The sequence below is a fragment of the Protomyctophum parallelum genome (assembly GCF_964188405.1).
Source record: "Protomyctophum parallelum genome assembly, chromosome: 23".
Taxonomy (NCBI): Eukaryota; Metazoa; Chordata; class Actinopteri; order Myctophiformes; family Myctophidae; genus Protomyctophum; species Protomyctophum parallelum.
In genome coordinates, this window is record NC_139715.1 from 21,754,115 (window position 1) to 21,826,203 (window position 72,089).

The 72,089-nt window shown below is 44.3% G+C and overlaps 2 protein-coding genes across 2 annotated transcripts in view; one reads left to right on the forward strand and one right to left on the reverse strand.

Annotated features, from left to right (window-relative positions):
- Positions 1-485: 485 nt before the first annotated feature.
- tmem198ab (transmembrane protein 198ab) lies at positions 486-60,360 on the reverse strand. The gene is made up of 6 exons (XM_083758676.1): positions 59,933-60,360; positions 15,081-15,431; positions 13,293-13,573; positions 9,966-10,269; positions 4,071-4,258; positions 486-2,619 (listed from the first exon to the last, which is right to left on the reverse strand). Exons 2-6 carry the CDS (start codon positions 15,253-15,255, stop codon positions 2,455-2,457), a joined length of 1,113 nt encoding a protein of 370 aa, XP_083614802.1. The 5' UTR covers positions 15,256-15,431; positions 59,933-60,360; the 3' UTR covers positions 486-2,454.
- An 8,369-nt stretch (positions 60,361-68,729) lies between these two features.
- The window catches only part of LOC310854155 (GDP-Man:Man(3)GlcNAc(2)-PP-Dol alpha-1,2-mannosyltransferase-like), a 5,248-nt gene continuing 1,888 nt past the window's right edge, over positions 68,730-72,089 (forward strand). The window contains exons 1-3 of the mRNA XM_083758679.1: positions 68,730-68,797; positions 71,026-71,250; positions 71,731-72,089. The exon at positions 71,731-72,089 is cut by the window's right edge and continues 13 nt beyond it. Coding sequence (XP_083614805.1) covers positions 68,751-68,797; positions 71,026-71,250; positions 71,731-72,089 — 631 coding nt within the window. The 5' untranslated portion in view covers positions 68,730-68,750. The remainder of the gene's footprint in view (positions 68,798-71,025; positions 71,251-71,730) is intronic.

The following is a 72,089-nucleotide window of genomic DNA, read 5'->3' on the forward strand; positions in this document are numbered from 1 at the left end:
TAATATAATTAGACATGAAGGGCAAACTAAGGGTTAAGTGCCTTGCTCAAGACAAGAGCACCTTGACATTGATGAATTGGGGAGTTGGACACCCAGAAATGTTCTCAATCATTGTTTTAGTGTTTCAAATGGTCATGATTGGTAAAAGCTTGGGAAACAGCCAACGTAGTTTCCATAATTAAGATATGTGGTGACCCTGAACGACGAGGATAACAGCAGCTAAATCTCACAGGAGGTGACGGTGTAAATATGGCTTTCGTTCTTGGCCTCGCAGCACATGACTCTAATGCTTCATTTTATACTGTGTTGCATGTCGGTGTCACACCAAAAATAGTCCATACCGCAAGCTTTGTAGAAAAAGCATCCGTCAGAAGAGATAATGTTAAATCCTCTTGAAATGAGGCGTCATACACTGCCACCAATTTTCCTTTTTCTCCTCTGTTAATATATCCATTTGTATTTGATGATGACATATGATGATACATAGGACCACAATGGAAACGAGTACCCACGCCAGGATGTTTTGTTGGACTATTTGTGTTATCCTTTTGTGTTTTACTGTATCTCTGTGCTATTTCCATTTTCTTTTTACTAACAAAGTATTAGTATAGATCTGCAATTTTACAGGACACCAACATGCAACATGTTCCACAAGCATTTGGACACACAATGAGCCAGCTAGACCGCAAAACATTTCACCCTGCATGTCACAGCCCCCCTCTCCAAAACATTATAATCATCTATATATCTTAAACACAGTCAAATTCATAGGAGGTCTGCCAGTAACCCCCCGCCCCCTCCTGCTGCTGCTATGGTACAGTCCAAGAAGGGGCAGGCAAGGCACCCATATAAGCGGAAAACCCACTCCCCTCCCCTTCAAAGTGCAGTTTGTCTTGTGAAGAAGTGAATGGTGCAGCACCAAGTATGATGAACGCGTTTAACGAACGCCCTCCCTGAATGTCTCTCTCCGGCAGGGGGGGGAACGCTGGTTGTCTAGATGGCACAGAGAGCTAAGTAAGGGCCTCAAAGACCGTTTTAAGAACCCTTATTTCACCATATAAGTAACATTAATCTCCACTTAAGGGACTTCAGTTCCCATTTTAGGGAACCTAATTTCCACTTTAAGACCCCTAAATGTTTTCATTCAAGGATCCGTATGACCCCTTTCAGGGATTTAGGTCCCAGATCTCCTTTAAGGAGACCCCATTTCCCCCCTTTTTTTCAAAAGCACCTCGGTTCCTCCTATATATTATTATTATTAAAGTTATTTTTCAGCCTCATCTTCTAAAGTGTCACAGAAAACAAAAGAACGACCACACAGCAGACGCACGCAGCATGGTGGAACAGCACAAGATTGTCTTCCCACTTTTAACACCTGAGCCTGTCGACACCTGAGCCAGGCGCGTGCCGCAATGCGATCCCTGATCGAGTTTTGGCAGAACAGGTGATATAATGGGTGGGCGGGGGAGGGAGAGAGAGAGAGAGAAAGTAAGAATCTTGCAGTGCAAGAAGTATAGAGCCACATAAGTGCAGGCATGCATGTGTTTTGTGCGTTTGCGTGTAGCATGTCTAGGAATTCGGCCCCCTGTTGTTTTCACACACAGTGGCTGCTCCATCTAGTAGACAGGAAAAGGGGAGTGGATGTTTGTCAAGGGGCATGGCTACTGCCATTTTGGGAGTACGACCGGACGCCCCAGGCACGGGGATGCGGTTAGCTCCAGTCGCGGTGTGGTTAAGTCCACTTAAAACCCATTTAATTAAGGTTTGTCTAAATCCAGTTTAGGGAAATCCAGCCAATCCTGCGGTTAATCGTGTGGGCATGACTGAAATGTCATGTAAACCCACAAACCTGGTTGTTTGGGTTGTGTTTCGATCCATTTCAGATGCGTAATTAAAACCCACAGAAGCTTGTGGTCTAGCCTAGCTGTGGGACGTGTGGTTAGTCGTGGGTCTGGTTATACCATTTTAACCCAGTAGGTCAGGCACGTGCCCACAGACATCAAAAGGGGGTTTGATCCACTGCCCTTTTGACCGGTCTGTAAAAAAAAAAAAAAGCCACAAATGAAGCTTTTACTGTGGTGAAAGAAATGCAAAACTTCCTTTCCATGTGATACCAGAAGGCAGCACTCAGGAGAAGTGCCTTTTCCCGAAACTCTCCCGAACTTGAACGCAGCATTTTGCGTCGAAATAATTTGTCCTCTAGTGTAGAAATCTGAGCAAAGTGAGGGCTCGACCCCCAAAAATAGCTGATCTACAAGCTCACAACGTGTCACAGCGCGTTGTAGATCAGGTATTTTTTTTGCTTTTTTTGTGCCAAAAGTGCCCTTTTAGGGAGTTTCAGCCCCTGTCTGTCTAACATTCTCTGCACGTCCCTGGTTAAACCCCGTCTAGGGGAGGAACGTAAAACCCATGGTCAGAGCGTCAGGCCTCTAGTGAGAGAGACAATAAAGTGGTTCAGATCCGCAGTGAAGGCCCAGGGTTGGCCCCGCCGGTGAGGGGCGCCGTCGAGCCGCAGTCATAGTCCACCTCCACCATGGCGTGGGGACCCCCCATCAGGCGGCTGCTGGGGTACGGGCGAGCCTCCTCCATCTGCCGCTCGCGGAAGTTCTGGATGTAGCTCTGCGGGCGAGGAAGGAGGAGAGAGTGATATTTTAGAGGAAAACTCAAACACAGTGTCACACACACACACACACACACACACCAAATGAACACCGTTTCTTATTTTTTATAATGTTTTATTGTTTTTTTTTTTAAATACAATACATACAAGGAAGATAGTACACAAAACCCAACAGAAAACAACAATAACATCCATGACTAAACAAAACCAACAATAACGCATACCCACCCACCCGCTAGCCCTGAGGGGAGAATAGACTAATAAACAATACTTACAAAAAATAATTAGGAAAGAAACTTGTCTGCAATAAATTACCATATAAAATAAGCTAAAGAAGAGAGAGAGGGAAATTAATCAATTGCCGTTAAGGAATTAATATATAAAAGAAAATGGTCCCAGGTTCTAGAGAAGTTATTCAGTGAGCCCATAGTTGAAAATTAAACATTTTCTAGGTGAATAAAGAATGACGGGTCATTTAGCCAGGATGTCGTGGCAGGAGGTTCCAGTGAAGCAAAATGCGGCGCCTCGCTTTGAGGGAGGCGAAGGCAACTGAATCTGCCCACCACAGGAGACACACCCAAAATAGCAACTATAGGGGACACAGATGCACAGTATAGCCAAAGACCGCGGAGAGAGTATGAGAAAAGGGTTTCCAAAAATGAGCAAGTTGGAGTAAAGAGTGTGTGTATGGTCTGCAGGTGAGTAAAGACACCTGGTACAGGAGTCACCAGTGTCCTATGGACCACTTTGAATTGGATAAGACACCACACATGGGCACATAAACAAGACAAGTTTATTCTAGATAGCGCTTCCTTCCACAAATCCTCGGGTAGCGCCGTCCCAAGTTCCCTCTCCCATGTATACCTCACCCCAGAGAGTGTCGTTAATTTAGAAGAGATAAGAGCATTATAAATGAAGATGTTATTCACGGAGTCTCAGGGTGACATTATACATTCCAATATAGTTTTTTCAGGTAACCTAGGGAAGGTTGAAAAATGTGTGTTTGCAAAGTTGCGTAATTGAAAGACTCTGAAAAAGCAAATCCAACAAATGGACACTTATGGTGGTTGCACACTGGACGCGTTTTTCGGAAAACCGATGGAGAAACGCAGCAAAAACAAAAATCAGAAAAACGCGCTCGGTGCGCAGGGACCTTTACTCGGTGTTTGAAATTAAGAAGTTTGAGAACTATTTTTCCCCCCCTAGGGTGATGTTTGGCAGCCAAGTCTATGTACTTTTAATGTTTGCTTTAAGCAGTGATGTCATGTGGCAGCCACAGTGGGCGCCCCTCACTTCACACACGTGTGATTTTTATCCACTGTGACGCTATGACTGTAAATGAATCCCTGTATGTTGGAAAGTGCTACTGTGCTCTTTCAATATCGCGAAAATAAAATCAATCGGAGAGAGCAAACGAAAGAAGCAAAATGGCCGCTGGCCTGCCACTCACCGGCGAGAGCACGTCTCCGTCGTAGCGGCGGATGGGGTTGGGCTTGCGGCGGTAGGCCGGCTCCGGCGCCTTGGCCTGGTGGTGCGACGTGGAGGCTCCGCCCCCCTTCTTCTTCTTGCGTCCGCTACGGTCCTCCTTCTGTCTGATGCGCATCACCTGCATCCTCCTCTGCTGACGACTGATGATCACTGACGGAGCAGAGAAGAGACGACGGCCACTGTTACAGTGGTACTGTAAATACTGTAAATACTAGTACTGTAAATACACTTTTCACCCACGGCACCCCTGAGTTAGAACTACAATTTAGCAGACGCTCTTAATCCAGAGCAATTTACAGTAAGCAAGGCAATACAAATACATAGAGATATTCATCAACAATCACAAGCAAGCTAAGAAACTAATATCTGTCCAACAGTAGATTATCTATACAGTGAAGCTATGAGTATACGTTATAGAGTAGAGTGCTAGTGCAACGTCTACATAAAATGCTAAATTATAATTCTAAATAAAATACATTTGGCCTTTGCATACACCTGTAAGGTCGTCGAGGCTAGTGCAAGTGCTGGAGTCTGAAGACGTGAGTTTTCAGGCTGATCTGAGCGTGCGAGGCGGACTGTAGGGTCCGATCAGACTGAAGATATGGGGGTGCCATACCTTTGGTTCCGTTGAAGGCCAGCATCAGAGTTTTGTACTCGGGCAGAATCCTATATCATATTACAGTACGTAAATATGCAAATATTTCCCCCTAAGAGTATGTCACGGAGGAAAACAGTTTCCATTATAGGACAAACTGAAAATAACTTCATACTTGACCCCAGCATCCCTATTCTGACAGGGAAAATTCACCAAAGATCTACATGCCGCTCGTTTAGTAAGACACTAGCAACACATTTCCCTCCAATTAGAACCATAATTAGTCAATGCTACACGCACACGCACGCGCACAAAGTGTGTGAACCAGCTCGCAGCTTGTCTGGCTGACATGTCCTTGACTTGCCCGGTGCGTGCCACTGTTTAGGAGTGTGATATTTGTTGACAGAACCGCAGGCTGGGGAAGGTCAGATATGAAAACACAATACGAGTTACACAACACAACACACCCCAGGGGGACCATATCTCAACCTGCTCTCCCTGTCCATGTATCGGCGTGTGTTCAGTTCGGCGTACATTGTTACTTATGGGCATGACACTGACAATTGAGGGCAACGTTGCCTTCATTTGCACATTTGCGCTCGCGTGTGTGCGCGTGTGTGCGTTTCATCTCTGTGATATAACCCAGACATCTTTACATCTTTGACAGCTAGGATATGACCCAACCAGTCTGCCCTGTAGCCCAAATTACTGGTTATCAAAGTAAAATGAGCAGTTGCTTGCTTTGCTGTTATTAATAAGGATCGCATAATTGCATTCCTGTCAGTCAGAAAGTTTGTGAGGTTGAAAATTGTGAAATGACACTGGACTACTTTATGAAAAATCCAGCGCAGGTCGCTCGTTATGAGAGAGAGAGTCGTAACAAATTATTTGAATGAACAGTATAACACTTACACATACAGTACGTGACATAGCCTACTATCAGTCTCACTTCACCCGTTTGGGTTGTGTGCGCACTGCAGCAGTGTAGCTCCCCGCTCTAAATGAATGAATCTCATGTGCTCATTTTAGTTTTGATTGTGTATACTTCAACTTCGTGGCGCGCCGGCGGCACCGCACACCCAAAACAGCCGCTCTACAAGCTCACAACACATTGCCTGCAACACGTTGTGAGCTTTGTAGATCTGCTATAATTATTTGTGCGCGCACTGTGCACGCATGCACAGCACCTCGCTCAATCAAGAAAGATTTGGTGCAGATTTGGTGCTCATTGAGCTGATGACGATCAGGTTCACTATTCTCCAATGGTCAAAAAGGCAGGGGCTAAAGCGCAAGTAAAGCAACACATTGATGAACAACAGAGCAAGCTGATGGTTTCAGCAGGAGGAGGAGACGGTAGACCCAGTAGAGCAGGTACCGGAATGCTTTTTTTCTCCTCCTTTTTCGTGCGCCACCCGCCGCACGATAATTGCGCTGAAAACCTTGACCTTGAACCGGCGGGCAACGGGCCCGGCATGCGCATCACTGCTACTTACCAACAGACTTGTTGTTATACTGGTCAATGGTCAAACAAGAGAGACACAGTACATTTTCCTGAAATAGCCGACCTATAATCTCACAATGTGTCACATCACGACACTCACAGTTATGGTCTGTGAAATTAAAACGTTTGAGAGAACCACTGAGTTAGAGGCCGAGTATAGGATTATTCTTTGCACCACCTATACAAGTAGTTCGGTATATTGGAGCCTGGAATTAATGATCAAATTCACCTCCTGACAGCTGCCCTCCCTCCCTCCCTCCCTCCCTCCCTCCCTCCCTCCCTCCATCCCACTCTCTATCAACTCCCAGCACTTTCCAAATAGAATGTCTTTTGTCTCTCTTTGTTTGTGTTTCCACAAACACACACACACACACACACACACACACAGCATGTGCACGTGCAAACATTTGGGAGCCTGCCTGTGCCTGTGCCAACATGTATCCACTCAGACGCCCAGACAGGACTTCTCCTTTGTTGATGGACGTCATGTCATGTTAACTGCATTCCTCCTTTTACTGCCGATGACAGTCTCGTCTTATCCCTCCGTCAATTCATCCCCTCCCCTCCGTTGCTTCCTCTTAGCGATCTATCCATCTTTATGTCCTCTCTCTACTCCTCCATTGTCATGTCTCAGTCCAATCCGTCACTCCTTCGGGTTTTTCACCCCAGTGAAAAGTACGTTTGTGCTTTATCCAAAAGACAAAAGATCTGTATGTTCGCAACTCCGTTCTGGGATCTTGCCCCTGCACCTGGAGTCTGGTAGGTATAGACCGATTCTGTAGCTGGTCTCATGGTCGCAGCCTACGTATTTCCTGTAGGCGGACTCGACGTAGCTGCGGGGATAAAACCCTCACCAGGTGCACCTCTTCCACTACAGTGAACGGCAGAGTGACTGATGTTAGTTTGCCTAAAACTTTGCTCCTTTACCTGCTTTTTTTACTAACACTAACATTACAAAGATGCCCAGAACATCGAGATGAACCTGTGTAGTTTATGGCTGCTCCAACAGTAGTGGCAACATAAAAAATGTAATAAAACGGAATGTCTAATATCCACCGCGGTGGCTGAGACCAGAGCCATTGAGTAATGGTTGAGACGAAGCAGTGAAAGATACATAACGCCAGTGTACTTTATACCTCATACTTTAAATGCTTAGTATGAGGTATAAAATACAGCAGCCTTGTGTTCATAAAACAGAAAGATTTGGTATTGGGTAGGGATGCACCGAAAATTCGGCCACCGAAAATATTCGGCCGAAAATGGCTAAAAAATTATTTTCGGCCTATTCGGTTTCGGCTCAAATAAGCCGAAAAATATCACAGAATAGTAGTAGTGGTCCTAAATTTGTGAATCGAACTAAGCTGCGGGAAAAACAAAGATGTACAAGCCCAACGCGCTGTGCATTGCGACGAGTAGATAGCTTGTAGATCTGCTACTTTCAGCGCAGGAAGGGCGCATGCTTATGACGCTCATTAACTATGCATCAGCTCAGCAGGAAGCAGCCAGCAGTCACAACACTTACACAACACACAAGCAGCAGTCACGGAATGCTTCAATGCACAGGCAGATCCGACACAACTTTATTGCATACATCTGTGCTTTAATCCACGCTTCCATAGCCTTTTAAATCTTATTTCCCATCCACGGGCACAAGCAACGTGATATCAGCAGCTCTTCCACCCGATCTGTGGACGGGTGGTGTTCTGTTGACGAAGGAAGCTATAGCTAGCATGGGAGCTAACGTTAGTTTTAACACTATGTACTTTCCATCCGTTCCCCAACACCTCACACTCGCTGCTGCGTTTACAGTACACGGGCAGACACAAAGACGAATGGGAATATCATTTGGAGCTTTAACAATGAATGATACAGTATCGTTGCATCTGCCCATGTTTAATGGTCAGGGTTTCACTCACTGTCCACAGTCAGCAGGCAGACCTGTCAAAACGATGCACTTCCCAAAACTCAGAGACATGCCACCACCTATAAATTCAAACCCACCTCTGGAATATTGCTATCTCATTCCACTTTAATTTATTTTATTCCATAGTCTTTAGTTTTTCTCTAATAAAGTTGTTTTTATTTGTTTTCTCATGTTCTCCTTGAAAAGTGTCTTAAGTACTCAGAGAAGCTTTATATAAATAATATTATTATCACTATTATTATTACTACTTGTTTTATTGCCTATGCTTATGTAGAAAAAAAAGCTCACTGCTCAGGTCAAATAGGCCTATTGATATGTGATTAATTGAGATTAATTAATCACAAAGCCTCCAATTAATTAGATGTTCTTTTAATGGACCCATAAGTGTTTATTATTTAAGTTAGGTTTTGCCATAATCATGTCTTTTGCCATAATCAGGTAGCTTTACAACAAATATGTATTCGGCTATTCGGTATTCGGTTTTCGGCCAACTGTTTCCTATATTCGGTATTCGGTTTCGGCCAAGAATTTCCCTTTCGGTGCATCCCTAGTATTGGGTAAGACTGGCGATATGTATCTTTCCCTGCTTCGTCTCAACCATTACTCAATGGCTCTGGTCTCAGCCACCGCGGTGGATATTAGACATTCCGTTTTATTTTATTTTTTATGTTGCCACTACTGTTGGAGCAGCCATAAACTACACAGGTTCATCTCAATGTTCTGGGCATCTTTGTAATGTTAGTGTTAGTAAAAAAGCAGGTAAAGGAGTAAAGTATGAGGCAAACTAACATCAGTCACTCTGCCGTTCACTGTAGTAGAAGAGGTGCGCCTGGTGAGGGTTTTATCCCCGCAGCTACGTCGAGTCCGCCTACAGGAAATACGTAGGCTGCAACCATGAAACCGCTACGGAATCGGTCTATAGGAGGAGTAATAGTAGAAGAGCAGATTTGCACTTACTGTGATCTAAACGATATTGAGAATGTCTGTGCAGTTTCTGTGTTCAGGAAGTGAATGTGTTATTGTTTATTCATGCTTGTGGTGTCTTATCAATCCCGTAAGACGCAAAAATGTAATTAATCCACACATCACACACAGTAGAACATAAGTACTAATAATAATAATGATAATAACAACAACAACTATTCGAATAATCGCCATCAACAGAAATACAGTAACCAGATTTTCATTTTAGTCACTCTTCCACTAGCCTGGAACTCACCTATGCTTTCTATGGCATAAGCAGCTCCCGGCAGGATCCGCCGGGAGAAACTATGCGCAGCTGCGCGACATGAGACTAATTACTTAGAGCGACAGAGAGAGAGTGTGTGTGTGTACATGTGTGCGTGTGTGTGTCAATTTAACAAAGGTGCAGACGATCAGAAATCAGCAGAGACTGAGCGATGTTTGCGCTACTCTATGCCGAATGAGAGTGGACTCGGACCCAGACTTTTTTTTTCTCCCTGGAAATCAAAACGTCTGGGTTTCCGAGGCTACTCTTCCACATCCCGCTGCAGCCCCCACCCTCTCACTCACCCTTGGTGTGGGAGTATAGCCCCCACCCTCTCACTCACCCTTGGTGTGGGAGTATAGCCCCCACCCTCTCACTCACCCTTGGTGTGGGAGTACAGCCCCCACCCTCTCACTCACCCTTGGTGTGGGAGTATAGCCCCCACCCTCTCACTCACCCTTGGTGTGGGAGTATAGCCCCCACCCTCTCACTCACCCTTGGTGTGGGAGTATAGCCCCCACCCTCTCACTCACCCTTGGTGTGGGAGTATAGCCTCCACCCTCTCACTCACCCTTGGTGTGGGAGTATAGCCTCCACCCTCTCACTCACCCTTGGTGTGGGAGTATCCCTCGGCCGTCACCTTCCACTGCACGGCCACGCCCAGCAGCGTGAGCGCGGGCCAGACGGCCAGCAGCGTCCACGTCACCCAGCAGACGGGCGCCAGGCGGGCGGCCGCCTTCACTCGCTCGTACATGTACAGCACCAGCGCAAACAGCTCCAGGAAGTAGTCCAGGGCCACCGTGATGACCGCCGCGCCGAACGCCGCCGTCGACAGCGTGACGAAGAGCCGCGGCCACTGCAGCGTGAGCACGGCGAACAGCATGCCCAGGCCCAGCAGCACGCCCAGGGGCACCTGGAGATACACATGGGACATGATGTGGGGCCAATGCGGGGCCACGGCGAGGCGTGGTTTCATTTTAACAGTGGCGGACAATGAACAATGTGGACCCTGTTGTAAACAAGTGTAATGCTTAATTGGGTCGTCCACTCACAGTTGACAGTCTTTGTATTGAGTTTGTGCTTAAAATGTACTGTAAATTCTACAAAATGTTAATAAATATTTCAATCAATCAAAAAAAAGCAGTGTTGATTTCGTCTCGACTAAAACTAAGACGAAAGATGTTCGTCGACTACATTTTTCCACTGACGAAAACTAAATGGAAACTATATAAAAACTAAGCTATGATGACTAAATATACTGACAATTTTGTCAACAAATAAAAACTAGACTAAAATGTTATAGGAAGGGACAAGATATCCAGTATAAGTCATTTTACAATTAGTTGCATGATGAAAATAGCCGATCTACAAGCCCACAACGTGTCGCGCTGCAACAATAATAATAATAATAATAAACTTTATTTGTATAGCACTTTTCATACATAAAATGCAGCTCAAAGTGCTTCACAGGGCAGGACACAAAAATAAAATACAATAAAACACAAGTAGTTAAAATGATAAAACAATAGCAGAGAACAAAACCGAATATAAGAACATAAAATAAATAGAAACACATAAAATAAATAAAACTCAACTAAAAGCAAGGGTGAAGAGGTGAGTCTTGAGTTGAGATTTAAAAATGTCTACAGAGGGTGCGTGTCTGAGCTCGAATGGAAGTTTATTCCAGGCTGTTGGGCCATAGAAGCAAAAAGCTGCCTCACCGTACTTCTTTGTGCACATACCTTTAGGCACTTCAAGTAGGCCAGCGTTGGAGGACCTGAGGGGGCGGCTAGGGACATATCTAGGTAGGCAGTCACGGAGGTACGGAGGTGCGAGACCATTGAGAGCTTTATAGACAAGTAACAGAATTTTAAAGTCAATCCTGAAAACAACCGGAAGCCAGTGCAGTGATGCCAAAACTGGAGTAATATGTTCTCTCATCCTAGTTCTAGTTAAAACTCTAGCTGCTGCATTTTGGACAAGTTGTAATCTGTCAGTCGCTTTCTTAGGGAGTCCTGAAAAGAGTGCATTGCAGTAGTCAAGCCGAGAAAAAACAAAGGCGTGGATTAGCGTTTTTGCATCGTCCAAGGACAGATAGGATCTGATCCGTGCAATATTTCTAAGGTGAAAAAAAGCAATCTTGGTAACATGATTAATGTGTGAATTAAAATTCAATTCAGAATCAATAATAACCCCCAGGTTCTTTACTGTACTGTTACCTTCTACAGTCAGGTTGCCAAGTCTGCCAATTATTGATTCTCTTTGCTCGCTAGAACCGATTATGAGAACTTCCGTCTTATCCTCATTCAGTTTGAGAAAGTTCTCACTCATCCAACACTTGATGCCAGACAGACAGGTCAACAGCGGGTCCAAAGCACAGGGATCGTCTGGGGCCACAGAAAGATATAGTTGGGTATCATCAGCATAGAAATGAAAATTGACTCCATGTTTGGTAATGAGTTCACCCAATGGCAGAATGTACAAGGAGAACAGCAGAGGACCAAGAATCGAGCCTTGTGGGACACCAGAACTGATGTCGTGTTTGTCTGAGTCAAACTCGGCTAGATTGACAAAGTAACTTCTGTTTGAAAGGTAGGAGGAGAACCAGGACAGGGCCGTACCAGACAGGCCTATCCAGTGCTCCAGACGCTGTATTAAAATTGAATGATCAATCGTGTCAAATGCAGCCGTTAAATCTAGCAGTAGGAGAACGGATACATGTTTCTTGTCAGCAGACACCCTAAGATCATTCATTACTTTTACAAGGGCAGTTTCTGTGCTATGATTTTTCCTAAAGCCAGATTGGAACAAGGCAGTAGAACATCAAGCAAAGGAAACACAACTATACAATGACATTAGGATGCATAAAACAAAATAAGCAAAAACATAACGGATACAATTACAGTGCAGAGAAAGATAAAGTAAGTAAGTATAAGTTGGAGAATAAGAGCAGAACTGCAGTTTTCTGGGAGTTTGTTCTGGGAGTTTATTTTCACTCAATTCAGTATTTTAGCTGTGACGTGAGCACCCCCTCCTGAGATACTTCCGGGTCCTACTTTTGTGTCGCTTTTGTGTCCCCATAGTGTTATACTGTGTCCCTCCGTCGGACTAAATCTGAGACGAAAACAACCACGAAAGTCTCATTTTACCGCTTTCCTCGCAACAACAAAGCTGCGCTGCTCTCCCAAATCTGGCTGTGACAGGCCGTCTGCCCCACACTGGATACTATCGCCATTTTATTTAATTGTGTCAACTAAATCCTCATTAATGCAAACTAGATTCAACATATGCACACCTTCTAAATATGCCCCTGAAATATTTTACTGAGCAAATGGACTGTTACCACCTTCAATAATAATGATAATAATAGTCTTTAATGTCTCCACATCATATTAGTTTTTTGTCATGGACACTTGTACAAAACATTAATAATTCTACTCGAGTTGGAAGCATTAAGACCCATTTTAACCCTCAATGGCTTCCTTTCTGAAAAATAACGACATTGTAAAAAGATTCACGCGTTTAGATATTCTATTTACAATGAGATGCGGACGGGAGCTGGTGCCACTTGGACCCGGACGTAACGTAGGACTACAAAATGACGTCGGACTTAAATACTGAATAGGGACTGCTCCCGTCGCCAGTTGATGATGTCATCATATGCCCTATGGAACGTATGGAATGCATATGCTAATTAAAAACAACGAAATAACTCTTAAGGTTAATATGAGCATCAAAGCAATTCTTTTAAATACTTTTTTATTCTAGTCTAGTATCTGTCTACTCTAGTCTAAATAACATGCCGTCTTTTTTTTGTTGCCTTGGCATACCCCTGCAAGGTCGTCGAAGCTATAGGGCAAGTGCTGTAATAAAGTGCTACGTTAACCAGCCATGATAAATACGGTTGTGACATTCTAAATGTGTTGCGTAACGCACCCAGACGGAGCGTGGCGGGCTGCCCGACAGCTCCTCCATGCCCACCAGGCAGGCGAGCGCGCACAGCAGGCCCAGCAGCACGCCCACCATGAAGAGGCCCACGCTGCGCACCAGCATGGTCACCAGGCCGCACAGCGTGCCCACGCCCAGGCCCACGCCGGCCGCCGCCTCCGCGCTCAGCTGGGCGTCCAGCACGCGCTCCTTGTAGCACAGCGTGAAGATGACCACCGAGCCGAACATCAGGCCCGTCAGGAAGAGCACCGCCTTGAAGCAGCGGTAGCCTATGGGGGGGGGGCGAGAAGAGGAGAGATGAGTTGGATAGGCCTATTCATACTCCAGTTTTAGGTGATAAGGTGACCACCGAAAACTACAACATGACGTCACGCTGCGGTGGTGAGCGACTCGCCCAAACACGTCTCTCTGTTTTTACAAACCACCGTTTCAGTGGTCACCTCATCAGGCCTTAAGTTTAGACTTTGTTCTTGGCCCCAAAGGGGATGTTTCATTTTCACAGTCTGTTCAACCTCTAGGAAGGAACAGTGTTGATTTCGTCAACTAAAACTATGACGAAAAATGTTTTTCACTGACGAAAACTAAATGAAAGCTAAGCTACGATGACTAGAACTTTTGACTAGAAAATGTTGTCAATAAATAAAAACTAGACAAAAATGTTATGGAGGGATTAGTGGAGCAAAGATCCAGTAGAACTAAGTCGTGTGTATGTGTATGTTTTCAGCACGCAACCAAGTGTGAAATCATGCATTACGACGCCATCAAGGCCCACCAAAATACATTTTAGTAGATTCGTCATCTGAATTTCTTTTTACCTTTAATTTAAAAGAAGGCTATGACAAACTAAATAAAAATTGCTGTCAAAATGCCTAGAAACACACAAGGAATACATACATACATCACAACCTACAGTAAAATAATGTCTAAGATATAGCAGGAGAGGAGAGGTGGTTACTTTTTTAGAGACAATTAAAAGGTGTAGTTTCCCACACCCACACACACACACACCCCCACCCACAAACACACTACTCTTTTAATCCCCTTGGTTACAACAGAGAATACATTTGGCATTAGAAAGCCATAGCAGGACAAGAGGGATAAGGGAGGGAAAAAAAGGCGAGAGACGCAAGAAAACAACAAGGCAGCAAGATGGAGTGTTTGTCGAGTGAAAAAGAGCGAGAGAACAACAGAAGCGGAGAGAGAGTCATTGATAGATGGACGTATGAAGGTGTTTAACAGGTTGACAACAGGGCAGACAGAACGTGTAGAGGTGAGACAGAGCCCACGCAATGTGGGAAGAATAGATATCCGCTGTGCATGGAAGAACAGGGGAGGTACAGAGCAGATGTTGTGACATGATTGATGGGAAAGAGACAGAGAGAAAGAGAGAGAACGGGAGAGAAAGTTTTAAACATGACATGTGAGAAATGAAGATAATGATACAAGAGCAAGAAAATTAGGCTAGGATGAAAGAAAGAGAGATTGAGAGAGAGAGAGAGAGAGAGAGAGAGAGAGAGAGAGAGAGAGAGAGAGAGAGAAAAGTATGGGTATATGCAAAATGTACTCCCCTAAATGTGTTCCCTAAAACATTGGTATAAAACAATGGGCACGCATAAAATAAAATAAAATCCATAAAGTATAAAATGATTTGCCCTCCATAAAAAAAAAGGTTACATTATTGTCATTGCTCGCAAGATTGGTGATCCGACGTGCTACTAGGAAAATATGCATGTTTTCGCAAAAACCTTTTTTTTTTTAAATAAATCACACACTCACCGAAGAAGCAGTAGATGACTCCAAACAGGCAGCACATGGAGCACACCACAGACGGCACCACTTCGTAGCGCCGGCCCGAGTCCTCGCAGCCGTCCAGCCGCTCGCGCAGCAACTCCTGGCTGGTGGGAGAAGAGGACATGGCCAGGGCCAACATCTCCACGGTGGAGGTGGTCATAGTGGGCGATGATGGAGGAGAGGACAGGACAGATGGAGAGGAGAGGAGAGGCAGAGGAAGATGGATGGAAGGCGAGGAGAGAGGAGGACGATAGGAGAATGAGAGGTGAGGCAGGGGACGGGGAGGGGCGGGGGTTAGGGGATGCTATGGGGCGACGTCCGACCACGAGGACACACCTGCGTGGAGGGATTGAGCGGTGAGAGGAGAGGGGATGAAAGGAGGAGAAGGAGAGGGAGATAAGGGGGAGACAAAAAGAGAACGTTAGGTTCATTTACAGACATCCGATTCCATCCAGTGTGATTCATGATGACTAGAGAAAGAAACACTAAGGTGGTCTTTACGAGAACGGTGTTCATAGGAAACAGCTAAATAAAGTATCGTTTGCTGGGGTCCCTTTAGACGAGAACAGCGTTTTGGGGAGGTGAAAACTGAAAATGCAACAAAGTGAAACCACCTTCCAGAGTGGAAATCTTTGAGAACGTCGTTTTTACAAGTCTCCGTGTAAACAGGCAAAACGACGAATCCGCAAAACTTATGACATCATGGCTCATGTTGGCTCACAACGCATATGTTTATTACATTGATGCAGAGCCATATATATGATATAATGGAGTTCCTACAATGAACAAGCCAGCTTCCTCCTCGCCTACAAAGCGCCGCTCATCAGCGATGGTGAATGTAAACTGTGTGAGAAATTGTGAAAGACGGCAGCAGCATTTATGTAGCCTAATGTATTATAAAATATATAACCATCCCGTGGCGCGCTCTGCCTGCATGCTCTGTGCTGCCTGTCAGCCTGTTTGTCACCTCGATGTGTTAGTAGAAAGCAGGCATCGAGCGACGGCCACAACCACACAAAGAAATGAGAACGGGCCTAAGAGGGAGACGCAGAGAGACACAAGCATGCACGCACACACACTCAGAAAGAGAGCGAGGCAGAGAGACAATAGAGTTGAAAATGAAGGGCCAGCCCCTAACTGTCTGGACCGGCCTGAGGTTTGGCCCGACCAGATTAATTAACACAATGTTAGGCCCGAAGACCCGATCCGCCCCATCATTTTGGGGTAGTCCTTGCTGCGGAAAAGTTTGAGAACTACTGATTTAGAAGGCATTTGTAGAATGGGCCTCAGGTCTCAATGGGTTAAGAAAACTGGTTGTCTTGAAAGGATTTTTGTGTCAACGTGCACAACCACGCACATGAAACCAGTCACATGAAAAGTCGGCCTGGTGTCCAGTTTACGGCCAGGCCTACTGGTATTGGTGATAGAAATGTTGACCACATTAGCAATCAGCACTCTACAGAGGGAGGATTACAGTGTGGCGGAGAAAAAGTAACAAAAGAAGTACCCCTCTGGGCACAGGTCTCAACCAGGCCAGGTCAGGTTATTGTGGCCTGCTGGTGGCACTACTATACTAGGCCAATGTGAAAAGGGTGCCGTTTCTTCTTTGATGGCAATTTGATGATTTGAGGCATTTTGTTCCAAGTGTTTAGCAAAAATCCACCTGTTGGTGGCGCTATAACAGAAAAGGGTGGGATTTATTCCTTAGCCTAGTAGGACTAGGAAAGTGCATGAAAAATGAAGTGAAAAGGCCGGCAGCTAAAGTAAATTGCATGCTGCGTTCATGAGTTGAGGCTTTTTGTCCAATCCTGCAAAACTTTGGAAGCCAATGTTAGCCAATTAGGATGGGATATGAAATGTTAGACAATTAGGATGGGATATGAAATATCGGACAGATCCGTCTTGAGCACATGACTATAGAGATACTGTGTATCCATGTGTGTGATTTTTGGGCAGAATCTGGAGTAGTAATATAAAAAATGTGGCCTCTTGGTGACGCTATAAAAAGGCAGATGTGAAAAATGCAGGTCAAATGTTTTTCCTTGGCCTTTAGGGAGTGTGCATGCAACGTTTCAGATCGGTGCAGTTATAGGTCAATTTGGGGCAGAGGTTCGTCGTTGGCATCCAGGGAGTGTGTGTGCAAAGTTTGGTATCGACCAGGTTAACGGTGCCGGAGGCGGAGATTAGCTGGTAACGGACGGACGGACGGACGGACGGACGGACGGACACACACACACACACGGACGGAGGGCAAAACATACTCTCTCCCAGAGGAGAAACAAAAAGGGTATTTTGTAGTGCTCCCCGTAGGCAAATTAACACCTCTGCCTTTGACTCATGCTATTAAAAGCATTTGACCCATCCTATTAAAAGTGCTGTGCCCGCCCCGGAAGGTCACACGGGGAGAAATTTCGACGAGGCTCATTGTTTTGCAGATAGGGATGTCTCGACACAAAGCTTGAGTAGCTCGGCTGGGATCAAACCAGGTGCCTTCCCATTCCCAGATGGCCACTTTGACTTCTGCTGCCAAGTAAAGAAGTGACATGACCGATTCACCTCATTTAAACCCATACATTACAATACAAGAGTTTCGGTTTCCTTACTAAAAAAGTACCAGGTGGTGATACCCACTACTACCTCGGTTCAGTCCAGAGTTGTCCCACAAGTGGTTAACAAATGGGCTCTGTGCACACCTATCCCTGAACATATCAGACTAGTTTCGTTAGCCCAAACCACACCAATAATTCGCCTTGCAGGGGTGCATACTTAGTTTAGACTAGTCATTGGTTAGACATGGGTTAAGGTTAGGTTTAGATGTGCTGCCCCGTGGGAGGTTAGGTTTAGGGTGAGGGTTTGAGATAGGTTGTAGTTGTAGGACTAATGACTGGTCTAACCAATGACTAGTCTAAACCAAAAACTGTCTAAACTAAGTAATGCACCCGCCTTGCAACTACTTGCAACCATTTTCTCCAATGGCAGTTGCAAGCAGTTGCATTGGTGTGGTTGACCTTAAAACTGATATAGTTCATTCTGCCTTTCAATCATCATGCAGTATGCATTATGTTGAAAAGTCTATATTTGTCAAAATCAGGATACGGTTCACACAATTGTTTTATTTTTGATCAATTTATGTAGAGCATGTCGTGCTCTACATCGACTGAATGAGAAGAAAAGATTTGATCAAAAACAAAATAATATTTTACAGCTTGCTTATATTAATGTCATCAATCTGTTTGGTCATTGTCAAGTCGTTTGTGTTGATTTCAATCACATTATTAGACTGCTATACCGGTCAGTCTAAGGGCAGTGAACCCACAACTGTAGGCAAACAGTGACATGGTTGTTGTAATTTTAAAGCAATGTATTCATGCCACAGATGTCTCTCTACATGGTACATGTATCATCACGTCCCGACAAAGAAACCCGGGTTGAAACGCTGGCTCATTAAACACTTATGTGCTTTCGTCTTTTAATTAACTGCACACGTAATAAGGGCACTTGTTGCTGGAGGTATTTATTTTATTTATGTCAGGAGTTCTAAATAAAATCCAAACGGGAAGACGACATGCAACTAGAAAAATGATCTTTACTAGAACCACCGAACAAAGCCTCACCAACAGTCTGCTGTCTCTCACACAGACACGCGCATACATTGCATATCACACACACACACACACACACACACACACACACACACACCTGAAAGGGTTAAACAGCAGATGTTTTAAAAATGGGAGCTAAAACTTCCTATCCCGGCCTGACCCCCCCCATCTCTCCTACACAGAACTCGTCTCTTTATTAATAAGCATTCAGAGCACGTTCCATTCCAAGGACATTTATCAAAGCACAAACTGTGTTAAGAGTGAAGAATCAGCTGCTAAATGGACTTGTATGGAGAGCAAGAGAGAGAGGGAGAGAGAGAGAGAGGGAGAGAGAATGAGAGAGATAGAGGAGAATTATGCTAAATTGTTATAGTTTCGTAAGATAGTTTTCTCTCTAAGTTGCAATGCAACACAGCTGTTGTTTAGACATTTATATTAAAAATGTTATTGCGCATACATTGTTTGGATTGTTTTGTTCCACTTTTGCTTTGGTAATGAAAACGTTTTCTCATGCCAATACGGCGTTTTTAGAATATTAATTGAGAAAGACACCAAGGGTACATTTTTTGAATCTCAAGGGCAACATTTACACTAAGTATTTTACAACCTACAGTGAGAACAGAATAATAAGTTGTTGCTTTCTGCACGTGACAATTGCCCTCGACCCCTCGTGCACAGTGAGGGCAGATGTGTGCATGCATGCATACCTAAACACAACAGTGTTTGCACTTTTAAACACTCCAGCCACAGTCCAGCCCAGAATCAAACCTGACGGAACAAAAGCTTCCATTTCTACACCACCGGCATTACACAACCCAAAGCGTGGAGGACTTTGCCTGCATGTTCCGACCGCTCCGGAGCCACATCGGATCCACTCCTTTTCCTGTCTTCCCCGTTTCCCTCCATTCTTCTATGTGGGCAACTTTGATGATGAAGAGGGCCACTATATTTCCACACTCGCTCCAGATGGCCACATTGCATATATTATATATATTGTTGGGCAGAAATCGCTCATAATCGACAAGCTCAAAATGTGCCGCAGTGCGACGCGTGTCGCAGTGTGACGAGTTTCGAGCTTGTATTTTTGCAATATTTGGAGTCCTGAATTATATATTTTTATAATTTTATAATTGGAATCCTGAAAAGTAAAAGTTTAAGTTAATTTCAAATAAATTTAGTTACACTTCACGAACTTAAATACAAATACATTGGACATAAAAAAAGACAATAACATTTTAATAGGAGTCATTAAGCTACTAATATAGTAATTAAAGCGGGTCATGACTCATGTTTGGAATTGTAACAGCTGAAATCAATAATATATATATCAGTATTCCGATGTTAACCTGCGGACAGCATTAAGTGAAGGTGGGGCCGCCAGTTGCCCATGTATTGCTCTATGTTCAGGGTCAGGGTCTCTACTTCCATTCATGAATCTTCAGGGACAGGGTCTTTATATATTTCTAGGTTTCTAGATCAGAGAGGTTACATAACTCCTACTGTATGGAGGTCACGAGTCACTGCCGTTTTATTCAAGAATTCATTTCATGCCTCCATCTCTCGCTCTCACACTCCCACACAAACAACCCCCCTGGGTTCTATGTTAGCAGCGGACATAAGGCAGAAATGCATAAAAACTGTATACTGCTTATCATTGAAAGATTAAATAATGTTATCGCACACTGCATATTTTCCCCAACATTGTGCAGCCCTAGTGTGGTAAGCATCAGTTTGATTCATTCGTTATCACACAGATAGGTCCTGTGGGAATGTGTATGTGAGTGTGACAGAGAGACGAAAGCAGGTAGTGTCGGGGAGGAGCAGACGTGTGAAGTCCTCGTGTGTACGAGAATGAGAGACAAGCTGTGAGAAAGTGAGTGAAGAGTACCGATAGATTGAGACACATAAATCACATAAAAGCATGAGGGCAGCCGCCGGGCCACAAGAAGTTTGAAAAGAAGCAGGATGAGACAGGAGAGATGACACGCCACGTTAACGTAACCCCAAGAGTGTGCAAATGGGACCAAGTCAAGTGGACCCATTTGGTTATAGGTTGTTAATATCGGTCGTTTATGACCAATAGCCCAATCTGATCACCTGGTGGATCAAAAGAGGCGTTTGCCCAAGAGAAAGCAACAGGGCAGGTGTTGTAACAAAACAACATAGTACAGTGCGTCATGGTGTGTATGTGTGTGTGTAACCTTAAACCTATTCTTAAAATGTGTGCGTGCATGTAACCTAGCCAACCTCTCTGGAGGATGGTGCAGGCCGCGTCTGAGATAAACAACACAAGACAGCGAGCACTATGAGCAAAGCCAGTGCTCCCTCCCTCAAGCCCCCAACATCCTGGAAGCTATATGCTACAAGACAGGGTGTCAAATCACAGTCCAAAACCGTTTGCTGAATCTCATGTGGAGGGAATCCGAAACTTCAGACGACACACACGTACTCCATCTCACTAGGAGAGATTTCACAAAGCATATTTGCATCTCGTAACAAGATACTCCCTCTTCCTGCCGTGGAAAATCGATACGGCCCTGCTTGCAGTGGTGATAAGTAAGTTTACTTAAAAAATAAGAAAGGAAAGGAAAGGAAAGAAAGAAAGTAGAGTAGTGGCTCAGGGTAGAGCAGCCGGATGGGAACCGCAAGGTTCCCAGTTCGATCCCGGGCTCCCCCAGAGATAAGGTCATTACACACTGGCGAATTAGCGACGCGATGCGAATAAGCGATCTGAAAATGCGAAATATTGCATGTTGCAGTTCGCCTGCGAATCTCTGCAAAATACGACACCAGAGCGAACAAATAAAAGCGAAAACGGTCGCATTTTCGCACATTCGCCACTGATGTGGAAGCTTGCATGGACTTCAATAGTTTATTTTTAAATGCGAATTATTCAAACGAATATATCGCGTCGCCAATTCGCCAGTGTGTAATGACCTTTAGTGTCCAAGTGTCCTTGAGCAAGACGCTGAACCCCTAAATGCTCCCGACGTGCAGGTTGGTGCCGTGAATGGTTTCCTCCACCAAGGCATCGATGTATGGGTGAATGTAATTGACAATCTACTGTATGTAGAAGTGCTATATAAATTATAAATGCATCATTTACATTTTTACTGTATGGAAATGGAGCCATTTGGTTTCATTTTACACTCAAGAGTTACAGATCTATAAGGGTCCATTTGGTTACCAACTCTCCATCATTTAGCTGAGAGACCCCCTGGAACCCCCTCAAGGACCACTGCTTGTGAACCACTGCCCTACTTGATCATACTGCAGTGTCACACAAAAGCATCAAAAGTGGCAGATCTTCGTGCAGCGTTTTACGCTTGTAGATCTGCAATTTCTGATATTTATTTTTTGAATCCTGAAAAGTAAATGTCTTAAATTTGGACATAGGAGGCTTCCACCCGACAGATGATTTGCATAGCACTATAACACGCACACACAGTGTGTACTGTGATGAATAGCCCACATAAACCACTAGAGCACACACATTATTGCACACATGATTCATAAAGAGAGACACACACACACACACACACACACACACACACACAACCCACAATACATACATATTAATCATATTAATATTCCCCTGGCCCAGTGAGGATTAGTAGTAGTTTGTTGATTGCCCCGGCAGAGTGAGGGAGGTTGTGTTGTGTGGCGTGCGAGGGTATTCGCATGCAGGGGCAGGAGGGGGAGGAGGGGTTCACGTTAAGCCGTTTATACTGTAAATCAAAAATGTTGCAGCAGTTTGTTTTTTTATGTTCACCATGGCTCATCCTCTAAAAATACACAGAGAGAGAGAATGTGTGAGTGAGAGAGAGAGAGAGAGAGAGAGAGATAGAGAGAGAGAGAGAGAGAGAGAGAGGGGGGGGCGAGCAGGGCCAGGAGACGGAGAAATGAGATGTAATGACTCTTTCCCGCATCTTCGTCCCCCGTCGTCTCTTGCTTCCTGTCTGTTGTCATGACGATGGCAGGGATGCTGACTGACTGACTGACTGCCGTGTCGGTTGGTTCCCCGGATCCAGGAACCTGACCAATGACGGAGCGGGCCAAACCCCCATAGCAACAGTCTGTGAGCCAATCAGGGCCCCCTCCCCCACGTCTGCACTGTGTGTGTGTGTGTGTGTGTGTGCATTGGGTTTCTGGTCAATTGATAGTGTTGCGGCGTCCTGCATTCCCTGTTGGAATCGTCTAACAGCTAAGCAAATAGCTCACAATGTAATATAGATCCTTGTCCCCACACACACACACACACACACACACGCACACACTTGCATTTGAGTCCAGAAGAGAGGAACACAGAAAGAGACAATGAGATCAGTGCATCAGACCCAGACCTCATACAGTCTAGTGTGACAAGATGTGATGCAACATCAGATAGCATCTAACCTCTGCCTATTTCAACCTATATACAGGTTACAGACCCCTCCTTCAAACAGTGTGATTCTCTTTTTAATGTCAAGGACCCCTGGTGGTCCCTGGACCTCATGTTGGGAACCAGCCTATATATTCAAAATCACGCTTGTCTGAAGTGAGCGGTGCCTTTTATCATGCCAACAATGATGTATCATGAACAAACTGCCTAAAACGTCACACATAATCATCATCATCAATTTTCGACTGCAGTCGAGATCATGGATTTCACAATGCCACGCCAGACTTCCCGGTCCTTCATTGCCATCCCCAGTTCCTGCCTACTGATGCATGTGTCCCTAGCGATGACATCAGGGAACGACAGTTTTTTACCTCTACCTTCTTTCAGCGATTTTCTTAGTTTTAAGGGTAAATGTTGTAGAATTGCAATATTACACTCGAGGGTGTGGTTTAACGTGATTATTGCCACTTCAGTGATGCTTGCGGAACTCGACTACGTCTCGTTCCTTACCGCATCACTGTCGTGGCAATAATCACGTTAAACCACACCCTCTTGTGTAATATTGCTTAATTAGTCGATGGGTGGCTCTTTCAAGACTTTGCGCTCTCATTAGAAGGCGGGTGTAAGTGCCATCCAACTGTCACACATAACCATGAACAAACCAATATACAGGGTATACTAATGACTTCGGAGAGATAAAGAGATCTCCAAATATGGGCTCAAAAGGGACACAGACAGACAGGTACCCAAGATAGGTGTGAGGGCCACGTAAGAGGGCCAAACCTCTAGTCTTATTTAATGTTAATGTTCCCTGTATGATGATTTGAGGGTTCCACTATTTGAGGGAATACAAAACAATACAATACAAAACAACAAAATCCTGAACTATTCTGGGAAGATGGTGAGAAGTTAGAGTGGATATTTAATAATGAAATATTTAGGAGCACAGTTTGTTTCTAGAGCCTGGAGTAGAAGACAATCTCAGCTCTTCAAGTAGGTCCATGTGTCTCCTGTTACAGGCCTAAATGATTTAGATTTTATTTCATGATGTATATTATGTAATCTGCCTTGTAAGAATCGTGGGTGTAAATTTAGTATTCACCTGATCATTGTTTGCAAACTGTCATGTCGGTTTATTGTCCTTTGTCATTGTTTATTGTAAACTGTAAAAATATGGACTTCTTCAGAAGCATGACACTTAAATTAAATAAAGAATCAATCATAATCTTCATTTGTCGGAGGACAACTGGTTTTGCAGTAAGACAATAAAAATACAAAAATCCTACATACCGTATGGTGAATTAAACGGGACTGAATGTAGCAAATGGCACGGCAGTGCTCTTAGCATCCAACCAACCCAAAAATCATTATTCAAAAATCACAAGAATAGGTTTTTAATTTAAATCCATATACAAGAATAAAGTGCTGAATAAAATCACAATTAATTTACATATAGATTAATTCTCAACTTTGAATGAAATTGAGGAGCGGAACCTACATAACTCGTTCTAATGTTTGCCTCGTTGTTAAAAGTGCCCCGAGCGAGCGCTGAACTCTGTAAGAGTGCATTCTTCCTTTGATGCACAAGTTCCTGGAACGCCCTTCAACACACAGACTGAGATTCTTCACACTCTGGAAGACTTCTGGACTTTGCTTTCCAGCAGTGTTGTAGTATTTACTCAAGTACAGTACTGTACCTTTTGAGGGGTGCTAGCCCCTTCTATGCCCAGCTTTGTGTGAACCCCATAGCGATGATTTGATTGGCTGAGCACGGAATGAGAGGATAAAAAAGGAGGACAGAAAATTCCACTACGATTATTTGAAAACTTTAGTTAGTTATTTGTTATTTATAAAAAAAATTCCATTTGAAAATAGCTGATCTACAAGGTCTCACGATGCGACGAACTTTTTTTTATACAGTTCATTGAAATTTTGTAACCGCAATCAGTGGGCACTTGAATACATCTTCTTTTGACAGTTGACCAAAAATGCAATCTGGGAAAAGAATCTGAGAGAAAGAGGAAAAACAAAATCACTTCCGGTTCATTTGCGGTTGTATCGGTTAGCAACCTAGAACCATGAATACGTTGGCAAAGAGCGACATCTACCATAAACCACTGAAAAGACCACGTGACGGAGAGCTCCGTCATCGGGGTGAAGCATTGGATTAGACATCACACAGATATATTGTTTTGATTTCCCAGCTCTGACCTTAGTTTGATAAGGAGCGCTTGGTTTGATCCACAGCAGCACACACGCCTCTCTTCCACCTCATTAACCCTTGGTCTGACAGAGAGCCTTGCCCTTGTCTTATGTTTTTATTTCCCTGCAGTGAGTTCCGTCAGGGCCACCCACACAGCTCGACCCAGGCCGCAAACTAGGCCAACCCATTTGTACAATGACATTTCTTTTACTCTTTTGAAAAAGGACAGAGGGTAGAGTAAGCCCCCGCCTCCCCCCCATGCACCTTTTGTGCACAGGGGAGCTGACAGGGGGCTGAGACAGAGAGACGTATGCAGGAAGGAGATACCTCCAGGTATTACGGAGGGAGCAGTGATTACTTACTGTAAGTAAAAGTATCAATACTGCAATGTAGAAACAAGTATAAGTTGGGTAATCAAAATGTAAAATTACAAATATTGGAATCAAAATGTACTTAAAGTGCCAAAATGAAAAGCACTTGGGAGGTTGGCAAAAGGGCCTTTCCGTGTGGAGTTTTCATGCGACAAAAACATGCAGTTCCTGCCTGGTCTCTAAACTGCCTGCCCCTGGCCAGATGGGGCACCTGATGGAGGGGAAAGGAACTGGTTGGAATAACGTGTTCCTTCCACGCGCTACGTCCAACTCTGTCAGGTGAAAAGAAGCAGCTTGGACTACTCATGCATAAAAGGAAGCATGAGGTCAGTCCCGTTGCTCTCCCTAGGTTGGCAGAGGAAGTGTAGCGCCTAGGATTACATTAGATAATTGACACTGCGTGACAAAATGGGTTGCAATATTATGGGATAAAAAAAAAAACCTGGCCCTTAAATCTAATTTATAATTTGTGGTATGGCAGTGTTTAATCTTAAAATAACTAATAACCGAAAATAGCCGATCTACTAGCTCACAACAACACATGCGTGGTGCGCTTCCATATATAATAAGACATGCTGGCTTCTATGGAATTAAATCAGCCGTGGCAACTAAGAACGTTAATCCATGACAGTCCCATAGTCCCATATGGTTGCCCCTCTGCAACCTGACAACACCAGTGCCCTGGACTCAACTTTCCCTGACCGTCTCGCTCGATTACAAGAAGCTGTCTTCTGGACGAGGCGAGTCACGGTGAGGTGAGTTTTGGAAATGGTTTGTTGCACACAACACGAGTGAGCGAGCAGCAGACACAAAAGGCAGAGACACGTCTCGGCTGCTCCTGTCCTCGGCTGACGTCAAAGTCTGAGCACGGCAGCAGCCGCCGCGAGCGAACGAACGCTGAATGTAAGAAATGAGTTTACCTCATGAATAAATCAAGCAACGGCTATAAATACACAACTTTAACTCAGCAGCATTTTCTTTTTCTTTTAAAGGAGACGTGCAATGTCAAATATGGACCTACATAATGGCAGCCAGTCTGCATAGAACAACATCAATCTAGTTCTCAAACGGATGCCGTTTCATGATTCCTTGTGCGTGCCGTGTTCAGCGTCCAGAGGACTCCATTCCTGCTGCTCCCAAAGTTAATTTACCGTAATTCGTAAAACGCTTTGACATGTGTGACCTCATCAGGTATATAGTTTAACAGTGAGTATACAGCATCGGTTCTCAAAGTGGGGTCCGGGGTCCCCCAGGGGTCCTTGGGGAGGTTCCAGGGGATCCCCAGAAAGAGGTTAATATAGTGTCACAATCATTTTAACCACTTTAACCTTTTATACTTTGGCTATTAAAAAATAGCAGATATAAAAGTTCATAGTGCGCTCTAGGAGCTTGTAGATCTGCTATTTTTCTAAAATCTTGAAAATTTAGATTTATTTTTTACTCAAATGAAATATTTGCTTCTGGGGTTCCCTGGAACGACATATTTTCCGATGGGGTTCCTTGATGAAAAAGTTTGAGAACCACTGGTTCTGACAAAGACCACAGAATTAACTTTGATTTAACGTAAATCGCTCATCCCTTCGATTCCCCTGGTTCGCGGAAGTAATTTCTCTATGGAGAATAACATGGGCTCATATGAGCGTTGTGGTCCAAAAATAAACAAGCTGCCTCGGCATTATTGTCGGGGAGGTGTCTCTGTATCGTTTGCAACAGTCAGTCACTCATATATTATGATACAGTCTGTTTCTAGCGAAAATGTAACTAATTCAGTAGCAGTAACATTAGCGTTTTCTCTCAGTCAGTTGATTCTTCATATCCATATGAGTGAAGCGGCCGGGATGATTTGTTTATTTTTCAAACACAGTTCTTATATGAGGCGATCTAAAAAAACCCTATGGGGATTACAATGGAAATAAAGAAATACATGAACTTGTGTATTGACGCCCTCTACTGAAAGTGACGTCAGACTTCGGTGCGCTATATCAACTTTTCCATGTCAAGGACCAGCAACATTATTATGTATTTTTCCGGAGCGCCCCGCCATCTCAAAATAATTTGTTCCAGGGACCCCGAGTTGTCCATGAGCTAAAAACGAAAATATTTCACATAAAAAAGTTCATGATTTAAAAGAAAATAGCAGCAGACCTACAAGCTCATATTTAGTGCGTCACTTCGAGCTTGTATATCTGCCGAAGTATAAAATAATGATTAAAGTGGTTCAAATCTAAAATGACACTTTTCCGGTTTTCAATGTGTTTAATGTCTGGCCTGCGGTTGTTGCGTCTACATTTTGGTTCAATCCCACGGATGAAGACACCAGTCGGCCCGGGGTTTATTCGACACAAGCGCTTATTGTGTGCATGATGTGTGCGGTACGGGTAGGACCAGTAATCACACATTGCCCTGAGATCATTTCCCCCCACTATGTTCTGAGATTAACATGATGTGTGCGGTACGGGTAGGACCAGTAATTACACATTGCCCTGAGATCATTTCCCCCCACTATGTTCTGAGATTGTTAGATCAGTGCTTTCCATTGCTTTTATATAACCACTCCCCATCTGCCAATACTTGACAAAACAAACAAACAATTAAAGACTGTAAATGCAGGCCATTTATGACTGCTTCCATCCAGGTACGGATTTAATGATGCCGTCTGGAAAACTGCTGCTCAACACCAGTAGTGGAAAATATACTGAAATGTAAGTAAAGTAGTAAGAATTAAGTAAAAATGTCAATACTGCAATGCAGAGAAAAAGAATCCCGCACACTGTCTTCACTTGAGTTTAGATTTTATTGAGCAACGTTTCGGTCATCAGACCTTCATCAGGCATCAGATGCCTGATGAAGGTCTGATTAATGAAGGTCTGATTAATGAAGGTCTGATTAAAAGCTTCCTACGGAAGCTTTTAACATTGGTCCGGTTCCTATAGCAACGCCCCACCGTTCCAACTATGGGATTGAAAATATATTCACAGTGTAAAGCAGTTGAAAGGAGGATTTTCAAACCTAAGTGGGATTCTAGGATCGCCGTCCTGCCGTCTGCCATCCACATTTCAGATTTAATTTGTGCCTTTGTACCGTGACGCTGCTGCCATGTAAAAGCTTCTGACGAAAGGTAAAGAGTGTGTGCGTGTTCCAATAATACTATAGTGTGTGCAGCGAGTGTGTGTGTGTGGTGTGTGGGGGGGGGGGAAACTCCGACTTTTAAAGTGAACGAGTATGCTGGCACCTGGAACTGGGGTTTATGCTAACAGCTAGCGGTAGAGATAGAATTAAAAGTACCAAAAGTAAAAGTATTCACTATTCATTGTGCAGCATGTCTAATTTTCTAGTTATGAAATGTACAAATGTTTTTAAAATAGCAGATCTACAAGCTCACAATGCGGCTACATTGTGAGCTTGTAGATCTACCAATTTTCAAACGGCTTCAATGTTACTGTAGGGCTAAAATGGGTAATGCACGTTTTGTAATAATTATCAAAATGTAACTAGTAACCACACATTTTCAAATAATTGTAGTGGAGTAAAAGTACAATATTTGAGCCTGAGCTGTAGTGGAGTAGAAGTAAAAGGAATTGCAAATACTCACATAAACTACAAATACCAAAAGAAAATGACTTACAAACAGTGCTTAAATGTACTTAGTTACTTTCCACCACTGCTCAAGACTGCAGCAACTGTTTTACATTTCATTTTCCACCAGCTGCAGCCAAGGATCCCATCCCTTAGGGTCATGAAATGGACATGAAGATGGAACGGGACAAAGGATTAGACTAGGCCAGGCGTAAAAGCAAACAGGGATTTCATTCAACCTAATACTTTTAAAAGAAGGCAGACGCACGCCTCAAAAGGTTAGTGATAGCCAGGCGCGTATAGGACAAACAGAAATGTTCAGAAAGGGATCTTTGATATCAAATATCAAAGAAAAGAGCTTGCGCACACTGTCTGGAATCTCTCTTTATTAAACCCATTCTGGACAGGAACCCCTTTTGGTGTTTTAACTAAGCATTATGTTATACTTTAGCTATTGGAAAATATATTCTTTCAGAGCAAACGTTTTATTTTATTTCGACGTCAGGACTAAATGGGTTAACCCATTAAGACCTGAGACCGATTCTACAAATGTCTTGTAAATCCTAACAGTTCTCTGAAAAATCAGTGGTGCTCAAAACGGTTTCATGTCAAGGATCCTACTTGGGAACGATGCAAGTTGGGACTATGCAATAACCGTTGTAATAGCACCCGTTTTAACCGACTGTCTGTGCAGGTGGAGCGAAATGCCTTCACGACTGACGACCTATGTCGCGACGTATATTTTTCCGTCGCAACGTATATTCGAGTACGTCCTGGCGTAAATATCAATTCGTCCCGGCAGAACGGACTCGTCGCGGCTATATCTACCCGTTTGCGACCTAGTAGTTTGACTATTCTTTTACGTCGCGACAGAACGGGACACGTCACGGCTATATCTACCCTTCTCGACGTAAAAGGTAATTCGTTGTGGCGTGTGTGGACTCGTCGCAACAGAACGGAACTCGTCGCGGCTATATCTACCCTTCTCGACGTAAAAGGTAATTCGTTGTGGCGTGTGTGGACTCGTCGCAACAGAACGGAACCCGTTGTGGCGTGAGCTGGCCTCGTTGCGACAGAACGTGACTCGTCGCGGCTATATCTACCCGTTTGCGACGTAATGGTTGACTTTGTTATATGCCCGGTGCGCGGTGCCCTGCGCGGTGCCCTGCGCTGCCCTACGCCCACCGCGTGCACCTTGCCGGTCCGCCCTGCGCCCTGTGGCCTGGCACGTGTGCACGTGTGCCAGGCCACCGCGTGCACCTTGCCGGTCCGTGGAGCCCTTCGCCGTCCCCAGGCGACCCTGGGGACGGCGAAGGGCTCCAGAGCTGTCACATGCCCACCGAAAATAGCAGATCTACCAGCTCCTCTCCTACATACGGGATGGCCCGACCCGCGTCTGTGGACCCCTGGGGGGGTGTGTGTGTGAGCGTCTGAGCTCCTATCTGTGTGCCTCCCCCCCCCCCCCCACCCCATGTGGACCCTTGCAGGGGGGGGGTCGGGGGGTCCCCCTATGCACTTTGTGTAGATGCTGCGTATCGCCTCATACTGAAAAAAATACTATTTTACGCACAGCGCAAGGCAATATGATCGTCCTTCTGGGGGGGGGGGGGGGGGGGGGGGGCTGGCCTACACAATAGATAACCTACCCTGGCCAACACAATAGATAACCTACAAGGACATATGAATTTAATTTATATACACGGCTATATTAATTTAGCCGATCATCAAAGCTCACCGCGCTCGTATAGCGCATTGACTGTCTGTCTGTCTGTCTGTCTGTCTGTCTGTCTGTCTGTCTGTCTGTCTGTCTGTCTGTCTGTCTGTCTGTCTGTCTGTCTGTCTGTCTGTCTGTGTCTCAATGACTTGCCTTAGGCGGATAATATAGACTACAAGTACTTTATTAAAGTAAAGTAAAAGAGTGAGTTCTCATTGCGTTCTCTGCGTCGTAGCGCATGCAGATAGGCAGATAGGGGGGGGGGGGCAGTTCTATAGGCAAGGGCAGAAGGTTCCTATAACGACAGTGGGTGCGTGCCCACCTTAGAGTAGCCTATATATTTTAAGGCACCCGCCCCGCAACTTATTATTATTGGCTTATTATTTTGCCACCAGCGGAGTTGACGGTTGACGCCGTTGTCTAGTATAGACTATAGGCCTGTGCCAGGATGATTTTAAATAAATATGTCTCTGTCTCTGCGTCTCTAGAGCTATAACATATATACTGTAGCACACATCATGTGTGACACATGTGCACACACACACACACACACACACACACACACACACACACACACACACACACACACACACACACACACACACACACACACACACACACACACACACACACACACACACACACACACACACACACCGAGTACTAAGTATAAGTAGCATATAGGGTACGGCTCTAAAAACATTAAATACTGCGGGAGCATTACACTAAACAAAGTTGGATTTGTACATTGCAGAAACGTAACATAACGTAAGTGTTCTTATTATTGTCCGTCTGGGTTTTATAATGCAGTGTGAGTCCGCTCCGCGATAGCCGATCTGCAAGCTCACAACGCGTTGCGCTGATTGACAGTGCACGTGCAGCAGCTACTGTATAAAATTATATTTAAGTAGGCTACTTTTTTGTGTGACGTCTGTGTGTTATTGACTTCTTGTTCCTTAATGTGCAGGTTTATCAGAGCGATATAGTGCAGCTGTGAGTGAGTAGGCCTATAGCTGCTGCTGCTGCTGCGTCCGTGCACCAATAGAGCGACCGCGGCAGCGGCACGTATGAAATATTAAATAAAAATATGTTGGGCTTCCGGGCGTCCGTTTCTGGACTGTACCAACGGGCTTAGGGCCGGACGGTCCCTTAACTCCACGGGCCCCTATATTTTAGGCCCGTGCAGGGCTCTAGTGTGTGTGTGTGTGTGTGTGTGTGTGTGTGTGTGTGTGTGTGTGTGTGTGTGTGTGTGTGTGTGTGTGTGTGTGTGTGTGTGTTAAATGTGGTCATTTAAATGTAGGCCTATTATATACACGCACCATACAAGCACCTATATTATATAATGTGTTATACAAATGGGCAATCAACATATAGCAGCACCCCCCACCAGCAGATGTATATAAACATGGAATTGCGCTATGATATTAAAATGGACTGAGCTGTGATTGTGCCGTACTGCGCCGGCCGGTGGCCACTGGCCTATTCTGCCATGCAGTATAAATGCATTATCATGCCTGTTGGTGAAATATAAACATCTAAAATGGTTCAGTAATAATTAGCATAAGTTATTATTAACGAAAAACATCTAATACTATTTTAAATTGGTCTAATAAAGTTAGTAACTAATCAGAAGCAGCAACCATTTTGTTTCAAACAACTATAGACCAATAAAATAGTAGGCTAGTATTTATGTTTTTCGTTAATAATAATACATGCTAATTATTATTGAACGGTAAGTACGCTGGTATGTACGCTAAGGTACACTATAAGCTTGTAGATCTGTTTATTTTAGTCAGAATCTCGTGTGTGTATGTGTGTGTGTGTGTGTGTGTGTGTGTGTGTGTGTGTGTGTGTGTGTGTGTGTGTGTGTGTGTGTGTGTGTGTGTGTGTGTGCGCGCGCACACACATCACATGTGCACACATGAGTGCTATATGTTATAGCTCTAGAGACGCAGAGACAGACATATTTATTTAAAATCATCCTGTCTCGCACGGCATATAGAGCCAATGAACGGAGCATACCCCCCCCCCCCCCCCTCTCTCTCTCTCTCTCTCTCTCAGCACACGCTGTGCTGTGATATCAATCAGACGCAAATGATCATTGAGTAACGTTAGCTCTGACTCGCACATTATGTGAGATCACATAAAAGGCCTTTAATATAGCCACAGATCATATAGGAATAGGCTTGGGCACTACCCTACCATCTCTCTATAGTGGGGCACCGACGATCTGCAAGCTCACAACGCGCTGCATGTGGACGCAACACTTGGAGCTTGTAGATGCGCACCACAGATCATACAGGGCGTGTGTTCCAGCTAACCCTATAGCATAACACACACACAAGCAACAGTATAGACATCTATTCATCATTATTTATTTCAAATCAAAATACAATGTAATGCTGCACCACTGTCATGAAGTTCGCACGCACACGCACACGCGACACACACACACACACACACACACACACACACACACACACACACACACACACACACACACACACACACACACACACACACACACACACACACACACACACGTTTGCTTTCATTCGCTGTATGATACATTAGGCGATATAGACCCGCTGCGGCCCAGCGATAATCAACCGCTGTCCGCTGCGATGCGTGAGCTTGTAGATCAGATGCCGACAGACAGACAGACAGACAGACAGACAGACAGACAGACAGACAGACAGACAGACAGACAGACAGACAGACAGACATGAAATGAAATGGTTCAATAATAACACACACGAGATTCTGACAGAATGCGGCGGCATGCTTAAAATAAACAGATCTACAAGCTTATAGTGTATACCATAGCGTATACATACCAGCGTACTTACCGTTCAATAATAATTAGCATGCATTATTATTAACGAAAAACATAAATACTAGCCTACTATTTTATTGGTCTAGTTCAGTTGATTGAAACAAAAGTCATGGAATTCAATTGCCTACATTCAGTATAGGCCTGGTTTTGATATAATGATGCAGGGAGATTTTCTGAGCCAGTCCGTGCCATGTCATTTTTTCAGATTAATATTTAAATCTTTAGTTGGAAGAATGCAATAGCATATCATAAGTGTTGACCATAATGGGACGGTTGGAACCAAATGAACCCCCGACGGCCGGCGCTATTCAGCTATAAGGCCTATAAACGATATGGCCATACAAATATGGTTATGTGGTGGTCTGTGACATGTCTGCGTGCGTGCGTGCGTGAAAGAAAGACAGAATACGACGCAATGACATGTCAAATTGTCAATTGTAGATCAGCTGCTTGTTATTTAAGTAGGCTAATATGAAGGCAGCGTCTCCGCAAACGTGGACACCCGTGGCCCCCCTTGATCCCCAAGGGTCCACGGTGACCCGTACCGCCCGGGGGTCCCCGGACCCGTTTGGGCGGCCCGTCAGGTGGTTTTCGAGCTTGTGGATTTGTATTTTTAATATTGCTTGTCAAACGTTTAAGGCATATAGCCTATTTAATCTGATTGGTATAGCTCTGCATGGTTGCTGCTTCTGATAGCCTACTAACTTTACGCACGCATGCGACACACACACACACACACACACACACACACACACACACACACACACACACACACACACACTAGAGCCCTGCACGGGCCTAAAATATAGGGGCCCGTGGAGTTAAGGGACCGTCCGGCCCTAAGCCCGTTGGTACAGTCCAGAAACGGACGCCCGGAAGCCCAACATATTTTTATTTAATATTTCAAGCATACGTGCCGCTGCCGCGGTCGCTCTATTGGTGCACGGACGCAGCAGCAGCAGCTATAGGCCTACTCACTCACAGCTGCACTATATCGCTCTGATAAACCTGCACATTAAGGAACAAGAAGTCAATAACACACAGACGTCACACAAAAAAGTAGCCTACTTAAATATAATTCTATACAGTAGCTGCTGCACGTGCACTGTCAATCAGCGCAACGCGTTGTGAGCTTGCAGATCGGCTATCGCGGAGCGGACTCACACTGCATTATAAAACCCAGACGGACAATAATAAGAACACTTACGTTATGTTACGTTTCTGCAATGTACAAATCCAACTTTGTTTAGTGTAATGCTCCCGCAGTATTTAATGTTTTTAGAGCCGTACCCTATATGCTACTTATACTTAGTACTCGGTGTGTGTGTGTGTGTGTGTGTGTGTGTGTGTGTGTGTGTGTGTGTGTGTGTGTGTGTGTGTGTGTGTGTGTGCACATGTGTCACACATGATGTGTGCTACAGTATATATGTTATAGCTCTAGAGACGCAGAGACAGAGACATATTTATTTAAAATCATCCTGGCACAGGCCTATAGTCTATACTAGACAACGGCGTCAACCGTCAACTCCGCTGGTGGCAAAATAATAAGCCAATAATAATAAGTTGCGGGGCGGGTGCCTTAAAATATATAGGCTACTCTAAGGTGGGCACGCACCCACTGTCGTTATAGGAACCTTCTGCCCTTGCCTATAGAACTGCCCCCCCCCCCCTATCTGCCTATCTGCATGCGCTACGACGCAGAGAACGCAATGAGAACTCACTCTTTTACTTTACTTTAATAAAGTACTTGTAGTCTATATTATCCGCCTAAGGCAAGTCATTGAGACACAGACAGACAGACAGACAGACAGACAGACAGACAGACAGACAGACAGACAGACAGACAGACAGACAGACAGACAGACAGACAGACAGACAGACAGACAGACAGACAGACAGTCAATGCGCTATACGAGCGCGGTGAGCTTTGATGATCGGCTAAATTAATATAGCCGTGTATATAAATTAAATTCATATGTCCTTGTAGGTTATCTATTGTGTTGGCCAGGGTAGGTTATCTATTGTGTAGGCCAGCCCCCCCCCCCCCCCCCCCAGAAGGACGATCATATTGCCTTGCGCTGTGCGTAAAATAGTAATTTTTTCAGTATGAGGCGATACGCAGCATCTACACAAAGTGCATAGGGGGACCCCCCGACCCCCCCCCTGCAAGGGTCCACATGGGGTGGGGGAGGCACACAGATAGGAGCTCAGACGCTCACACACACACCCCCCCAGGGGTCCACAGACGCGGGTCGGGCCATCCCGTATGTAGGAGAGGAGCTGGTAGATCTGCTATTTTCGGTGGGCATGTGACAGCTCTGGAGCCCTTCGCCGTCCCCAGGGTCGCCTGGGGACGGCGAAGGGCTCCACGGACCGGCAAGGTGCACGCGGTGGCCTGGCACACGTGCACACGTGCCAGGCCACAGGGCGCAGGGCGGACCGGCAAGGTGCACGCGGTGGGCGTAGGGCAGCGCAGGGCACCGTGCAGGGCACCGTGCACCGGGCATATAACAAAGTCAACCATTACGTCGCAAACGGGTAGATATAGCCGCGACGAGTCACGTTCTGTCGCAACGAGGCCAGCTCACGCCACAACGGGTTCCGTTCTGTTGCGACGAGTCCACACACGCCACAACGAATTACCTTTTACGTCGAGAAGGGTAGATATAGCCGCGACGAGTTCCGTTCTGTTGCGACGAGTCCACACACGCCACAACGAATTACCTTTTACGTCGAGAAGGGTAGATATAGCCGTGACGTGTCCCGTTCTGTCGCGACGTAAAAGAATAGTCAAACTACTAGGTCGCAAACGGGTAGATATAGCCGCGACGAGTCCGTTCTGCCGGGACGAATTGATATTTACGCCAGGACGTACTCGAATATACGTTGCGACGGAAAAATATACGTCGCGACATAGGTCGTCAGTCGTGAAGGCATTTCGCTGTCTCTCTGTCTGTGTCCCTTTTGTGCCCATATAATGGAGATCTCTGTCTGCCTGTGTCTGAAAAGGGCAAACTGACTGTGAAAAGTAGACTCACTGGTTAAGTAATCAAATGGCAGGTGTGGGGTTGCCATGGCAATCAATTGGCTGAGGCAGGGGCTGGGAATTGTACAGGTGAGGGGACTTAGGCTAATTGGGTCCACTGGCAGAGCCTGACCAGAGCCTTTTGTGGTGGTTCTGGACAACAGTGTATCTGACCGACTCAAGGCCGGGTACTGCACTCCCTGTGGTATTAAAACGTCGACTAAATGCAGAAAGGTTTTTTGGCAAGTTCAAGAACACTGTGCTCTTCCTCTTACTTTGATATTCAATATCAAAGATCCCTTTCTGAACAATTAAACCTAATACTACCAGAGGTGGGGACTTGGACTCGAGACTCGAGACTCGACTTGGACTCGAGTCCCGATTTTGATGACTTTAGACTTGCTTGATCAAATCAAAAATAGACTTGGACTTGCTTGGGACTTGAATGCCAAAGACTTGAGACTTGACTTGACTTGAACGCCAAGGACTTGAGACTTGACTTGACTTGAGCCCTCTTGACTTGAACATTTTCAAGTCACTTAATACCTTACAGCATCTGATTATCTTTTTTATGACATGTAAAATAGTTTGGTATTTGTATATAAAGGGATGCCGCGGATCGGATATCGGGTCGATATCAGCCAAAAAACGTGATCGGGATCGGATCGGACTACAGCGAAAATGACCGATCCATTCCAAGCACTGCAAGCACTCCACTCCAGTCCATTCTAGTACTCCACTCCAGGACTTTATTCCTCCAGCAGTGTGCGCTACAGAGGCATTGGCAGCCCCAGTCACACTTCACAGTGGCAGTCTTGCACAGTGCAGGCTGCTAGGCTAGCCACTAGCTATTACTGCGCGCTGCTACTCAGTGTGGAGAAAGCCACATTGACAGCCGCTCCCGCATGGGAGTATTATATATTCTAAAACAAAAAAGACCCAACAGCCGAGTGCAAAAATGGATTCGCCACCGTGGCAACAACAGCAGCAAAGTTTCAGCCTTAGCTCCATGCAAGCTAATCTTTAGCATTGATTAGCGTCAACATCTTAGACGAGAGACGGAACAGCGCAACAAGCTGACAGCTGAGCATGACGACATGCTCATGTTCTTAAAATGATATATCCCCACAGTCCCCAACAGTTGGTTGACAAATATGACCGCTGTTTGTCAATACTTATGTGACAGACCATGCTATGATGCTAATAACTGCTTAAGTGCTAACCAATGCTTAAATAAACAGACACTATTTCCATTGTCACGGACAGACAGTGTGCTGTGTAGCTGTAGGACAGTATGCACGGTTTGGGGATCAGGGGTCCCCACTCCCAGCCAAATGATAGGTTCCATTTGTACACTCTAAATTGACATTGATTTTACAATATAAACAAATACAAAATAATAATTTGGGGTCACAGAGATACAAATTGCTGGGTCCTTAAAATTTTGTGCATAATGTGCATAATACTAATAAATAGTATGGATAAAAAAAGGCATAGAATACAATAAAATAAATTTGTCACTAGAACACTTCCACATTTGAAGTATAGGCTCAAGTTGTTAAAAATAAATGGGTCAGTTATTCTCAACCTATACTCATGTGGAACTTGTTTGTTGACTATTATTCTGGGGAGGTGTTGTTCTCTGTTTTGAGTAATAATATTATCACTTGATCAATCCTGATTCAACATTCCAGACTATAAAATCTGTAATAAAAGGTAAAGATAAAAAAATGTCTGACAGATTTGGGAAAGCATAGAGCGACTTAAATATGTGCTGGATCGGATTGGATCGATATCGGATCGGTATCAGTTATCGGATCGGTTTTGATGATTTTAGATCGGTATCGGATCGGGAGTGGAAAAAGTGGATCGAGGCATTATGTAACATTCCTCTTCTACCCTGGATTTGAACACCTTTTCAGTGCAAGTAATGACATTTTACCATTGTAATAATAATAGCCTGCTTGCTCAGGGGAAACATTTAATTTGTGTCAGATCCTGTGTCTCGGTGAGACATGACCTTTGACATGATCTAAATGGCTCAATAGATGCTCATGATTTATGTAAATCTTTACATATCATTAATTAGTATTATGTCTTGGTGGGACTTGTTTGGGACTCGAAACAAAAGGTAAGGACTTGGTTGGGACTTGAAACAAAATGCTTAGGACTTGATGGGACTCGAAACAAAAGGTAAGGACTTGGTTGGGACTTGAAACAAAATGCTTAGGACTTGGTTGGGACTCGAAACTAAAAGTTCAGGACTTGGACTTGCTTGGGACTTGAATGCCAAAGACTTGAGACTTGACTTGACTTGAGAGCAAAGACTTGAGACTCGACTTGGACTTGCAACATAGGGACTTCCTCCCACCTCTGAATACTACACAACAGTCATAAAGGCAAGACCTGTACTTTCTTCTTTACACTTAAACCCAAGGAGTCTGTACACAAAACGTCATTTCACCCGACACACTCTTACACAGGGATAGTCAAATCACAACTACTAAGATTCCATAGGATTTGCACGCAAAGAAGTGATTTCAAAATAGCTTGTAAAACACTATTTAAGGCTCTCAGACTAAGAGGTTACACTAGGACATTCCTCCGGAAAGCTCAAAGTACCTTCTTAGAAGTAAGAGTGCAAGATCCAGGCCCTAAATTAGCCCTGATAACCAGTTATTCAACACAGAGTACACTAGCCAACAACAGAATAAAAAGGAATTTTGAGAACCGAACGGATGATCTTCTAAAAGATTATAAAATTATATCGGCCTACAGAAAAAACAAAAACCTTAAAGATTATCTAGTACACAGCAAGCTAAAAGAAATCAACACACCAGCACGCGAGGGACCAGAATACTTCAAACCCAAACAATTAGTCAAAAATAGAACTACAAAACGCATGTTAGAGATTAAACAACAAATAACAACCAGAACCAGCAACTGCATTTACTTAATCACATGTGACAAATGTGGTTTACAATATGTCGGAGAAACGGGTAAAACAATAGGTACAAGGCTGGGACAACACAGGTACAATATTAACAATGGAAAAAAGACAACCACAAGGTTTGTGCAACATTTCATGGCTCATGGCATTGAAGCTCTAAAATGCGCTGGACTTCAACACAATCCCAACTGGACAGTAGGACAAAGACGTTTTAATGAAAAACAGTGGATTAAGAACCTCAACACGGATTTTCCTGGAGGCTTAAACATGCCTAAAATCAGATCTTGAACACAACAAAACTTAAACTCAGGATTAAACTGGAGAAATCTAAAAATTATTGGATTAGACTTCCTTCGGATACATGGCGAATGCATTTATTCCTTGCATTGTGCCTACACATGTTGCGACTTGCGGTCGCAACATGTGTAGGCACAGTGCACTGAAGTTTTTTAATTCCCCCCCTCCTCTCAGTCTACACCAAATCTCTACAAATAGTAGTTCTGCTATTTTCGTGGAATGTTCACCAATTATGATATGGGGTTCTATGGTCTAATAATTGGTTGAATCCAAAGTTGCTAAATCGATCTGTGTGTAGAACAATACAAACCTGCCATAAAAAGCCCACAGTAAACAGTGAGTTTGTTTGAATATGATGTGCACAGACATTCAACAATGCCAGGCTAAACCAGCTGTGTCTGAACTCTGCGCCGTGTTGGGGGGCCGTGGGTCGATGTTCTCTGGATGTTGTCTGGGCTGGTGTGGTATGTGCACTTAGATGCACAGATAAAACACAAACTGCACTATACATGAGGGAGACATGGAGAGAGGCTTTTTATCAGCCTTGACGTCGTGTACTGTACAGTGTACAGTACACAGTTTGTTGCCGTTTCTCCGTTTAGAATCTAAAACGGAGAACCGGCAACAAACTGTGTCTAAACTTTAGATGCTAGAGAGAGATAGAGGCTCCATTTGAACTGGAGTGCTTTCTAGTGTGAACATGGATTGATTGTGTGTTTCTGCATGCATGCACTGTTGTGCTTACATTACCCCTCATTTGAGCACTTCAGTGTGTTTGGATCAGTGGTTCTCAAAGTGGATTCCAGGGTCTCTTCCTGCGTTCTTTTCGGGGGGTCTAAATTGACCCTTTCAAGTCTGTAACTCTGGCAGACAGTGTACACATGTGTCTAGTATCTAGTAGAACAGGGGTTCTCAACGTTTTTGGCTGGGGACCCCCGGAAATGCTTTGGCCATGTCTTGCGACACCCGCCCCCCCCCCCCTCCCCAACCCAAATACAAACTGACTGCAAAAATAATATGTATTATTTTTAATATTAGAGAAAATATATCATAAATGAATACTGAAACCAGATTTAATCATTAAGGAAAGTTCATGCATGTACCATGTAAACTAGCTTCATTTCCATTCCGTTTGTTTTTTTTCGTTTTTTTTAATAATTTGGGGACCCCCCAAAATAATTTGGCGACCCCTGTAGTAGAAGACCAAGTGTTTGTATAGGTAAGTATAGGGAGGCATCTAGTGCACCAAATGCTTGCATAGGTATTTAGTAGACACTAGACAATGTGTTTATGAATGTTTAACAGATCGTCACATATACGCTTTCACAGCACAAAAGACCAGCTGGACTGATGATTCAAACCGGCAGACTGTGTGCGTGACTGTGTTTATGCAGTTATTGTGTGTCTATCTTGTGCGTCTCTGTACGTACATATGTCTGTGTGTACGTATACAGCGAGTGCGTGTGTGTGACTGTGTGTGTGTTTGTGCGCCATAGCACCATGTGGTGCCTCAATCTGCCGTCCCTGTTAAAAGCTTCGCTCCAAAAGCCACGACTAGTGATACCGCTCGTAGGTCTAATATTAGGCTTTTGCAGCACCAGCGCTTTGGACCGAGCCAAGTGTGCGGTGGCGGTGTACCGTATCGCACATTGTATTAAAGTGGACAATGGTGGCTGGTGTGTCGGAGGGCTAATTCACGTCCCTTTCTCAAATATCATCCATGGTTTCCAACTTGGTGGTTGATTAATGCCTTTCATATCTCCTTTAAGCTCATTAAACTCTCCAATAGCGCTTATCACAAGGGACCGTTCTACGGATGGCAAGAATAGCTCAATAGCTCCATTGTCGGGGTTTCTATTAATCTCTCATGACTGCTTTTCAATTTGCATTAATTATGTTTTTTAACTGTATGGGTTCCCGGATTGGGTCTCTATTGACCGTCGTTTAAACGGTAGCCATTTGCTCTGACGTCAGGTCAGTGACCAGTCACAACCTATAAAACGTCATATAATGGTAAAGTTGGTAAACATTCATTTTGTGTGTACTATTATGCATGCGACATGTCTACGTGGTGAACCAAACAAACAAAAATAAATGCAAAACTAAACAGCATTTTTTTGAGCCACCAGAGAAATGACACGGATGTCCCAGCTGTTGATGTGTCACACGTTCTAATGTAACATAAGAGAGGTCGTGTGCATCTGGCCGGTGAAACTCTCCCCTGTCAGGTGAAATGAAGCAGCTTGGTAAGTTAGCATGGGGTCAGTCCGCTGCCCCCCCAGGTTGGCAGAGGAAGTATAGCGCCCAGGATTACATTAGATAATTGACACTGGGTGAAAAAAATGGGTTGCAAAATCGTGGGATAAAATAAAAAAGGAGCGTGTGTGTGTGTGTGTGTGTGTGTGCGCACACGTGTGCATGCATCGCAGTAGTGACCAATGGCCAAATTGTTATCAAGAAATGAGTAAACGTGTGCTGACTCACTGATGCGCAAACCACCAGTGCATCCTCCACCAATGAACCAATACCACTTCCCCCAGCCAGCCAGCCTGCTTGCCTGCCTGACTATCTGCGCCTCAGCCCACTCATCCATTCCTCCAACCCAGGTTAACTCGTCCAACCCCCCTCCAGGCCAAGCTGTCGTCCTGTCCCCACCTGGTGAAGGGGAGTGGTGGTGATGGGACAGCAACCTAGTACGCGCACGCACGCACACACACTCTGGCTCTTCTTCCTCGCCCCCCCCCCCCCCCCCCCCCCTCTCCCCGGTTCGAGAAAAACAAACACTCCCTGAAAATTGGCCAACGCCCCCTGCATTGTATGTGGAGAGGTACAATCCTTCTCGGCAGGCTTCTTTTTCATAAATGCCAATTATTAAGTAGATTCTAGTCTGATTCTCTCTCTGAAATGAAATGGTAAATAAAAATGGTAATTGGTGCATTTATATAGTGCCTTTATCCAAAGCGCTTTACAAAGTGCATTACACTCACCCATTCACACACACAATCATACACCGATGGTGGAGGAAACCAATGCAAGGCACCAACAACCTGCTCATCGGGAGCAATTAGGGTATCAGCGTCTTGCTCAGGGACGTCGCTTCAACAACAACTCTCGGGAGCCCGGGATCGAACTGGGAACCTTTCCGCTTTCCCAAGCGGCCGCCAGCCACTTTACCTCCTAAGCCACTGCCGCCGGCCCCCCACACAAGCCACATCCGCCACGTCAAGCATGTTGAAGCCAGGAGCCAATCAGAGATGCATTACTTAAGAAACCCATAGAATCTGGCAACAGTCATCCACCCAGTCCAATGATCATCGATTCACACGTGACAGATATGTGATGTGACGGGGTCAGCGAGAGAGAGAGAGAGAGAGGGAGAGGGGGAGAGAAGCGTGATAAGTGATATACACTTACACAACAGCGCTGCGGGCCAAAAGTAGTACAATCTACAAGCTCACAGATTAGATGGGCTATTTTCGCCGTGTGACATGTGGTATGATGGGGCATAAATCGGGCATTAAGAGAGACAGAAGTACCAAGAGACACACCGTGAGATCAGTGGTCGATCAGACCCGATTGCCACTCTTTAACCCTGCCCGACGACCAACCTCTGCTCTTTGTGCCACGCGTCCAATCGATATACCGCGGTGTTGCTGCTGTGGAAACGTGGCTTGCGTGAAATGAATTGTTGACTTTGGCGTGAATGTGATAGGCTGTGTTTGAGGGTTCTGCACAAGCGGCGGGGGTGCCACACATTTACCGCTTTCACGCGCATACTGCACGTTCAGAATCACCGTTATTGTCACATCTCACAAGGTTTACAGGTGCAAAGCAGCAGGTGCAATTTCTTTCACCATGTTGTGCATGTATTTTTTTTTTATATATTTTTTATCCCACGATTTTGTAACCCATTTTTCACCCCTGTGTCAATTATCTAATGTGATCCTGGGCTGCTCTACACACCCTCCGCCAGCCTAGTCCCCATATATGGGGGACATGGGGAGAGCAACGGACTTAAACTCATGCTTCCTTCATGCCTGAGTGTCCAAGTTTACGCCTTTACACCAGACAGGGGGGTGTTTCCCTGGTTGGACGTAGCGTGTGGAAGGAACACATTATTCCAACCAGTTCCTTTCCCCTCCATCAGGCGCCCCGGCTGGCCAGGGGGAGGCAGTTTAGAGACCAGGATTACTGCATGTTTTTTGTGAGGGTACCTACCCTAGGGGACACGGGGAGAACAAACTCCACACAGAAAGGCCCTATCGCCAACCCCGCCTTGGGTATGGGCACTGATGACGTGGAGGAGGAAACACGCCACCAGCACCCACAGCGCCCCGAGCGGGAATCGAACCCAGGACCTTCTAGCTGTGAGGCGACAGCACTACCAACTGTGCCACCGTGCCCCTCGCATGTACATGTATGAGAATGCACAAGTAAGTGGCTGTGTGCACGTTGGCATTCACAAGTGTGTGCGCGTGGGTGTCTGCGCGAGGGAGAGACTTGGGACATCACGGTAGTCTAACGGCACACAGGTCACATCCTATACCGAGTGGCTCCACAAGAGCTACGGGCAAATTACAACATCCGGGACATGGCAGAAGAGAGAGACTACACATAGTGGATGGCTGATGAATGACTCTGCACGCTCTTCCCACTACAGTCCAGACGTCACTCTGCCAGACTCTCTCTGCAGATCTGAAATGTTCTCTCCTCTTCAACCTGTGGTACTCAAAAATGTTCATGTCAAGGACCCCTAAATGAATATGTAATTGTCCACGTATCCCCATCTGAAAACATTAGTGTTGTTAAAAAAAAAAATTGGAAAATAACCAATGTGTACTAGGTTTAAAATGTGTTAGTCGCTTCTTTTGTGCTTGTTTTCTTAAACCTGGTTGCTCATTTCTCACAAAATCTGGCAAAAAAGTGAAACAAAGTGAGTGTGTCTTGTCTAGAGAGACACCCACCGCAGGATAGACACCCACCACGGGTGGTGTGGTACATGCAGAACTGGCCACTTGTGCCAAGAAGAGGGATGAGTGGTTCTTCTCACACCTCCTCCGTGAGCGAACGCTTACATAACGCTTCCACGTTATAACACTTCCTGCAGGTGGCTGCAGGGCTGCAATGAATGTAGAATCACAGATTGTGGGTGTTTTAATTTCCCAAATTAATCCTTGTATGCAGACCAGGGGGGCAGTCAGCCAGATATTTCGTGAAGCCTCATTTGAAATCGGTAGTTCATATAATGGCCTGTTGTGGCGCTGGACCGGACCCAAAAAGCCCCATAGCTCCATAGAGGCCCATGTATTTTGGCCCAACTTCACCTAGACTGTATTACCTTAATAAACATGGTCATGAATACTTTCTTCTTCCAGTCACTAGTTTAAAGTCTCATTTCTAATGTCATAATATTCTTTTTGGAAAATTATGGTCCCATTAATTAAAAAAATGACCATAAAGAAAAAAAAACATCGCGTATGTTCTGAGGGGCGTGGCTACCATTACAGTCTATGATCGGGATTCCCCTCCCACTCGAGTCAAAATAAAAACCAACGGAGAAGAAGGGGGGAAGTCCCGCCTCGTTGTCTGGGCAGCCAATGACCAGCTGGTATACAAAACGGAGCCAGCCAATGGCCAGCTGGTACCAAAGATGGCGACTTACATCAGGAATTAGCATATTATTACAGGCTTCATTTTACGTTCATGTTAGACCCGGGGAACGCTTTGTCCATATTTTTTACAGTCTATGATGCAGACGGTGGTTTGGGGCCAATATTGGGCGGCTTTTGCGCCAATTAGGGAGGGGAGATCTTTGTTATTCCCATGCGGGAAATTCTGTTTCAGCTTCACCCAGCTGACGGCTGATCAGATGGCCATGATGAGCCGTCGAGGGGAGGAGGAATTGGGGGCCAGCCTGGCCAGGTGTCTTGCTCAAGGACATTTGGACAGATAGTCGGGGGCCGGGAGGCGAACCAGTTTCCCCAGACGGCCTCTCAATTCACTAATAATACGGCTCCTAGAACACCTGCTGCTGTGTGTGTGTGTGTGTGTGAATAAAACAAATTTTGTGTGCAAGGGGCTTTACTCCGCTCAGGCAAAATGCTATCATTGCGGAGGATGCTATCAGCACTTCGCATACAGTAGGTCTTTGTCCACAGCCCAAGACATGAGATTCCCTTTGTCTCCCCTCTTGACATACTTCCGAGAGGAGAGTATGGACAAACTACTTCAGTATATATAGAAAGAAGAATATACGAATAAATTCATACAGAGTTTGATAATGGCCTGCCACTAAAAGGGTGTGGCAGGCCCGGTTGGTCTGAATCTGATGGACAAAGGCAACACAATCAAACAATTACAGTATATTCACACAAAACAAAAAACGGATATCTCTTCTATAACCATTTCAAGAAGCTAAATAAATAAAACATGGTGGTAGTTTGGCTTTGGTGAAGAGAATCATTTACATTTAGAATATTTTGTTTGGAGCATAAACAGAGTAATATATCTCTAAGGATACTCAAAAAGCTCACAATGTCACGTTGCAAACATGTATACAGCCATGTTCCGTGTTTGGACCACCACAGATTAGGACTCAATGAGGCCCCTGGGGCTTGGGGGGCCAATAATCTTTTATGGCCCTTTGCACCCCTACTCCATGCTACCCAGAACGGGAAAACGAGTTTGTAAGGCATGTGTGGGTTTAGGAAGCACTGTACAGGAAATACATTAACTCCGTTGGCTAGACTTTAGTGCTGTTGGTCAGACGTAGGAGGCGATATAGGAGGGGGACTTGTACTGTATGCTGTGATATAGACCACATTATTAGTAAATTGTCAATGGGCCCTTCGGCCCAGCGCCCCTGGAAGTGAACGGCCCCCGGGCATCACTGGCCCGGTCGAGAATTTCTCCACGGGGACACCAAAGTATAAACCAGGCTTGAGTCACTCTAATTAAGTGAGTCCAAACACGGATGCATCAATTCACTTATTGACAAACTGTTTTATGAACATTTCATGAAGCACTACGTCAACAGTATATGCTAATAGGTGTCCGCAGTGCAGCCTGTGAGATCGGAAACGGAGTCGACCTCCCATTAATCCATCTCTCTGCCTGCTGACCAGCTCGCCTGCCGGCCCCGCTGTCCTCGCCTCTGACCACACAGACGGCGAATCCAGCACCAATCTCATTATCCGTGTATGCCCGCTGCCACAGGCCGAGACCAGACACACAAAACACCAGGATTAGGCACAACCGGCGCTAATACTATGCATGCAACGTAGGTGGGCGCTTGCACTCCAGTGACCAACACGACGGTCGGCCTCCTCCACTCCCCTTAACAGGCCACGAAACGAGCTGATCAGTAAAACGATGCAAACAAATTATACACGCACTGGAATATTATGCTTTGTGTGTACATGCTCTTCCCCAGGGTGTGGTGTGTTTTAGCCTTCAGGTGCTTTTTGATGACGGATGGGTTGATGTCTATTATTGTGTAATTATGCCATCCTTGATGTTTTATCCAAAGCACCTGTCCAGAGCATGAACGAAGCATTATAACATTGCAGAGACAAATTGCAGCGGTCTGAATTAGCCCTCAGGATGTTATTTCTATTCTCAATGAATGAATCATCCGGCTCATATCATGTAGCTGGTGGATGAGCCAGGAGAATGAGATGATGTAGTGCACCTGTGGTAGCTGGCCTGCATCCAGACATGGCTGCATGCTGGGATAAATATCTGAACTTGTGAACTACTCCCCAAGCAATAGACCTTTTACATGGCAGTAGTAATCCATTACATCCCGGTGTTAGTGTTACTCAATGATACTAATTAAGGTTGCATTTCTCCATTCAGGTCAAACTGAGGCACAGTGCCGCTGTTTGTGAACGTTGTTGGCCCACTGGAAATATGCTCTGCTACTTGAAACGGAACAGCCTTAATTAGTATAATTGGTACTGCAACACCTGCACAAGGTGTAACATTACCGTGCCATTTGTCAATATATGGCTTCTGTGAGATGTTTTAGCGGTGAAAATGATTGAAAATGGTGTCTAAAAATAAACAACGTTGATGTAAACCTAGGCTGATTTTGTAGTTTGCTTTCCAGTTCAGGTTTAAAACTACAGCTGATTTTTTTATAGTAGGCTTTGCAGCTGCTGCAAATACATTTAATAATGCATGTTTTAGGGGTAATTCAGGCCGTCTTTGTCTGTGTGTCAGAGTGTGTGTGTGTGTGTGTGTGTGTGTGGGGGGGGGGGTTACATATAGGGTTGTCACAATTATTACATACGGTAATCGTCTAAGCGCAAGTATTTAAGAAAATTGCAATAAGTTTGTAATTTTGCAATAGCGTAAGCTTGCAGATCAACTATGTAGATCAGATATGTCAGGCTTCAGCTATGTTTACCTAAGTATAAAATGTATTAAAAATAATAATCTTGGCATATTTCAGCTGTCATATCTGCCCTGTGCACTTTGAGTGGTGCAACCACTCCTATAGACAGCTATGTGTGTGGCTGTGTCCCTGCCTGGGTCTGTCCCTGGCTGTGTCAGAGCACGAAAATAGCATTTGTTCACCACCAAGTGTCGCTGTTGCACAGCCGAACACACGGACACACACGCCAGGGAGGAGGGCTTCTACAGTACAGTACAGTAGAGTACAGTACAGTACAGTAGAGTACAGTACAGTACAGTACAGTACAGTACAGTACAGTACAGTACAGTACAGTACAGTACAGTACAGTACAGTACAGTACAGTACAGTACAGTACAGTACAGTACAGTACAGTACAGTACAGTACAGTACAGTACAGCTCACTTCAGACTGGTCTGATTTTTCATTAACTAAGCCTAAAAGAAAATGGAATCTCTATTCATAACGTTCCAATTTCCAAAGCCAAAACCACAATGAAATCGTTAATCACAATTATTTGTGTGGCATTTAATTGTCAATTTGGTGACAGCCCTAGTTACATAAGAGTGTTTCGTTCGCATGCCATCCACTGACTAGACAACAACTCTGTGAAGCTGTCTGTCTGGGAAGACCTGGTGAGACATGCTACCACAAGCCTGCTTGGAGCAGCAGGTCGGAAGGAAGGAGATATGCTGTGAAGATGGAGACTCTCTAAACATTTGGGGGAAAGATGGAATGTGTGATTGATTGCAAAGAGCCACAGCCATGAGGCCAGTTTTTGATCCAGAAATGAGATAGTTGTAATTATACCACCTGAAGAGGAATTTGAGAGAAACTGTGACAAAAGTCCTGCCTGCAAACCACCTGCCTGGCCAAAGGAGGCAGATGGAGATCGAGGAATAGGCAGGTAGATGAAACGCATGATGTCCCTTTTTGAACGGCGTGCCAGAAATTATGCTGAGCCATGTAGTCGTTCCCAAACTGGGGGAAAAATATCTTCTCTTCCCTAGCTTGCACAAAATATTTTAAAATGGGAGGTCCACGCCACAGCCGTTAGTATGTTTTATTGTACACGCCATGAATCCATTTCCTTGTTTATTATTTAGTTCAGAGAGAATGTCTATTTCCATTATAGGACAGGTTGAAAAGACACGTACATCTGCTATTTTTGGTGAAAGATTTGGTGTAGATTGATAAATAACTCACCAAGTACAGTACAACTCAGGTCTGTTTCACAAAGTCTAGAGAGTCTAAGTGGTTAAACTGAAGTGTTATCGATAAATTCCAAATATTGTATATTGTATAAGTATTCTGAGGCACCCCTGGACTTGCGTCAAGGCACGCTAGGGTGCCACCCTCTTTGACAAGTCCTGGTCTAGACTATAGAGGATTTGTCTGCATGTATCCATGCATGCCTCCCAGATCACACGTGCTAACAGCACGAGACAGAAGCACCTTCGGCCATGAACGAACACACCATGCAAAAACCAGGATTCAAAACCACTCGTCCGGCAGGGAGGATATAATAAACATGTACCAAACTGTTCCCACAGCATACATTCCATAACCGCCACGGTTGGCGCCATCTCTCTGTAATTATAATGGATGACATTTATCTATATACCGTAAATGTCTTGTGAATTATTAGTTTTGATCCAACAGACTGTTCTCACAACATATAATCAGTTCGGCTTACACCATTAAGGACTGCCTGATGAGCTGTGATGGAAAAATATCGACTGAGGTCGAATGTGAGAACAGAACAGAACTCGTGTGCATGCGCGTGCATAGAAGGGAACAAATAACACACAGACACACAGGACAGGCACAGTGTGCATGTATGGAACTGCATACAAACTAACACACACACACACGGCACGTGTTGGATTAACCTCTTTGCCAGCAATCGAACAACAATGCAGCACAATACAGTGAGGGATCAATGGAATTCATAGGGTTTCCAGGGCGATGAACTGTTATCATGTGCTCCCCATCAACACAATTTACTTCCAGCTTAATTGCTTCGGCAGGCGGTAAATAACAACTCTTCCCCCAAGCTTGTTAGTGGCCAATCAGCAAGCAGAACGGTAGCCAAGAAGCAGTGGAAGGGTTTTCAATGGCGAATGAAAACTGTGTGCAAAAAGCTTCACTTCGCAACGTGATGGCCATTTTATAGCCTACACAGCAACATGTTATTTCACGGATCCAAGCCTATGAATCTCAATCTACGTAATAACTTTGCAACCTTTCTACCTTGGTTTGTGTGTTGTATGCCGAGGATAGACGATCTACGCTTGCGGTGCATTGTGGGCATGTAGGTCTGCCATCTTTGGCACACGACACGAACGTGCACGGTAAATCAGGCTTAAGGCCTGCACTAGTTTTGTTTACATTTGGTTTTGCACTGTAGCCTGACCTCTAAATGAATGGTTCAATATAGGCTACACTAGCATGATACTAACCAATACATAGGAAAAGGAATCTACGTATGTATTCACAAGGGGCATAAATGTATACATAGATATACAGTATACTTTGCAAATGGATATATAGGCCTATGTATTGAAATTGAAATTATTGCACATACTGGCATTTCCAATGGTTAGTCAGTTGGCTTATTCAACAGTGGCCTTAATTAGCACTTTTTAAAGCCTGCAGTGAGTTGTGGAACCTAATCCTCTCGTATCTCGTTTGTCTATCGATTAAGGGCGACTCACTTCAGGAGAGAGAGAGAGAGAGAGAGAGAGAGAGAGAGAGAGAGAGAGAGAGAGAGAGAGAGAGAGAGAGAGAGAGAGAGAGAGATCCAGACAGTGGGTAGATTTACAAGTTACTCTGGTATCAGGTTGCTTCACTTATTTACATTTAGTTACTTTGTTTAGTTATCCTTATTGGGAGCAATAGCAGCCATTTTGACGGGTAACAGCCAATTAACATTAATGGTGGCAGGTGCGTTTTGGCAGGTGCGTTTTGGCAGCATTGGAAGTTCAGTTAAACACACACTGCAAATACAATTTGCAGCATCAATTATAAGTTTAGCTATGTTTACCAGTATTTACAGTTTTCAACAAATTGCAACCATATAATTAGATTCACTTCCCCCGATCACTTCACAACACTTCTTGTTAGAGTGCGTTTTAACAGCGGGCGACAGCCAGATGAATTTTCCGGAAGTGCATTATTTGTCAATGGGACCCGGCAACTACTGGCGATAGAGGCGATAGCAGGCGAACAGGCAATGGTCGAAAAGTGGGCGGAGGAATGTCGGTCGAAAAGATAAAAATAATTAATCTTTTGGGCGACGTCGCCCGGCGATAGTGGGCGATAGCCAATGAAATTCAAGCAACGCTCGTCGTTGGTCTCTAAGGTCTCCCACTGTTAAAACGTACTGTAAGGCATGCTTAGAAGTTTCATGTGGCCTATTATATTGAGCTTACAAATATCGGAACAAACCAAGGATAGGACCTACATGACTCAGGGTTCCTGCATGGCTTACCTACCTACCTACAGCCTAAAATAAAATATGTAGTCACATCAGATCTGAAATGAAAGTGTTCTATATGATGATAGCTTTACATAGCGAACAGGATAACGAAAGCAAGCATCAAAGAGGCCCATGGCGTACGTTTTATATCCTACCTGCAGGGATTTGAATCCGCATCTCTCAAGTGGGAAACGGACCAAAACTGTACCGCTGTTCAAAACGGAAAACCTGCTTTTAGAACCCTTTTCTCAGACTTATGTGCAGTGGAAGGCCCAATATTGCGTTGCTCACAGAAAACAACATTGCATAGGCTAAGTTTGAAGTTTGAGACAAGCAATACAGGGCCTTTCGGGGAGCAACAACATTATGGCTGAGTCGCACTGCGCTCCTCATATGAAGAGATTAGACACGTTGTTTCTACATGCTGTGCAGAAGAAATATCAAGTACATTTCAACTCTGGGCACGGGCGGGCAGGTGCATGACGCGAGCATGAACGAGACACTTTCACCATTTCACAGGAAACGGGAATGCTCCTACTTGTCAGATTGCCCGTGCCTCCCTCCTTCCCTCCTGCTCGCCTTTCATTGAAAATTAAGTACTGGCACATGCGGCACAAGAGAAAAAGGCCTTTCGGCTGTAGCCTACGTTGATGAGCCCACAGCCCACTCAGTCAGTGTACTACTTCTTATCAGCCGATACGAAGAAGGCTCCAACAAATGGAAAATTCCCGCCGACCCACATGAGATTTGAAGAGACAAGGCAACAGATAGGACGGCAACCAGAAAAGGCAGAGAGACAGAGAGAAATAGCAGCAGCAGAGAGAGAGAGAATAGCAGCAGCGTGTGGGTGGGCGCCAGACTACTGTCAGCATCAGCAAGCCTGATATGTTTTTTTCTTGTCTGTTGACCCCACTAGCGGAAACAAAGCAGTGTGTATGGTACATCACCAGCAGGCCGTGGCCCTCCAACTCCCTGGTGGGGCTTCCTTCTGCCTGCCTGTCTGTCTGTCCGAGTAGATGAACAGCAGTGTGAACAGCAGGAATGAACAGCAAATCTGATATTTTCCTATTTGGAATGTTTTCCAAATATTGTAACACCACAAATATTGTGCGGGGGGTGGGGGGGGTGGGGAGGGCACACATTATTTTCTGATGGGGCTCTGTAGCAAAATACATAATAATGTGGGGGTCCTTGATTGAATTGTTTGAGAACCACTGCTTTAAATAGCATTATACAGCAAGCCCAAATAAGCAACTACACTTTAAACAAGATTTTACAAAAGAACAAGCCCAAAGTCGCTTTCAATAAGCAGACATGGCAACATGGATGAGCAGACAGTGGGTACACCCAGATACAGGTATAAGCGACAAGGGGCGGCAAAATGCCTCCTAGAGCAGGCGTCTCTTCTGGGTTTTTTAACAGCTGCTGGATGGAAATAATAACTAAGCGTAGGAAAAGGGTATCCGGTTTTCTGGCCAGACGACGCTTCAAGTTGCAGCAGCGTGCGTCATCTCCATCCACCAGCTGTTTAAAAACCCGGAAGAGATGCCTGCTCTATGTGGCATCTTGTCGCGCATGTCTGGGCACACTGAAGTTTAATGGCCCATGACGTAAATCACCGTCAAGTTCAAGTACACGGTCATGTGCCCGAGACGGAGATTGATTAATCTCCATCAAATTAGATATATCAAAACCAGTCGCATCGCTCCATAGATGCGCGTGTTGCATCGGTACATCCTCGTCACACGTCATCGAAAATGTTTAGCCGACAACAACGAAAATCTTAAAACGTTAATAACTCGCGATCTAAATCATCCCGCCTAATTATAAAAAAAGATCCTGTGTTTGACGGCCCTCCGCGGTCCAGTCGCTAGTCGCGATAGATTGTTGTCGATCGCATCTTTAGTGTTGTGGCTATTGTTAGCTTCTACACACATTCACAACAACATCCGGTCCGTCTCTAAAAGTGGTCTGGGTGCTATAAACAATGGGCAAATAGGCTCGTGGCCTTAAGATGTTAAAAGACAATAGGCCTTTTTCACAGTAGCCACATAGACTGTATAAATAGCTGCATATTATCACTTATTTCACAGGTGTTCACCAATCAGGCTCTGTGCCAGTATAGCAGAGTTCTTTCCGCTGTGCCAACATGCACAATAGCAGCACCCTGACTGTTTAACCTGAATGAAACACAACCTTAATTAGTATCTTTAGTAACACCTGTGAAGAAGTAAAACTACTGGCTTCCGTGAAAGGTAAATGGTGCAATAGGTTGTGGACTGGACACACTCTCTGTTCTCTCTCTCTGGTCAATCACTACAGCATACACTGCTGTGGTGAAACAGAAGTATTTTCTAATCTGGTCAATTTCACTTAATGTGTCTTGCTCAGGGAGGGACACTTCCGACACATAAGCTAAATCCCAATGCTCAAGTTTCTGTCTCTTCTGTCCTCCAGCATGACCAGGAAATCATTTGTGTCACAAATTGGCTTTTTGGAGGAGCCGAGAGCGATAGAGTGGAGGCTTGGAGCGAGGATACATGAAGTGTATCCTTCATGTTTCCTTTCTTTGCAGAAGTTTTTTTCGTCGGAATGTGTGACATTGTAGACATGTGGTCACGGATTCACGGCGTGACATATAGATTCTCCTCCAACACATGACAACCCTCTGGGCTACGGAAGGGTGACTCCTGCATGAGTAATCCTGAGCGAAGAACAGTTTCTCCTTCTGGCTCTTGACTAACTCCATTTGCACTGTCCAAAACCTGAAGTTTGAGTTAACTAAGTCAGTGTGCTATGCAGTATAAAATGGATCAAAGCGAAATAAAATCACAACCAAGTCCTAATGGGCGATTTGTGAAACAGTATGAAAGGAGCCCCCCACACTAGCGCCGATTCCTAACCAGTGGTGTCAATGACACCGTGGCATGCTCGTAGAACGCAGCACCACGCCGTGGTACCAGTAATTTTTTGACGTACACGCTAGAACGCGTCCCCCTAGATTCAAGAGAAGACGCACCTAATCAACCTCATGTCACAAGACTTTCCAAGACACACCAAGTACCCAGTGGTCTAGGTTACTTTGCATAACAACAGGACAGCTTTAACTGTTTACCTGAGCGCACGTAGCCTATACGGTAAGCATGCACACTTACAGCAGTATAGGCTATGGCTCCAGTAGGCTACTGCTGCTGTGATCTGTTCTGCACACAAGAAGAATGCCTCCTCCATCGAAGAACATACCGGTATTCATTCGTCCAAAGCAAACTTTTTAGTTTCGCTAGTGTGCGGTAAAGATGTTTGTCTGACTATTTTAAGTCTACTTTTGTGTTTGTGTCAAACTATCATACACTATTTAACAATAGGCTTTAGGCTATATTAGCTGTTCTGTGTGCATGCAGTGTTACGCACATGCACGGCCACGCACATGCGCGTGTGCACGTGACATCATGACACCACGGTTCCTAACACAATCATGTAAAATGTTGATGTTCTAGTAATGTTGTTCTATACTGCCAACCAGGGGCCTGTTTCACGAAACTTGGATTAGAGATTAAGCCGGGATTTAACACATATCCTGGCTTAATATATCCTGTATCAGCGATTAACCGGTTTCATGAAAACTGGTTAATCTTGCCAGATTAATTTAACCAGTTAACCTGGATATGTTGAGGCTTGATTCGGTTTCATGAAAGTGATGCTATTAGTTACCATGGAAACTAATGCTTTGGATTTAGCCTGCTCCGGACCAGGCTAACAGCTAGGTTTAACCTAATCCTGATGTCTTCACTGTTCATTAAGCAGTCAAACTGATCACAAACCAATGATGTTTTCCAGATTTATTCAATTATTATGGGTTTATGTTGCCTTATTTGTATCGGTCTGCATTAAAGGACTAATTTAAGCACTATATAAAATCAAATAACCAAAATATATAGGCTGCACAACATCATGACAGCTTGTGAGCTTGTAGATCAGCTGCTTTTGGTGAATGTTCCCCATGAATAGGTTTGCTATCGTGCAAGTGCACGTTAAGAAGAATTATTATATTATATTATATTATTTATTAATTTTTTTGTAAAAGTGAAAACCACTAAATATTACCATTACTCATTGTTTTACAACATATTACCATTGTAACGTTTCACCCACTACTAGTCCTACAAACTTACACCTAGAAACCCCATTCAAACCTACAGTATTTAGGTTCATCCTACGGTGGACATGTGTGCCTGAAAAGGAATCTTTGAAATGTTTCATAGTTTTAGAAATACAGTATAGTGCTTTCAAATTTGAGACATTTATAGGCAGATAGTGGCACTTCAAAAAAATCACTTTCACCTAGAAACTCTATTCACACTTTGTAAAATTCAGCTTACTGTGGAGACACATGCTGGAACCTTTTACTTTGAAATGTTTTGTAGTTTCTGAGTTATTTAACTTAAACGCCCAATGCATTCTCAATGGCAATAGCACAAACTTTGGCATGCTGTCATGAACCCATGACCCTCACCAGTCTGGCCCCTGTCTGGACAACAACCCCCTTCCCCAAAGGTAGCTCCCTCAGAGGACGGAGTTATGGCCAAATATCACAATATCATTATGCTTACAATATTAAGAATTCTGTTTTAAGTTAATAGTAGTGGTAAAATGTAAACTATATTTTTGGGGTAGTTAATCGTTCAGTCTATCCACTATTGAGAGTATGTTCTCTCTTTAATTACAGCAGCAGTATTTATTTTAGAAGCTTAAGTCCTTGTATCAGTAAGTCTTGAATAGATTAGTAAAGATAATGAGATATACAGAAGGGGGCTGTAATGCAACTATTACGGATGCAAACTGCCTTAATACCCCATGAAGAAGAAGGATCAGTAAATCTGTGATCCACATAATGGGTCTAGAGACAAAAAGCCAGACTGTCTATTAAGCCAGGCTTGCTGATCCCGGCTCGCCAAATCCGCCAATTTTGAGCCTCGCTTGGCTTTAGTGGAACGGAATAAACCAGGCTGTAAAGACCAGGATTGAAAAAGCCTGGTTTTGGCCTAAATCCTGGATTAGTTAATCCAAGTTTCGTGAAACAGGCCCCAGTTTAAGAAAACACAGATTGAGGCTTTAACCTTTGCTTTTATATGAAATATCCAAGACTATGATTTTATGGAAGATGCTTCTAATTAAACATATTGCTAGTTTCACCACTTCAAATGCTCTAATTTAGAAATAATCATGTGCTGGTTTAGTGACTTCTATGAAATCCAAATAACTCTGAATTCATGCAGGTAGGGCTCTAGGTGGCATAATAGCCAAAACTAAACAGCTGGGTGATTTGGGATATGCTGCCTACTCCAAACTTTTTCACACGTGTGTCTGCCCTGTCATGGGCGGGAATATGGCGGGAATATGGGGCTCAAACATGAATATGAAAGGACAAGAATAGAGCCATACGGTACTTTCTAGGAGTGCATAAATTTGCGCCTGTATTGGCAATAACAGGAGACATGGGATGGGAGCCGTGTGAGATAAGGTGGAGAGGCAGCATGATGGCCTTATGGAACCGACTAATCAGAATGCCAGAGAACAGAGTTGCTAGGAAGATTTTCAACTGGGATGTATCAGTAAAAGGTGCATGGGCGAGTGCAATAGAGGACACTCTTGTAAGAACTGGGTTACACGACAGTTTTCTAAATAACAGTGTTGTAAACATCTCCATGGTTAAAGACACACTTTATAGTTTATTTCAGAACAAATAGTCACAGGACATATGTACAAACCAAAGCTGAGAACATTTGTTACGATAAAAAGCTGTTATGCCAGGGAAAAGTATGTTTGTGCCCCATTATCCAAAAGACAAAGATCCCTATGTGCCCAACTCCGTTCTGGGATCTTGCCCTTGCACCTTGAGACTGGGAGGTATAGAGGAGTTACAGAAGAAGAACGTATTTGCACTTATTGTGATATAAATGATATTGAGAATGAGTTCCATTTTCTTTTCTATTGCCCGTTGTATCATGAGCTACGTCAAAAGTTATTTAACAGATGTAAAAATATAGATCTGATGTGGTGAAGTGATGCAGAGCGACTGAGATGGATTTTCGAACAGAAGATATTTGCATTAGCAGAATATATAGAGAAAGCTTGGGACATACGGGCAAAGAAAACTTATATGTGATGTATTTTATTTTATTTTGTGTTATTGCTTATTTCTGTTTTTGTTTTATCAAATACTTGGTGTAACTTGTGTGGGAAGTGAACGTGATATTGTTTATTTATGTTGTTGGTGTCTTATAATCCCATATTGGGATGGGTCTTAATGACAAGACACGAAAATAAAAATTCATTCATTCAAATTCATTCATGCAGTTGTGGTGACTGAAAACTTTAATCCATGACATAGCGTTAAAGTTGACTGAACTATCAGTGTCTCTCAGGGCACTATTAGCCATTTGACCACCAGGATTAATTAATCTAATTATCACGCATTGCCAAGTTGCCAATTGCCATGTTACGATGACGCAATGATGTGTGTGGTGTCTTGACCGGTTGTTGTTCTCGCTCTGTGCAGAAAAAACCCGACCGCGAGTTTCACAGCGCCTGCTGTCGGCCGTTAAAAAAACTTGTTTTCACCAGAAACGACATTCATTGCGATTTGGAGATACAGGCCATTGAAAGCAGCACATAGAGTGCAAGTGGATGCGCGCGCATCTTCAAAATGGCCACGTCCACTGTCACACTTTACACTAACGAGAGACAGCTATCGATGCGATCCGATCAAAACATGGATTAAAGAATATAAAGCCTAGAAAACGTAGGCTACGGTGTTGGTGGGCTGCCAGACTAAAGTTAATCTACGCTTTCTACTCTTCTGGCGGGCTCCGTGTTAGGGTCCTGACATCCATTCCTGACCCACTCTCCACATAATGTGTAGGACTGTAAAGAAATCTATACATGCCTGTCTTTATCGGGGCCATAAAGTGCACTGAAATACAACACTGCACAGTGCACAATCATGCAACATGACATTCTCAGCATTTAAGTGCTGAAAGTGCCCTTATGATGCCGAACTTAATGACTATGGCATGATCCATATATACTGAAAAGAACGCAGTAAAAGAACGCTATAAGTGCAAGAAAACAAAACAACATGCATGTTTGTGTTTTTGTACAAGCAAGCAGCACACACCACACCATGGCCTCTATGTCTATTCTATATAGCATTGCTTCTGAATCATCTGATCCTCTCGCAGATGGCTTTAAGTAATGCAGACATATGGGTTATAGTGAGAGAGTGTTTAGCAATTCCTTATGCATGTCTGTCTCTCACATGCCATAAAGTGGATTAAATGCACCATTCTACACTTATACTGTAATGCTCTCACTGATGATTGTGCTAAAATGAAGCTATTGCAAGGACACTAACTATATGATAGAACAGAAGACGTGAAAAATGTAGGCTGCTTAAAATATACCAGTCTAAATGCAGCATAGCATCTCTGTAGTGAATCCAATTATAATTGCAAGGTCGCTGCCTGACCTGACTACTATGACAGGGCTTCCCGTGGAAATTAAAGACTTATTATGCGATCATGCAAATCTAGCCATCTTTTTTACCCTGCACGCTTTCTTTTTGCAATGCCATATACTGGTAGCTATACTGACCCCAATTATACCAAATCTAGGCTAAACGCCCCAGTTTCAACCTGATCCAACGGTTCCACAGCGGTGACGTGCGTCCTGCTGTGAGACACACTGACAGGCTGGCACAAAGAATCTCACCGCAAACAACCCCTCATATTAAGCTCACCACATCCACCCCCGCAGAATTTTGGAAAGAAGGCATTATGAATTATGATATCATCTGAGCAGATGCCATGGGTATATCGATTGGGAATTAAACAATTCGGGATGGAGCCGCAATAATAAACATAATCATCATCATCATCATCATCATCATCATATTCATCATCATTCAATTCAATCATAATTCTCACCATCGCTGTGCACGCTCAGCATACTGCTGCGGGTAGGTTGATTCTTCTCTCTGCCGTACTAGGGTTCATCCTCGCCAGCCAACAGAACAGACATCTGCCGTAGTTGGACTTGGGCCGAACCCCAAGCTCATTGTCACGGGCTCGCACTGCGTTGGAATCCGCGGCGATCAGAGCCCTTCTCCCGGGGAGCGTCTCTCGGTGCTGTGCGGTGTGTGTATAGCTAGGCAGCAGGGCGTTGGGCCATGAGAAGAACCGTGGAAATGTTACACATGGCTCTATGCACGTTCATGATGCTTTAAATTCCTATGACTTATGCACGTTCAGGATGCTTTAAATCCCCATCTCCAGACTCCAGTCCAGAGCGTCAAGGAGGCAGGTGATGACTGATGATGCGGGTGCGTGGTGCACGATGCAGGGCGTCTGTAGCGGCGGCACCACGCTAAATGCACTGCGGTCTCTGGCTGCTGCTGGTGCTACTGAGCGCTGTCACACTATTAGACTATACATGATCCCACAGACTGAGAGGACGCCGGTCAGCCATGATTGGTGGGCGGTTGGTTGTTTGTCGTCAGGCAACCACCAATGATTATCTCGCGTCGCGTCATTGTGCAGGGAGGGCAGCTAGGACAAATATTCATTATTTAAGTCCGACGTCATTTTGTAGTGCTACGTTACGTCCGGGTCCAAGTCAAGAGGTCCAAGTGGCACCATGCAGCTCCCGTCCGCATCCCATTGTAAAATAGAATATCTAAACGCGTGAATCTTTTTAAATTGACGTTATTTTTCAGAAAGGAAGCCATAGAGGGTTAAAATGGGTCTTAATGCTTCCAACTCGAGTAGAATTATTAATGTTTTGTAGCCTACAAGTGTCCATGACAACAAAAATATATGATGTGGAGACAATAAAGACTATTATCATCATCATATCATTATCAAAATATTTCGGGGGATATTTACAATGTGTGCAGGCTTGAGTATGTTGAATCTAGTTTGCATTAATGAGGATTTAGTTGACACAATCAAATAAAATGGCGATAGTATTCCATGTGGGGCAGACGGCCTGTCACAGCCAGATTTTGGAGAGCAGCGCAGCTTTGTTGTTGCGAGGAAAGCAGTAAAATGAGACTTTCGTGGTTGTTTTCGTCTCAGATTTAGTCCGATGGAGCGTCACAGTATAACTCCATGGGGACACAAAAGCGACACAAGAGTAGGACCCGGAAGTATCTCAGGAGGGGGCGCTCACGTCACAGCTAAAATACTGAATAGTCCTGAAACATGACTGCCATGATGATTATCATGACAGTCATGCAGAAACTTAGCCCTGTTTTTGGCGCTCGCTGCATTTACAAGATTTCCGTATATATAAACATTCAGATTTCAAATATAAAGTACTCACAATTTGTCCCACGGGTGTTAGTTAGTAGCAGCGCCAGCGATTAGAATTGCTGCATCCCGCGTTGTTTAATAAAAAGCATTTTTGTCCGAGCTCCCCGGCTACTTTTTTCAAACGGGGTTCGTTTGGGAAATCCACAGTTGCACACCGGGAGCGCACTCGCCTATTAGTCTGTATTGGCAGGGCGGTCAGCGTACCTATATCGAACACACCGAGTGCCACCCTCCTCCCGACCGATAGGGGCGCGTAGTTGAAAGCCAATGGCAAAATAACACCTCGGATAAAAATGCTTTTTATTAAACAACGCAGGATGCAGAAATTCTAATCGCTGGAGCTGCTACTAACAAACACCCGTGGGACAAATTGTGAGTACTTTATATTTGAAATCTGAATGTTTATATATACGGAAATCTTGTAAATGCAGCGTTCGCCAAAAACAGGGTGAAGTTTCTTCATGACTCTCGTATGAATACGAGAGTCATGAACCATGGCTAGGACAAATAAAGAGGATAGAGCCCCCAGATAGAGCACGAAGGTGCGGCCAGGGCTCCTGCGGGAGGTTTGCACATGTGCAGTGTAAACAGGAACTGTTTAGTGTTCCAGCTGAGGTGCTAGATGTGCATGAGAGTTGCTGACCCTGAACTGAAATAATAAAAAGGTTATATAAAAAAAAGAGAATAGTACAAAGTTGATCTTTTTTTTATTTTAAAAAGTATATCAATTTCATAATTGTGGAAAAAAATGTGTGTATAACAAACTGAAAGATAAAGGACAAGTACATTTACTAAATGTTAATGTTTTTGTATATTTTCTTTTGTGGATTTTCCATGTTCTTTAGTACATGTGTCAAACTTTTATTTTTGTGAAATGACAAAGGAACATGGATACTGTTCATTCAAGTGCTGTGGATGATTTATAATACATTTGAAAAGGGAAGGGTGACTGCTGTTTAATTCTCAACTGTTCTGGATCTCATTATTTACAACACAAGTTATGAGCTTTCTATCTAGCACCATCTGCTGGAACACTCCATCATCGCAGTTCCTGTTTACACTGTGGCCCAATCCCAATAGGCCCTGCGGTAAGCCCCGCCCGCTCGCTCAGCTGCCTCGATACCGTTGTTAAGCAGGACAAACATCAGCGAACCTCTATTGAGGACCGTGTTATGTCGCCGTTTTTCCGAAGAGGAATAGAAGCATTCACATCAACAACATTCATACTATAATAACGCCATGGTGAAACGTTGCTGTTGGGCGTCCTGCAACAGTGCTTCATAGGCACCCAGAACGTTTGGGGCATTTCTTTTTATTCCTTTCCCGTGGGTGCGCACAATGTTTACATTCTAGAGGAGGAAGCGGCGGTGGCGTCACTCGTTCACCCTCCCTGCTACTATCATACTAGTATTAACGTCAACCTTTACTAAACAATGGTTAAATCAATCGTCTAATAAACAACAAACAACTTACCGTGGAGCAAATGGTGTGCTTTGTAACTTTCTAGTTGCTTGTGTTGGACGGCAGCCACATAACTGTCTTCAACCACAGGCTCCAGTCACGTCCCCTCCCACTGCGGTTCAGAAAAAAAAGAACGCTGCTTACCCCCTTCTGCATGCAAAAAGTGAAGGTCCGCTAATGGTCTAAACTATTTTCTTTGCCGTTCCTAAATTCAAAATAGTTTAGACCATTAGCGGACCTTCACTTTTTGGATACAATGTGCAGAAAATGGTAAGCAGCGTTCTTTTTCTGAACCGCAGTGGGAGGGAACGTGACTGGAGGCTGGAGACCAACACAAGCAACTGAGCGTGGAGATTAGAAAGTTACAAAGCACACCATTTGCTCCAAGGTAAGTTGTTAGTTGTTTATTAGACGATTGATTTAAACATTGTTTAGTAAAAGTTGACGTTAATAGTATGATTTAGTAGCAGGGAGGGTGAATGAGTGACCGCCGCGTCCTCCACCTCCAGAATGTAAACATTGACATGTGCATGATGTGCGCACCCACGGGGAAAGGAATAAAAAGAAATGCCCCAAACGTTCTGGGTACTTATTATTATTAAGCACTGTTGCAGGACGCCCAACAGCAACGTTTCACCATGGCGTTATTATAGTATGAATGTTGTTGATGTGAATGCTTCTATTCCTCTTCGGAAAAACGCCGACATAACACGGTCCTCAATGGAGGTTCGCTGATGTTTGTCCTGCTTAACAACGGTATCGAGGCAGCTGAGCGAGCGGGCGGGGCTTACCGCAGGGCCTATTGCCTCCCTCAAGCCCTGAGCCCTGAACCCTCATTGACTTTAGTGACGTCAGCTGTAAGTGCTTGAGGGTGAGAGGCTGCAAGGGCTCCAAATTAAAGTTCTCAACAGGCCCAAACATTATGGCCCGGCCCGACCCTACCCTAACTGGGTGGGCCCGAGGCTCGGCCCTACCCTAAAAATTGCCATAATGTTAAGCCCGAAGCCCGACAAAAGCCCGACAGGAAAAAAAGAGAGAGAAAAAAAAGCAGCACTAAATTGCAGCGCATGCATGCAGCGGCGCCGTGTTTCAGTGTGAAAGTGAGAACGGAGATCAACGGATTTATCGAAATAAAGGATGTATGTAACTCACGTTAGAATAGGCTATTAATGTTCCATAACTTCCATTTCCAATCATTCTAATGGATTCCATACAGTGGTGGTGGTGACTGGTGAGTAAACACGAATAGCAGCTGCAGCTCCCTCCCTTAGTTTCCTCTGAAGTGAAGTTGCTTTACGTGTAGCTAAGTTATATATCACTGGATCGTTTGGTGACGTTGATTAATAATTAGGTTTTATTCATCGCAGCCAGCTGGGTTAACGAGACTCAGTGCAACATGACGAAAACCTGACGCTTCTTCAGCTGTGATAATCCGATTGATTTTGTAAAATATTTAAGCATATGGCAACTTGGCAAGTTAACTGGTGGTTAGTAGCTCGTTTGGTGCGCAAACCAGAGGGAAACCAGCGGTAGCAAGCAAGTCTCTCACCGTCCACTGTTCTCTACTACTGTTCTATACTGCCTGCGCGCGGGGCAGCTGCAATGCTGCTCTGGCCTCGTACACACATGCTGGACTGACATGATCTGTTCTGTCTGTTTCATGGCCGCCTCATTCTCAATGCTTTTCCAATGGAAGTCACATGGTTTGACATGTGTGTACGAGGCCTCCGAGTCTGAAATTCCAGTGCGATGCGACCCCCGTCTCCAGTCCTCCTGTCACAAGTGAATCCCCTAGCGCAGCCCTCTTCATAATAAATACATACACGTATACACAATCACATTACACAAATAACAGAATTGCTATTTTTATTATAATAACACTTAAAAAAATAAAAATAAAAAAAAAAAAAAATTGCGGAAAATCACAGAGCCCGAGGCTCGGCCCGGCCCGACTAATTAGCATATTTTTTGGGCCCGGCCCGGCCCTAAAACGTCGGGTCGGGCTTGGTCGGGCCTGGTCGGGTTCGGGCAGAGTTTGAGAACTTTAGTGCAAACCTCCCGCAGGAGACCGGGCCGCACCTCCGTGCTCTATCCTCTTTATTTGTCCTAGCTAAAAACCCGGAAAAAGAAGCTGCACACAGCTTCTTCTGTCCGCGGCTGTCGGACGTTTTGCGTTCTACATTCTATACGTTGCTTGTCAGTGATGTCACGAGGCATAATTAATGTTGATATGTTATCTGACAAGAAACAGTATTTAGAAATATGATTTAACCATGTCAATGTGCTGTCAATGTGTGTGTGTGTGTGTGTGTGTGTGTGTGTGTGTGTGTGTGTGTGTGTGTGTGTGTGTGTGTGTGTGTGTGTGTGTGTGTGTGAGACGCAACTTGGCCTGTTGTAGCGCCACCATGAGGCTGATTTGAAAACTGTCAAGTGGCATTTCTTCCTCAGCCTAGTGGGAATAACATGCACGGCATATCCGTGGATATGCACGGCTTGGGATATCTATGATGAATTCCTGTTCTGTTCTTTAACTACATAGAAGTGTCTATTTGTATGTCTCTAAATGTTTTGATGAATTGAACAATGTGGACCCTGTTGTAAACAAGTGTAATGCTTAATTGGGTCGTCCACTCACAGTTAACAGTCTTTATATTGAGTTTGTGCTTGAAATGTACTGTAATTCTACAAACTGTTAATAATGTGGATATGCTCCTGGGAAGGAGGATTCTAAAAACGACTTATAAATCCTAAAGCCTTGTTTATACTTCACTGTGCAACGGTCCTATGCTGGAAAATAGCAGATATGCAAACTCACAGGTCAGGTTCTCCTCCAGACTATGGAACCATTGGCGAACTTGTCTGTATGTCTTTTTATTGTATATTTCTTTCTACTTTTTATTATTCTTTTTATCTATTGTGTTGTTGTACTGTACTGTGATATGGATTCCCCTGAGTCTGCAATAAAGAATCAATCAATCAATCACAGCACATCTCATTCAAGACACTGAACTTGCAGATCTGCCATTTTTGCCATCCAAATGCATTAGATTATATGGTTAAATGGGCCCTAACAGAGATGCAGAAATTAACTAGAAAAAGTGCCCTTCTGGGCACAGGTCTCCAACAGGAGGATAGGAGAGTGTGGCTTGGGAAGCCGTGGATATATGCACGGCTTGGGATATGCACGGCTCTTTATCCTCTTTAATGAAACTGCGGGTGCTACCCCCATCTAATAGGCACCTGGCTACTTGGCTTTGCGTTGGTGCATCTATCCAAATGGTAACTGTCTGCAGCAGTGGCGGTTCTAGGTGATGTTGGTTGGAGGGGCTGCCTAAGAAATCTTATGCTACGGGCCAATATACGATAGTATATGCTGATTGATTTATTAACTGTTTGCAGAATTACAGTACATTTCAAGTACAACTCAATACAAAAACATGCTATCCATTGTTCACCCTATACTACAGCATGTTCACAGAATACTGGTCTACAGCGACAACAGCATCAGCATCACATTCCACAACAACCCAGCCAGTACCCATGCAGTGCTACTCAGAAAATCTATTACACTATGCTACCCAACTAGTTCAACCTGCAGCAATAGCATCATATTCCAGATATCAAAGTACAGCAATGACACTACTACAGGCCTATACTTTGTTACAGCAAATGCTCCACAACAACAGAAGTGCATGCCCACAACAAACACTCCACTGAACATGGTTTGTATTTGTATGTACAGATAGCTGCTCTTATACTGTCATTAATAATAACAGTACGCATGCACGCACACACACACACGCGCAACTGGCGCAAACGGGCCGTTTGCGCCAGTTGCGTTGCGCGCGCGCGTCGGTGCCGTTTCGAAACAAGCAACTTGCAAGGCACACACACATGCACACGTGCGCACGCACACGGCACCGAAACAACACTAACACACGCACACAAACACAGCCTCTCTCTCTCTCTTCCCAACTCAATGAGAGCTCGAGACACTTTCAATGTGATTAAACCAGCGATAATGTTTCTTAACTTTGTGAGATGAATGAAGCAGACCACTCTACCTTTCTGTTGGTCCGGTGTGCGGTCAGCTGTCTGCCCCAAGCAAGAATTTCAAACTCACAAAACGTATTCTTCGTATCCTTTCCTTTTGTTATATCCAAAATGGACGATATGCTCCCAGTCTCTTAACTTCATTTTCCCCTCCACGGACACGGGACAAAACGATTATAAAGTAAAAACGATTATAAAGTAAATAATAAACTTATTTCATTTAAAATAGGCTACTTCTTTCACATCATAAACAATCACACACGAGCAGGTGGCCAGGTGCTGTGATTGGTCAATAGCCAATGACCTCACGGTCTGAGGCGGGCATTAATTTAGGGCTGTGCACAGCCCTCTATCATTGGCTCTGGGGCTGAGAGATTTTAGCCCCAATGGCAAGTAAACCAAGCAGGCGTGTCTTGGCAGCTGTCAATCATTCAACGCAATGAAAGCCAATGGAAGCATTTTGGGCTGTAAAAAATCAGCCCATTTTGACCTATTTTGTGTTTTTCTTGTAACTATTTGATGCTGTTGCTGCTTTAGATTATACCAGAATATAAAAGTATCTATTCTAAAACATTTTAATAATAATTTCTCATCTTTACTCCATAAGATAGGGGGGGCTCAGCCCCCCTTGCCCATCTGCATCTGCTGCAACACTGTGGTCAGCCTGTCTGTCGTTGCCGTGGTCGGCGCGTCTAGCATGCGCTGTATATTGACTGGCTGTTTGATTGCAAACTGTTTTGTGGTGTCTGCGCCCGCACTCTTCACAGTGAATGCCCTGCGTTCTACAATTACACGCGACATGCCTGCCTACCAGACATACAAAACACCTGCCTTGTTCCCTCAATTATCTTCTTAGTTCAACAGTCAGTTCAGTACAGTTCTTGCATTTGTGATTACCATTACAGAATATACATTTTGAATCATCTCTGAAACTCGCAGCATGGAATGCAGCTGTCGAGGCAGCGCCGCCGCTGTAGGTTTTCCTTTTTTCCGTTCTTTTCTCCCAGTTGCGCTTGACTGCGCTCTCTTGATTCTCTGGTCATGCGTTCCTTGCGTAAGATTGGCCGTTCTCTCACGGCTCCCCACTTATTTTTGTACAAATGACATTGGGTTTTTTACACTGAACGTAGGCCTATTGTTCTTTCCATCCTCATCACCGCCAGTTTGACGAGTGAACCCTAATGTGATACTGATTTCCCTCCGGTATATTTTCATGAGAATTGGGCACAATATACGTTTTCCATACGGATACAACTCCCATTGAATCTATAGGCTTCTTACTTGTATCTCAATGTCATCATACAGTTTGCGTAATGCAATCACATCTGTGGCCCTTTTAACTGGAGTCAGATTGAACAGTTTGTTCATGTGGGCATTAATTATTAGATCTTTGCGCCCAAAACGACTGGTAAGCATTTTAATTGCATTGTCATAATTCTGGTCTGATAAAGCCAATCCCGCGACTACATAGCCGCTGTGCCACTTAAGAATGTCTTTAAATATGTGAATTTATCAGACTTACTGAGACTCTCGTGTTTTTGTCTATTGCTGTCTCAAATTGCATGACTCCAAAAGCTTTGCATTGACTCACATCTCCAGTGAACTTCTCCATGGTCAGTTTAGGCAGTTTGACGGACTGTTAGCTAAATAAATCACAGTGCAACTATACTTTGTTAACTGTATTACATCCTGGCCGTGACACATTTGCGTGGCTTTGGAAGCATGTAGCCTAATGTCATCTCCTCTTCATAGTTCTCCCTGGAAATAAAAACGTCTGGGTTTCCGAGGCTAGTGTTATACCGTCTCTGTCCAGCAGGTGGCGGTAAAGACGAACACATGAGTGTAGGTCTACTGCTGCCGTGCTAAAGCGCCGAGGAAAAGCGGGGTCAAAGTTTATGTTGTGTTGTCATCATCCAAGATGTCTGGGCACGATCAGCTCGTACTGTGTCTCTGTGAATTAACCAGGTATTATTACATTATTATTCATGATAATACATATTTATATATGTGTGTCTGTGTGAATTAACCGGGTATATTGCTGACATGTATTCAAAACAGTACTCATATAGAACATACAGTGTAAACAACATGCTCTAGTCTAGTCTATATTGATGTATTTAACTGTTAATCCCACTGGTGTGGTGGAACTGAACTAGTGTGTGTGTGTGTGTGTGTGTGTGTGTGTGTGTGTGTGTGTGTGTGTGTGTGTGTGTGTGAGAGAGAGAGAGGAAAAACGTTTTTAAATTAAATGTATTTGGAACATCATGTGAAATGGTGCATTCAGCGTAATGAGCACTTTCTACTTTTGGTACTTTAAAGTATATTTTGATGCCAAATACTTTTGTACTTTTTACTTAAAGGACAACTTTAGTTTTTTTCAACCAAGGTTCATGTTTTAGGTTGTTATTAGAGAAAGTAAAAGATGAGTGTTAATTGTTTTTCATTTGCTGCTTTCTTTCGTTTTAGGTATTTTTACAGGGGGGCAAGGGCATTCGAACATGGGGCTAAATATGTATTTCTTTACTGAATTCGATAGCGATTTCTTTTTTTTTATTATTTACTATAGTCCTGTCCTACTACACCCCAACAAATTACATCTGGCCACAAAAGATCACAGGATCTACTCAATGTGAAGGAGGCCTACTGTGGGGGAAGCCACACTTTGTGTCATAGGTTCAATATGTCAGTTTGACACATTCAGTAGATCCTGTGATCTTTTGTGGCCAGATGTAATTTATTGGGGTCTAGTAGGTCTATTGTAAATAATACAATTTTAAATCGCTATAAAATGTTGTAAAGAAATACATATTTAGCCCCATGTTCGAATGCCCCTGTCAAAAACAGCGAAAATCCCTAAAACAAAAGAAAGCAGCAAATGAAAAAATAAATACACTCACCTTTTAACTTTACTCTAATAACAACCTAAAACATGAACCTTGGTTGAAAAAAACTAAAGTTGTCCTTTAACACCGTTTCACCAGGCTTTCCACCTCGGAATATAGCATAGTCTGTGTTCCAAAATCGCAGTGTGTCTGGAGCGGATGGTAATTTACATCATGTTGTAGTCACTGATTTGTAGTCATCAGATAGGAAACCACTAGCCTGGCTAATAAGCCAGACTAATATCACACAACACTGTCGCTGCATATTTTTTTGCCAACGGCTGATTCGGTCTGGCTTATTAGCCAGGCTAGGAAACCACAAGGCGGAATATTCATAGTACCTATTCCGCCTTGTGGTTTGCTGCCAGATGACTGCAAATCATTGACTACAACATGACGAAAGTTACCATCCGCTCCCGACCGGATCATGAACCCGAAAATTGAATGCTGCCCAGGCTACTAGTATTTACTTTCTACGTTGTTGCGAACGCAGTGATTGCGAATGCAATGAGCACTAACTATGAGACCCTGCAGATCATGTCGGTGTGTGTGTCTGTCTGTGTGTCTGTCTGTCCCGCTGTGACGCTGCTGTAGCACACACACACACACACACACACACACACACACACACACACAACCACACACAGTAGAAAACTTAAAAAAATTACTAACTAAAAAGAAAAAAAAAGTACGTAATTTATTCTAATTGTTGTTATTGCAATTTACGAGCTGCGTTCGCTTCCCGCGTTTGCGCGTCTTACTTGTAGTATTGATTATCACTCCCTCTGCTCTTGTCCAAAAACAAGTCAGTTGTTCTGCAAACTGTGAAGCACACAAACCAACGTCGAACTGATAAACAACAACAAAACATAAACAAATGCTTAGTATAACATGGCATAAACAACACAGCATAAAGCATGAATGAAATAAAGAAAATACACTCAAATAACATGCAAAATAACATTAACATACCTTACTGGCTGCTCTAAGCATAAAGGAATGAGAAGATCACTAGTGCCCATGCCATGGCCATGAACACAGCGACACATAAACTTGAACTTCTGCATCACTGTCAAATGACAGGTGTGCAACCATGTCTCCCGTCTACCTGACATCAGACGGCCATATAAAGGGTTCCGCATTAGCCAAACAATGGCACTTCCGGTCCAACTTGGACATGTATTGAATAAGCAAACATGAGCAGCAAATAACTTAAATACAAAACAAATTAGGAATAATTGCAGCAGTTACATTGATACTATTACTCGAGTACAACATATGTGTAACTTTCCCCACCCTGGTGGCTCTCAGGTTGCTGTGGAAGTTGCTGCTGCCTCTGCTGTTCCTGTGTGTGCTGCTGGTGGCCGTGTTGGTTCTGCTGGTGCTGAGCGTGCGCCTGTGGCTGCAGACCAACAGGAACGCACGGCGGACGCGGGACGGCGGCCGGCCCGCCGTGGCCTTCTTCCACCCGTACTGCAATGCGGGCGGCGGCGGGGAGAGGGTGCTGTGGTGCGCCATCAGAGCTCTGCAGAACAGGTGATGTAAACCAGGGGTGGGCAACTTTGACGATGGAGAGGGCTTCCAAACTGTCTCCAATACTTCAAAAGAATCACCTGCAAGGAATTTCTTGACAGGAATTGGCTCATAACAAGCCTACAGTGGATTCTTATGAAACAAACACCTTGCAGATAGAAAGAGGATAATTTCTCCCTAACCCTTTTTTTACAAAAGTAAGTTGATAATTATGTATATTGACCAAAAAACGGAATATACCTTTAATTCTTAACCTCATGAAATACAAACATTGGACATATTTTTTTGTAACTGTCAATAATACCGGTATATACATGTACTGTATCAGTATTCTGATATTAACCTGCCGGCCACATTAAGTGATGGTGGGGGTCGCATGTAGCCCCCGGGCCGTCAGTTGCATGTATGACGTAAACAGATGGGCGTAAAATATGACAAACTAAATGGGCCACAATCTAAATGTCACCTGCTCGCGCGGCACAGGTACCCCGACGTCAACGTGGTGGTGTACACGGGGGACCACGGCGTGACAGGCGCGCAGATGACGGAGGGAGCGTGGCGGCGCTTCAGCGTGACGCTACCGCGGCCGGTCCACTTCGTGTTCCTGAGGCACCGGATGCTGGTGGAGCCGGGCCTCTGGCCCCACTTCACCCTGCTGTGCCAGAGCGTGGGCTCCGTCTTCCTGGGCTGGGAGGCCCTGGCGCAGTACGTGCCCGACCTCTACGTGGACTCCATGGGCTACGCCTTCACGCTGCCCCTGTTTCGCTACCTGGGCGGCTGCAGCGTGGCCAGCTACGTCCACTACCCCACCATCAGCACGGACATGCTGTCCGTGGTCAGGG

What these genes read in the sequence shown, in the direction of transcription:
- tmem198ab (XM_083758676.1), bottom strand. Translation starts at nt 15,255, where the DNA reads ATGACCACCTCCACCGTGGAGATGTTGGCCCTGGCCATGTCCTCTTCT. An exon ending in GCCCGCCACGCTCCGTCTGG is followed by an intron (nt 10,270 to 13,292) that starts GTGCGTTACGCA and finishes GTGTATCTCCAG; the next exon opens with GTGCCCCTGGGCGTGCTGCT. An exon ending in GGGATACTCCCACACCAAGG is followed by an intron (nt 4,259 to 9,965) that starts GTGAGTGAGAGG and finishes CTGCTCCGTCAG; the next exon opens with TGATCATCAGTCGTCAGCAG.